Source organism: Rattus norvegicus, chromosome 2, assembly GCF_021556685.1.
Source record: "Rattus norvegicus strain SHRSP/BbbUtx chromosome 2, alternate assembly SHRSP_T2T, whole genome shotgun sequence".
In the NCBI taxonomy this organism is placed as follows: domain Eukaryota; kingdom Metazoa; phylum Chordata; class Mammalia; order Rodentia; family Muridae; genus Rattus; species Rattus norvegicus.
The window spans coordinates 234,626,508-234,698,596 of record NC_141535.1 but is presented as its reverse complement, the minus strand read 5'-3'; positions in this window follow the sequence as shown (position 1 = coordinate 234,698,596).

Here is a 72,089-nt window from a genome sequence, read left to right as displayed (position 1 = left end):
TAAGCCTCCAAAGAAGTTACATTGAAGAAGACAGTGAAGGAGCCTGTTCGTTAAGTGCCTTCTTCTTCTAACAGTAGGTAATACGAAAAGAAAAAGGAAAAAAAAAATATATGATCAGATTTTAAACCAGGGCTAATTTCCACTGAACCACAAATGGAATAATAAACAAACAAACAAACAAACAAACAAACAAACATATACATGCATGCATGCATACATACGTACATACATATACCCATACACACATACACATACAAATCTTGAACACGGTAGATTCTAGAAATCCCCAGGGTTTGTTGCCTCACTGCTGGGACTAAATGTGAAGTAAAGATCCTGTGAGATTGAGAATGGCTGAGAGCGTACAGGAGGTGAAACCAAAATCTGGCTTATTGCTCAGAAAAGAAGGCAAACCCATATTGTCTGCGTTATAAAGACAGCTTGAAACAGAGCATGTAGGCAAAAGTTTTGTCAGCTCATGGCCAAGAGTTGAATCAGGGCATTCATTGGCTTAGTGGATACAGCATGAGATCATCAAGTCACTGAAAATCAAAACGCTTGGGTATAGAGGAGAATAGACTTTAGAGTCTCAAAGGTTAAAAAGAAACAGTATCAAATAAACTAGAATAAAACTCAGAGGTAGGCCTGGTGATACAGGTCAGTGGTACTGTTCTTGGCTAGCATGCTTGCAGTCTGAGACTGATCTTTAGTACTTCAAAAATAACCGATAAGTAAAGAAATAGAGACAAACAAATAAAGAGGAAAAATAAAAGAAAATACAAAGAATTTCAGATAGAAGGAAAAAAAGAGGAAAAAATTAAAATCAAAATCAATAAAATCAATTCAAAATAAATTATGAAGTGAAAATTATAAAGAACATTATTACAGAAATTAGTACAGAAAAGGAAGCTAAAAATAAATACCCTCAGGGAAAGCCAATTTCCTGAAAGTTTGAGGCAAACTTCAAAGTTATCAGGCTGACCACCCATGACATAAATGAAAAAGTATCAATTAGAAATAAATAATCTCTTCTTATAAGACAAAGCAAAGAGATATGAAAATGAACCAATCAGAACGTAGGAAATGAGACCTACCTTATGGGAAAGGATATCAGGGTGTAACAGATGCCAGGATGAGATCTGTTGAAGTAAAAAAATAAAAAAAAAAACTAAGGACTTCATTCACAAGGACAAGAATAGGGACAGAGAAAGAGTTTCTTGTTTGTCTCTGTATTTGTTCATTCTGGGTTTTGTTTGGTTTCAGTTTATTTATTTTTTCTTTTTTGTGCTCATAAGCAAAACACCATTATGAAACATGAAGAACTGACTGACACAATCAATTTATATCTGGTTTGTGCATAGAAAATGGAAAAAAAGAGAATGGATTAATATATATATATATATATATATATATATATATATATATATATATAGAGAGAGAGAGAGAGAGAGAGAGAGAGGGAGAGAGAGAGAGAGATTGGAGAAATAATATTGAAATTTTTCCCAAAATGAAGCAATGAATGCTTAGACCTGGGTACTATTATGATTATTTCCTCAGACAAATGAAGATAAATCTATAAAGGAGGTGTTTAATGAAATTAAAATCATTAAAGGTGTAAGGGGGAGATGAAATCTTAAAGCTGTAAAAATATCTTTATCGTCCAGATGTAATTGTTGCTTTTATTCCCCCAGATGAAGTGATAGAATGAGAGCCATTCCCAAGCTGTGCAAATACATGGTGGGCTGAGCCCAGAGTGGTGCTGTCTCTGTTCTAGCTATCTCTAGGCCTCTGTGCAATCTATTCTCCCATGCTGATTGATTCAAACTGGCTTCTCTCATCTTCTGACTCAATTGCTCTGCTTGGCTTCAAGCTAACTGGTGATAAGCTCTAATCTGGCTCCTTCTCATTCCGTATTCCCCTGTGCCTAGCTTGTTCTCTCTCTGCAACCTGCCTTTGTCAAACTGTCCCAGTAAAAACTGCCTCTCCCCACCCGTCTCCTATGCCCACACCTGTGCTGTTCCTAAATAGCCTCTCGTTTCTGTGTGTTCTTGTGTGACTGGGGCATACCAGGTCTCTGACTTGTTCTGTCCAATTTTTCTCTGATTTGTCACTTTGTCTCCCATTCAATTAGCTATCACTTTCAAGCATGGTTGCTTTTTACTAGACCCTAACCTTAACTGCATTGTTTGGGATAAAAGGTGTGTACTGAGGGGATGTCTATATTTCAGTCAGATAATACTGTAATCCATGGCGTATCTGCATTTCAGCCAGATCACATAGATCTAGAAGGCCTTTGGATGTGATCTCTTGCCAAACCAGTAATGTTGTTGGATCGAGATCTCTGTATGCAAAGCTAATAGAACAAGAAGAAAGGGATTACACAGCAGCGTCTCTGACACTACCTTCTCATTGTCAGACAATGAGCGAGACTCAGAAGTTCTCAGGAGAGGCGACAATCAATAGCAGTTGTTACCCAGTTAAACTATTCCCTTGGAGACAGAGAAAATAGAATTCTAAGGCACTTTTTTGCTAAGAGGACTGTTAAAGAAGACACTTCAAGAAAATAATAAACGTGGACTGGAGGAAGTTGTGGAATTAAGGAACACGGGTGGGAAATGGATTGATGAACTGAATCAATGAATGTAAACAGTGATGCCCAGGAAGTGGAATGCACACATGACATGTTCAAAGTAAAACAAATCAGAACGTACTTAAACAATAATGACTGTTTATTTGGCTAATTAAGCCATGTTGACAGTGGTACGCTTGAGTTACGTCAAAGACCTCAGCTTTAATTTAGGACCTTTGCAAACCAGTTATCAAAAGCAGCCATTATTCTAAAACTGGAGTGTATGAACCTGTAATCAACTAAAAGCAACTTCAAAAGGAAAGTAACAGGTACTCAAAGTCTAAGACTTTCCGATTATATTGGTACGTTGAACTATTTCCGAAGCCCAGTTCTTCAAGTCAATCTACATCATTTGCATTACTTAAAGTAACATGCTATTGGGTTCCCTAACCTATGGTCATTGACATCACATTTGATGCTGAGACCCAACCACAGTGAAGACAATATACAACCGGAAAAAGTAATAATATCTACTGCAAATCCAGATGTCCTTTCCTCTTCCAGAGAGCTGGTAGCTCTCATTCACCCACACACCACTAGCTAGGGTTTTTGTTTTGTTCTTTGCTTGTTTACATGTTTGTTTTGTTGGTGGTCGCTTTTTTTCTGTTTTTAAGAGAAACCTAGAAATACCAAATAATTCGAAGCTTCCCAAATTAAGTTCAGAAGCCAGAAGCAATAAAAAGAGAAAGAAGAGAGAGAGAGAGAGAAAGAGTTTGGGGGAAAAGGAAGAAAATACAAAAGGCAAATGTAGAATAGATAACAAAACCATGATCAATCTACAATGGGAGTCAGGACTGGAAACAGAAATCTAAACTAAGACTATAGCAGCATGCATAACTATTACAGTGTTAACCAAAACAGAAGTGGAAATAAGAGACTATCAGATTAGAATAAAAAGAAAAAAATCTACGTTCCTTTCTAGATAATTCCAAACTCAAATCACATAAAATGTCAAAAATAAAAGGAAATAAAATATTATCAAAAAATAAAAAAATTTTGCGACATAAGCATACATCTAAGCATGTCCATGTTTGATCAAGCTGATTGTTATGTTGCTTTATTGCTCTCTAGAAAATTGTATATGGTAGTAATATTTCCTAATAAAAGTGTTTTTCAAAACAAAGTACATTTGATTCAGTGAAACAGGTGTATTCAATAAATTCTAAGCAATGTTTCTGACTCTGGCACCTCCAGAGCCTTCAGGTAGCTCATGTAGAAAAGGAAACACCGGATTTTCTCAGGTCCATGAATCAATGGCAGCAGGATCATTGTTGCATATTTTAAAAAATACTTCTTGGAAGGGACCTTGCTTGTGTGAATAATGATGATCCTAGAAGACATGGCTGACCAAACTGAAAGTCATGTGCCAGGTCGGTAGAACCCTACATAAAGTATTGATCAGGAATAGTCCCTAAGGTAGGTCTAAGGCAGCCTTGGCCACTATCATTACTCTTAACAAGATACGGCCCGGTTACTGAAGGTACTATATACACTGTGACTGTGGGAAAGAGAGAAATTTACTTGGATTTGAATCAGAAGCTCTTCCATGCTGGCTAGTTTCCATAGATCTGGTGCTTATACAATGAGGCCAAAAAGAAGGCTACTAAGAGAAGAGCCATCAGTTCAAAAGAAAATGAGTTTGTGGTTGGACATTGTCTTGAAAACAAACACTAATGAACTTTGCTCAGTTTTCCTTTCTCGAGAAACTATGTGTAAGAAACAGAGCAAACCAAATAATGGATAACAATGGAGTTTAACAGGAAAATGGGAAATCATGACTGGAAGTAAAAAATGCTTCAAGAGCTATGAGCATTTACAGAACAAGTTCTTTGCCAAAAGTTGAAATTAGGGTGGAGGGACAAGAGAGCCCCTAAACCTCCCTTGATTGTGTATGGACATTTGCAGGAGGACAGAGTCACTACCATCTGGATCATTTCACAAGTTTGTGATTCTAAATAGATTAATTCCTTTGATCAAAGAAAATGTGTACAAAGAGCTAAGGTACTTAACCACTGAGCCATCTCTTCAGCTATGAGCTAAGGTACTTAAAAAGAGCCTCCCCTAAATCTTGTGGCATTTTAGGGGCAAGTCACAATGATACTGTGCAACCAGAGTCATGACCACCTGTGGCTCATCCACAGATCAGGTCAGCCCTCTTCCAGCAGCAGTCAGTGGGTGAACATGCAGGAAGAGGAATCCACAGGAAAGGACCCGAGACTCAGATGTGTGTGAGTGGAAGTGAGGATCCTTAAGTTGAACCTTTAAGCAGGTTCTACGTAAACAACTAGGAAAACTAAAGACAGTGAACCAGCAGACTGTTGAAGCAGGGTGGAAACTGGATTCACATCGTACTCCAGAATGGGAAGTGTCATTGGCCAAGTTACCTGGCCTTTCTTCAACACCAATATGAGAGGGGCATGGCAGGCTGCCTCTAATAAAGTAAGATACTTTCTTACTCTATGATCATAAGTCCACCAGAATGGGTGATTGTTCCTCCAGAGTAGAAGAGAAACCAGGGTTACCCTAGGTGTGATTCTAAACTAAATTCAACACTGGAAGGAAGTCAGAAAAATTCTAGAGAAGAAAGAATAGTGGAGAATAAACTCTGGTGATTTAATAATCCATACACTAATCCCACAAAGAACTAACAAAGTACACCATATTCCCTAAAGTACAGAACTGAGTTTGACTAAGCAGAGAAAGACCATTGGATTGACCAAAAGTAAGTGCCGTGATTCACCACTCAAGATGTTCTCATTATTTTTGGAAGTTTAAAACCAACAAATTACATCAGTCCACACAGGTTGAAAAGTCCCTGGCCATCATCCCAAAGCACCCTTTGTCCCAGAGCGTAAACTAAAAGCAAGGCATAAGCACATGCAGAGTGTGTCACTAGACCCTGCGTGTCACTGCACTGATCTTCAGCAGATGCCAGATATTAGCATTTTCTATGTCTGAAACTCTCAGTTTAAGCCTGTGGTTGTTAACTGTGCGTGCCAAGGCACTGCCATACAACACCATAGCAACTTCACAGCTGCCATGAGTGTTTGAGTGCTTCAGGGTCCTGTAGCCTACATTGCTCAAGCATCCAAAGATGGCTCAAACTAAGAAGGCCCCTTCTAGAGCCAACCTCCACTCTTGCTATAATCCTGTCCATGCTGTGATGGCTTTATCTCAGGGAAGAAGGTTTTTCCAGTTGCATTCATTTCTCTGAGCATGGTAAGTACAGACAATTTCAAAAAGACCAATATTGCATATATTCTCTTATTTGATATATATAAGGACAGAGATACCAGTGTTGAACCTCTTCTGTGTTCTTTCATATTCCTAGGGACAGTAAACTACTCTCAGGGTATTCTTGGTATTCTAGAACATGCCTGGGAGTCTCTTTCCTGACTCAATGTAGGAGGATGCTTCCCCATAATAGTATTTTCCTGCTGATAGCAAATCAAGGCCCAAACGGTGTCTTACTGCAGAATGAATACACCATCAGCCCAGCCAGGCAGCCAGGAGTAGTGGCTCACAGCCATGCGTCTCTTGAAATGGAAAAATCCCTACTCCAGCCTTTCTCTTTCAACTGCAAAATGTCCTTGTTCCTTTGTTTTATAAGGCATACATCTGATATATACATTACATAGATTGTATAGGCATTGTGTACAAATCTGAAATATTCGTATATTTGTATTGAAACATAATTTATCATAATCAATAATCCCTTTAAAATGATCCACTGAATGACCTGATGATATTTGTGGAGCAATATGTGGGACCCACTACCTCCTCAGCGTAGAAGGCCTTTGTGCTTCTGTTTAGATTTCCACTCACCTTTCTCGGAAGTAACCATTTCATTTTTTGACAAACAGGAGAGTCAGGATTATTAGTAAAACTGAAGTGATTACAAAACAATCCCTGTGAAACAAATGGCACCCGGCTTGGTTTTATGTGAACAAAATACTCTTTAGAAGTACAGTGCCCTTCACTTTTCCAGGCACTATTAAGCAAATTCCCCCGTTCAGTGTTCTGATCAGCATCCTGGAAGGGCAAATTCATCTCCGATCTGTAATGATTTGCTCCCACCGAATAGTTTAATTACTCCTGCTCGCCAAAGGTTCAGGTCCACTGTAATTAGAATACCATAAACTTCAACTGGGTATGACAAGGACAGCCATTTGTGTCTTTACTCTGACCTATTTTTACAAGTTCCCCCAAGAAAGTTTATAAAACTCTGAGAGCCACAAATTCAGACAGGATCTCATGAATCAAGAATCCTCCTGGGCCAAGGAAGGCAGAGAGTCAACTGTTGATAGGAAGTTCAGTGTCTGAAGCCTGGAAGCAGGTGATACTCTTGGGTAAATTATAACCCACGCAAAAATTAGAGTTAGGATAAGAATAAAATTTTAAGTTTTATCTGGAGAGAGGGAGAGAGAGAGAGAGAGAGAGAGAGAGAGAGAGAGAGAGAGAGAGAGGCAGAGACAAAGTTATGGTCATAAGTCATGAAACAATAAAGGAAACTGTCGTAAAGAGATAAGTAGAGGGTGGATAGGATAGAAGAAATGAGACGAAGGTGGCGAGAGAATCACATGCCACGAAAGAAGCAGAGAGGGCACCAGTGAGAGAGCAACAGAGAACGAAGGATCAGGAAGAGACCTGTACATGGAAATATTGCAGCCAATCTTATTATTTTGTATGAAAGTTTTGAAAATTAATTAACGAAAAATTTAAAAATAACAACCACCAACAGGGTGGATCAGCGAGATCCCATTCTCCATTGTGCCATTGGCCATGAGTCAAGTCCTGGAACCCACGTGGCAAAAGGAACCAACTTTGTGATTCATCCTCCAACCGCCACATGCATGATGTGGCACGCCTGTGCCTCTTCCCACAAGATAAAACAATAATGTCGTTTTAAAGGAAGAAAATAAACAGAACTAGGGATAGTCAGTGAGACAAACACTGGTTTGGGTGTGCACAAATCTGTGAGTTCAATCCCTAGCATCAAGGAGAAAAAGGTAAAATGAACAGCCAAATGTCTGCTCTTAGAGCTGATAGGAATGTCACCTCAGCCTTCTCCTGGCTAAGATTGATGAAGACTGAAGAAGAGTTACAATCAAAAGCACACAGCAGGTGGAGGCAAAGCCAAGGAGAGCCTCTTGTGCCTTAGTTTACCCTTACTCCCCACTATTATTTAAAAGGGGCTATGGAGAGGGTGCTTTTTTTAATTTTGTTGTTTTGCAATTTTTTCTCGAAATTCATTGAATACAAATGATTAAATGAAAACAGTCAAATTCACTCAAAACCAACTTACTAGACATCATCTGTATATGAGATTGTCAGAAAGACACTAATAGAGGGTCCTCAAGTCAATGGATGTCTCTCCATTGCACCCAAGAAACATCCAGTGCAACAAGACGCTGACTCTAACAATAATGTGTTCTTGTACTGAAGAGAGGTATTTAGGCTTTTCCCTACAATCTCCATTTTAGCAAAATTTTAAATATAAATTGATTCTTTTTGCAAGCTGACAGCTTTCAGCAGAGTGCAATTTCTTGTGATGCGTGCCATGATTTTCAGACAGACCCTGAGCTGGAACTACACATTTGTCTTTTCCCCTGCAACTTTGGAAGTCAATTTACAGGAGCCACACCTGACTGAATTCCTAATGGCCTATTTTAACTATTGTGAATTTGCCTTAAGTAGTGTGATTAACCTCTCCTGAAAAAAGATCCTGAGATAAATATAGAGCAGTAACTTTAAGGAGAAGTCCCTCGAGATGGCAAAGTTCTCCCAAGAGTCAAGTGTGGGAGGATCAGGAGAGACGATACATAGAAGTCACCTAGAGAAGACAGACACGGATCTGACACTTGAATTGGTGCTGAATAACCCAAGATGATCAATGGCACCCTGCAATGAGGGTTTCTTACTGGAGATGGGAAGGGAAGAGCTTCCCTGGATGTTTATAGACTGTGCTGGAAAGGAGACATGATACCATCGGAATTTAAAGAAAACAGAGTCATGAGAATTGTCAGTCCCATCATTAATTTTCTTCAAGTGTACCAGGAACAGAAACACACCACCCAATGCTAGAACTCTTATGTGTCCTCTGCTTCTACCAAGTCAAAGAGTAAAAGGGGCTTTAAGTACTTTCATGTGTACTCTGACCCTTTACAACAGAGTATTAGATATTGAAGTTTGAGAACTCAAAAAACAAGAGCACACAATATGAGCAGTGCTCTAGAAATTTAACAGACTAAGGAGGTTAAGGGCAGAGTTAAGCCTTCAACTGACCTGTAGAGACATACTTGTGCCCATTGGGGCTTAAAGTTCAACATGTCTTCAATCTGTGTGTGGCCTTAAGACACCTGGCATGAGATTGCCACTTCTCAGAGCCAGATTGCCTACAGTCGATCAGCACAGTCAGCTTCATACGTGAGGCCACAACTGATATCATCGTGACACCTCATATTCTGTACAACCATGTTGTGCAGCTGCTTGTCCTTCTGGGTAGATTCCCTGTGTCATGACCACTTCTGGAAGTGCTGGTGCAAACTTGCTCATGCAAAATAGAAGACAAGAGTCAGATGTTCAGTTTTATAGTAAACACGATCAGGCCTCTGGCTTAGTAAGCATGATTTATTTGTTAAGGAAGCTAGAGGCTTAATACATGACCCTTAATGAACTCGTGGCATGGAAGATGTTGAGATTCAAAATGTAACATTTGAAAGGCACAGAAAACTAAAATTTCGAAAGAATATTGGTTCCTTTAAAGATAGAAGCACAAACCAAATCCAAATGTGAATGTGGTTGTACATGGTTCACCTCTATAATCCTAGTTAGCACATAGGAGACTGAGACAGGAGGTTCAAGAGTTCATGTCCAGCCTGGGCTAAAAAAGAAAACCAAGAAGATAGTGCCATGGAATTCTAAACCTTTTTGACAAAAGATAAACACAGTCGCAAATGAATATATATGCATATACCACCCTGATCTAATAAAGTAGAAAACATGCAAAAGAGCCATCTTGCATTACTCTGGGAATGCTGTTCACGTCATGGTCTAAATTTATGGTACTCCTGAAGTAGTGTCAGCCTCAACATGAACAGACTTTATACAGCAGTTTTGCAGGGATGGAAAAACACTGTGAATTAGAAGCCACAATTGGGCCCGTACCTTTTCCCAACCACATCTAATGTCCATTAAACTTCTTTCTCACTTTCTATCCCTGGGCAAACAGAATGTAAGACATAAGCATCTTTTTCTACATCACCTTCCATCACATTGCCCAAGTCACTTTATAAGGATGCCCAGCACTATTGGAGCATTATGCGCCAGGTTCTTGACTAAATACTTCACTTTTATTAGTGTGTGTAATTGTCCAAACACACTCATAAGGTAATTGCTACTAATAGTCCTAGTTGACAGAGAGGAGATTTGCCTAGGGTTATAGAGCTGGGAAGCAGAGTCTAAACTTGAAACCAAGTCAGCCTGGTGTGAAGTGGCCCTTTCATTTGTCCTGCATTGCTGACCACCTCAGCCCTACCTCAGCACTTTGACTATTAGGAAATACTAGCTGGTTGTGTAAGCACCATGGACTGTTCTGTACAGAGACAGAAGTCCAGGTCCCTCCAGATCTTTTAACAAATTTAGAAAACAGAGAAGCATGTGGTGAGCAAATAACTAGAGGAGGAAAAATATCATTTCAAAAAGTGGACAGTGGCATATTGTATGAACAGAGTAGAACAGGAAGCCTGCTTAAGAATGGTAGTCAGCCAGACGTGGTCAAAAGCTGAGTCAGGAAGGGCAGGCGTTGCACACATCTGAGCAAAAAACAAAATCCCCAAACTCTCTGCCATGAAGACAAAACAACTCTGGCATGTGTGACCAAAAGCAAGCCGTGCAAAGAGAGGATATGGCAATAGAAAATGGGAAACTAGATGAGATGAGTGAAGAGACATGGTGTACATGGGCTTGTTAGCCAATAGAAAGAAAATGCCCTGAGAAGCACCTATAGGATTCTTCTATATGGTGGAAAGTGACCAGAAGGTTTTTGAGTGAGAATTTTTATATGGTGCGACTTATTAAATACAGAAGAAAGCTGGATATTTCCTGTAATTTAAGAACTTGGGAAAGACATTTTTCCACAAGTTCAAGGCTAACCCGGCCAGCATAGCGAGTTCTACATTAACCTGAGGGATGGAGTAAGATCCCATCTCAAAACAAAACCAAAGTTGTTTGTTTCCAGTGCTGCACGACAGGAGTGGTAAAGGGTCCAAGTAGGGCAGAACCCATAGAAATAAGATCCTGGAGATTCAACTAAAGATACAAAAGCAAGGCCCTGAACAGATTCAGGGGAAGTGGTTCAATGTGCAGGAGTGCCTACCGTGTAAACACAGGAATCCCAGTTCTAACCCACAGAACCCTTGTAAAAAGGAAGAAAGTTGGACATAGTTGTGCCTGTTACAGCCCCAGAGCTATGAGGGATAAAGGAAGGAGTGTTAGGAGGATTTGTGGGACACCAGCCTAATTCTAGGATCTATGAGAGATCCTGTCACAAGAGAACAAGGCAGAGAGCCTTAGATAGAGACCCAGCCTTTTGTTAAGTCAGGAAAGCTTTAGGAAGCCTTGAGTTTGGACCATGTTTCATGAGATGCCTTTCAAACCCTCCCTGGAGCTCCTAAATATATCTGAAGTTCAAAGGGAGTAAATTAAATCTATCAATTAAATTCATAGCCATCACTGTAGACACTAAAATACATAGAAGCAAATTTAAAATGAAGGGTGGACCCAGTGCTTCCAAAGACATGCGACTAGAAGAAAATGCTGTGGGCAAGGCTCAAATAAAGAAGGTTCCAGAAGACACTGGATAGGAATCAAGGGGGAGGCAGTGGAGAAACTAGAAGTATCTTCATAGTCCACTTGTTTATCTTAGAAATAGAAGGAGAATGACAACACTTTACCACAGGGGTACCACAAGTGTCAAAAGAAATGGCTGCTGGGAAAGAGGACCGATCACTTGATGGCTGCAAATGAAGAGATTTCGAATATGTTCATCTCTGCTGTGGACTAAATGAATAAGTGTGAGCAAAGTGGCTTCTCACAGTCTATGCATCTGTAAAAGGAGGCCAGCTTCGTCACATCTTTTTCTACTAATCAAATGAGATAATACATGCTAAACACTTAGGCTGAGTGGTTTATGGTAAGTGCTTAAAACACTGGCTGGGAGATACTTTGCTTACATTGTGGTCTAGTGGAAAAACTTGACTTTGTCCTCAAACAGGTCTCGTTTAAAACCCCCAATCACATTTGTATTGGTAGCATAACATTTAGAGAGTTATTGAATCTGTCTGAATCTACAACTGTAAAATAGGGGAACTAACCATTACCACTTGGTGGCAGAGAGAAGATCACAATGACAAGCTACAATATCCCCAATGAGCAGAAATCACATAATCATTCACAGTGTTTTCTGCGTTGAAGAGCATTATTATTGTCCAGACAATTACTAGAATGTGATGCCCTTTGAAGCTAGCTTCCAAGGGGTAGCATTTGGTCCCTGTGACCACAGCCCTTCTTTGCACATTCTCCCTCTCAACTCATGTTTATCAATATGAAAAACACTTTTCCCGGAATTCTACCTTTTCTGCATCTACACCATAAGTCTATTATAATTGCCTAGTATTTTTAAATAATTTCACTATTATTTACTTATTCACTTTACATGCCACTCCACTCACTGTCCCCTTCCTAATCACCCACTCCAACAATCCTTCCCCTAACACCCTTCCCCTTCTCCTCTGAGTGGGTGGGCCCTCTGGATTCCCCCCCCCCCACCCTGGTATATCAATTCTCTGGGAGACTAGGCACTTCCTCTCCCTTTGAGGCCAGACAAGGTAGCCCAGCTAGATGAACATATCCCATATACAGGCAACAGCTTTTGGGATAGCCCTACTACAGTTGTTTGAGACACACATGGACCAAGCTGTACATCTCCTACATATGTGTGGGGAGCCCTAGGTCCAGCCCATGTTGGTTGGTGGTTCAGTCTCTGGGAGCCCCAAGGGTCCAGGTTAGTTGCTTCTGTTGGTCTTCCTGTTGAGTTCCTATTTGCTTAGAGGCCAGCATCCTTCTTCCTGTTCTTCCATAAGAGTCTCCAAGCTCCATCCACTGTTTGACTGTGGGTGTCTACATCTGTCTGAGTCAGCTGCTGGGTGGAGACTTTCAGAGGACAGCCATGCTAGACATGTTATGCTGTTGTGCAAGCATGACAGAGGATCATTAATAGTGTCAGGTATTTGTGATCTTTTACAACATTTTCATACCCGAAATGGCTCCATTGGGAAACAAAATCAAAACCAACAATAACAGCAAATACACTGACTTCTCCAGCATGACTTTCTTTGAATTTCATTTTTTTGTTTGATTTTTAAAGGTTTTGAGCAGCCAGATAGGAAAAATGCAATGAGACATGAATTTCTTTATTTTTGTTCAAGAAGCTATCTATGCTTTCCTACATGTCATCCAACTTATATTTTAGGGTTAAGAAGCAAAATTGAAAAAAAAAAAAAACCAAAGTATTAAAGAATCACGAAGCAGTCAGGAACATGAATTAAACACCCACATTCCAAATGGAAAAAGAAATGAGATTGGATCATATGCAAAGTTCTTTACCTTGGGGCTGGAGAGAGAGCTCATCTGTTAGCTCAGTTCCCAGCACTCACTCATATCCACCAGTCGCTCCAGATCCAGGGGTCCAGTGCCCTCTTCTGGCCTCCATTGGCACCTGCACACATGTACACATACACATAAATAAAAATAAAATAATAACTTAAAAAAGTTAGCTGCCTATAAGACTGATCTAAGATAAAGAAAGAAATGGCTAGTATATATAAATATTGTAATTACCTTCAGCAAATGTTCTTTTGATATCCTTGGAAAACTATGTTTATATTATTCTATTATATATAATATATAATCTATTCTATATTATTCTATTATACTATTATTCTTCTACGATTAGCTGTTTTCCACTCTAACAGCATTTAGCAAAGTGTGAATAACATTTCTAGCCATGGGGACTGTATTTTATATTTGCATTTTCTAGGTCTTATTACTTTATGGATACTATTCAAATAGTTTTCTTTAGCCAAGTTTGGTGTGTTTACTTTGAATCACAGGCCTCTGCTTGAAAGGAAATGCTATTAAAATGACTCTCACACACAAGGAATTAAACAGAACAGAGATGGAGGTGGCACATTGTGTACATATACCCTAAGCATGAAGGGAAGCAGAGGGAAGAAATGTAAAGCTTCTGAAGGAGACAAACTAGAGATTCAGTGCTGGAAATTAAGCAAGAACTCAGAAACAAATTTTCTGTGAATTAACTGAGGCCACATTTATGCTCTGACCGTAGCCGAGATCCATCTGGTAGGCTCAATGAATGATTCCCCAGAACATCCTTTTCACTCCTAAAGACTTTACAGCCTAGCTTAGAAAGGTCATGCTCTTTCCATCTCTCTCTCCCTCTTTCTTTCTCTCCTTCATCCTTTTTCACATATGCAGACATAGATATACAAAATACTTTTTAAAAATCGTAACAGAAGTCATATCAATCATACAGAAAAATAACATAGGGTTGGATCTACCTACCTACTGTAGAATTTATGGAACGACACATGTATAAAAAACTGGCTGTATTCATCCCTGTGTGTAAAATTCCTCACTTGTTTTTACTTAGTTTTACCAATTTAACTTGGAGTTTTGAGGGACAGGGACAGCTGAAACTGTGACTGGATGAAACACCCAGAAGACCTGAGGCTGTCATTCTGCCCACTCAATGCTTCCTCCCTTTTTTCCTGATGTGATGCACAAGGAGGCAGTCAAACCCCCAGAGGGCTCCACTGCTGCTGAATTGTCCACTGTGAGTATGAGTGGAATTGTCCACTGTGAGTATGAGTGGAATTGTCCACTGTGAGTATGAGTGGAATTGTCCACTGTGAGTATGAGTGGAATTGTCCACTGTATGAGTGGAACTGTCCACTGTGAGTATGAGTGGAATTGTCCACTGTGAGTATGAGTGGAATTGTCCACTGTGAGTATGAGTGGAATTGTCCACTGTATGAGTGGAACTGTCCACTGTGAGTATGAGTGGAATTGTCCACTGTATGAGTGGAACTGTCCACTGTGAGTATGAGTGGAATTGTCCACTGTATGAGTGGAACTGTCCACTGTGAGTATGAGTGGAATTGTCCACTGTGAGTATGAGTGGAACTGTCCACTGTGAGTATGAGTGGAATTGTCCACTGTGAGTATGAGTGGAATTGTCCACTGTGAGTATGAGTGGAATTGTCCACTGTGAGTATGAGTGGAATTGTCCACTGTGAGTATGAGTGGAATTGTCCACTGTGAGTATGAGTGGAACTGTCCACTGTGAGTATGCTGCAGGAAATGCTTGAGTCTCTTTAGATTTGCCAGTATGTCGCCTGAAAACCCAAGAGGAAGGTGTGCATTTGAATATCCCACTTTCCTAGGCCAAAGACTTGCATCTTAGAATCACCTGTTAGATGAGGAATGGTTGTATCCTGAAGCCTCATTAAGGTGGTTGGGGCACCAATGTCTGACGTAACTCGGGAGGCTGAGAAGCCTGTCATGAGGCTGTGATGGACAGTTGGGGACGCCAGAGCTGGCCGGTCATGGAAAGCCGGGTGAGCTTGTGAAGTTATTGAATCTGGTCTGCCACATGCTGGGTCTTTAATGGGCAAGCAAGACAGTCTTTATTATCAGATGCAGAACTGCGGACAGCTGTAGGAGCCAAGTTCTCCAGCAAGACACACAGAATCCCACAGGCTCTACCGGAAGACACTGATTATCCAAAACATGCCCCTCTACTAATCTGGACCCTTGGCACACACTTCAAGCACTGGCTTCTTCCAACTCTTCCAACTGACTCTGATTTGCAGCATCGGTGGGAGTGTATGAATCATCACATCAAGCACCGAGAAGGTATTGAAATAATGGCTCTCAGAACTTAGCACCTCTCAATTCTTTCACTTTTCTATAATGTATCTTTATACGTACTGATGGTATTGATGAAATTGGGGTGATGTTTGCCTGCCTACTTCCATCAGCAAAATAATTCAGGTGATTCTCTATTTGGGGAGCTACTCTAAAGCCCCAGACCTTTATAGCTTCAAGGCAACAAATGGGAACTGATGATACCAAGGGACATCCATCGTGCTCCTGGACGATCTGCCTCATATGCTACAAAGGAGAGGCATCTTTCCTGTTTGGATTTTGAACTATCTCACCTCGGCAAGAATTCATTTGTAGTTAAGAAAACTCTCCACTGTGTGCATGTATCAGGCTACGTTTGTCCACATTTAAACTGTGTTTGGGAGCAACTCAGTTTTATTGAACTTAGTGTGATTTTTAGGAAAATCAGAGTCCAGTCTGAGTGCCCCCAGGGATAAACTTTAAGCAAACGTTTCTTTCTCTGATTAGAAATTTGCAAGAGACTCACATTGCCATGCAGAAACTTCTGATGATTTCTTTTGATTTGGCTTTAACCAAAAAGAAAAAAAAAATCTCCTTGAGCAACTCAAAGAAACACTTGGGATGCAAATGTATTCTGTCAGAGGCCAATAGAAGATTTCCCTAACTCCTTGAAAACGGCTGTGTTCCTCCTGTTATCGCTGTGATAAACCACAGCCAATAAACTGGTAAGGCACACATATGAAGGGCCAGGTAGAAGATGCTGAGTGTGTCACCTAAACATGGGGATCATTCTCTTTATAATGTACTCTTATCAATTCTAGAGAAATAGAAATAGTCATATTTCAGGAAGGAAGTAGCCATACAATGGAAGTGGAGTGGACCAGCCAGTCTTCCTCCTGAATTCCACAAGACTATATGGCACTGAGAGAGGTTATCTTAACAGGGGAGCCTCTGTGATGTTTTCTAAAATGCCTCCTACTAAGGAATCATTTCCATGAAGGGAGAGTATGTAGGTGTGCATGCATGTATAGTCAAACATATGTGCATGCATATGTGTGTGTGCATGTGTGTGTGTGTGTGTATGTGTGTGTGTGTGTGTGTGTGTGTGTGTGTGTGCAGGTGTATGTTTGAATAAGCACATGTGGGTGGGGATGGTTGTGGGGGTCAGAAGACAACCTCAAATGTCTTCCTCAGGCACAGCCTTACTGGTTATCTTTTGTTTTGTTTTGTTTGTTTTTTTTGATGCCTGGTACTCCCTAAGTAGTCTAAACTGGATGGCCATCGAGCTCCAGGAATCCTCTCGACTCTGCTTCTCCAGTACAGGCATAATTGTAAGCAAGTGCCACCAGCGCCAACCTCTTTGCTATGTGGTTCTAGGGATCAAATTCAGGTCCTGAGCCTTCTCAACACCTGAGGAGTCACTTCTTTGTCTATGGGTCTCACAACACACAGAATCAAAACAGATGCCAGAGAGCAGGCTGATAACTTAAGCTTAGACAGTTTTAGAGATGCTAACAACAAGGTCATCTGTTTTAGAACTTATGCGACCCACTCAACATGCTATATTTTCATTACATTTCATTTTATTTCCTAACTGTTTATATATTGTTGCAGCATATATTGTACAAAGATGAACCCACCCTCTATACAAAGGAAAGGCTGACCATCCCATCCAGAGGAAAGTGAAGAGGAAGCTATTGTCTTCCCCCACCCCAAGGCCCTGTAGCAGTCCCCACAGCTAGAGTTCAAGCTCCCTCCAGCTCACACTAATCTTCCACTCTGTTACTTTCATGAACCATTCTGACCACACGCAAAAATCTATGAGCATTTCCTGGATGGACTTTGATCTTCCTAGGCACAGGCCACAGTTCACTTTCCAGTTTTAACCAATGTCAGACGTTGCCTCTGCAGCTCTTTATGAGCGCTGCTCACTTGGCTACTCACTAATGTCCAGCAGTTTTACTAAATCCACTTTGTAGAAAAGAATCTGAGAGGTAATACAATCTCTCTTCAAATCACACAGAGAGGAATTCGGGCCTAGAGTTATAAACTTTCAAAATATATTTGCATAGATAGTCAGGACCCAACTCTAGGGCTTAGGACTGGGCTGCTCACTTTTTTTCCTCATTGGTGCTGATTGTCTCCTGCCCTATGAACTCTCCTCCTACGAATCAATTCCCAGAATCCCCTTAACTATCATGTGTCTCCTCCACTTTGCCCAGCCACCATAACAAAGTACACATACAAAGACAACTGACTTCAACCTCTGGTCTCTATATACATTCCCTACACAATCCAACCATAAACATGCATATACACAGACAGAAACACACACACACACACACACACACACACACACACACACACACACACACACATTGCACCACTCTTCAAGAAAGGGTGCAGTCATTAAAGTCCCTCATCTTTGTAATATTAACTACCTCTGTGTAGCGCAAATCTCACATTCCTCCAAGACTCAGCAGTGAATTAGACGTTTTATTTAAATGCTACTTAACTAAAAGTTAAAAAGTATAATTTTCTATTGTAGAATAAGAACCGGAGAGACTAATTTGGTAGAGTTGTTAAATTTTGCCAAGCTTGAGTCTCAATCTTCAAAAAATATTGTACATTTATTTATTGAAGTGAATGAAACATTTGCTATAAAACTATTCAATGGAAAGTTTTTTAACAAAGCATAATTTACTTTTCATTTACAGAACAATGGAAAGTAGAAAGAAATCTCCTCAAAGGTATTAGAATCATGTACGGTTTCATATTTGACTAAAAAATTATTTCCCCAGCCTGCTTTCTCAACACTGAGGATATGCAGGGAAGTATCGCTTGCATTCATCACAAAAATTACAGAAAGCTGACTGAAACTGCTGGGATGGTTATTAAATAAAACATATACTTATTATCTGTCTTTTTCTCTTCGTCTTTTATTCAGTAGTTTACAGAACATTGACTCTTTCTCCCTGGTCCTCCTACTCAGAGATTAAATTTCAATCTACTCCCAAATGTGGTACGGCAAGACTCCCACAGAACGCACTGGGGGCATTTGAGGGTGAAATTCACATCCAGGCTAGAGAGCCAAGTTCTTCTGTCCTCCCAAAATACACCCCTAGATTTAAAAGTAGCATGTAGAAGCTTTCTCTCCCCCAAAAGATTGTGAGCAAAGTTGGGGTGCTTTGTTTCAGGTACACTGGTTTTCTGCAGGAGAGCGGGGTCTTTTCGCCTTAGCTGATTATATAAGTGGTCAGCATTGCATCTTGGTAGGCTAAGGCAATAAACATGCACCATCACCCACTCAACATGGTAATATAAAATGAGAGAGAAAAAGAAACATTTAAAAGTTCATCTCTTCCTTACCACCCACCCTTCATAGATCCAGAACCAGAAAGCTGAGCCTAGCATCCTAGTCATAGACAACCTTGTGTTCCAGGAAATGGTATCAGTTTTTCCAGTCACATTAGCCAATGTAAGTGTCAGTATTCGAGGGCGTGTACCAGGAAGTAGTGAAATCAAAGAGCTAAGTGACTGAACTGCAATCCCCTATGCTTGAGGAAGAAGAGGAAGAGGAGGAAAAGGAGCTCATTCCTACATTATTCACCTACCCACTAATTATTGGACACCTTCCTTGTGTTGACTCCTGTGCTTGCAATAGAACTAGAAGAGTTTCTGTTTGGAACGATGTGTACATACAAGGAGAACACACAGGAACTGGTCTTAATAATATTCCTTTGGGAGCCTGAGAAAGAGCCCAGCTGTGTCGACAGTAGCTGCAGCACAAGGCATTAATGAGGAAGAGGCCAATGTGTCACCCAGGAGGGTGTGAGATACTGCCCACTGAACAGCCCTCTTTCATGTATATCTACTCACGATCATCCAGTAAGTACTCCATGGCTAGAATAGGAACCAACGAAGGAAGGGAGGAAGAGGCCGTAACGGACACTCATCTTGCGATGAGCTTCCTGCAGTTCTTATGAATGAGTCAAGACAGGAATGAAACACACATCTGCTATCAGAGGAGACCTGCTGCCTGACTAGGGAGAAAAATTATCTCTTCTTTACTACTTCAAAGAAATGATAAATCATCCTGAACGAATGATATATTAAGAGAGAAGCTATCAAGGAGAGGAGCCCTGGTTGTGAGCGGCTAATGCATGCTGACCATTTTTCCTTCCCTTCAATGGGTCACGGGTCACAATTTGGGTGGAGCGATATGAATTTGTTCTCTGCTTTCCCCAACTGAGGGTTAATATTGCAAAGACAGATGATGAGGCAGGGATGACTTAGGGAAATTAGTTTCAGGAGGTACTGTTTCAAATCCCAGAAGGATCAGTTTCTTCATTCTTCTTTAACTCTGATGGTGATAGATGTCTGAAGACCTGGTCTAGCATCTGAGACTCAGACAGGGAGACCGAATCAGAAAGAGAAATTCTGTCCTCCTACTGTCTCCTCCAGTTCAGACACCAGACAAAGCAGACATTACACAACTAAGCCCAGTTTAACCCTTGTTTGCCCATAGTGACTCTGCACTGCACTCAAGTACTAGGGTCACAGTGGTCCCCCGAGATGCCTTACCATCTCCTTCCCTCTCTGTATCTCCATCAGTCATTCAACATGATGAAGTAAAATAGAAGGCTTCTAGTGAAGATGTGTTTATTGATGAGTTATAATTGATAAATAGACCTAATCTTTTGCTGCTCCTTTGTTTCTTGATTTTACCACTTAAGTTGCTAAACCCCTGATACAGGTAGATTTTCATTGCTCTGGGCTACTCTTGTAAATTAAGACTAAAATACACTGGGGCAAGGCATAGCCTGTTTTTAGATGGCTCATGCTAGAAGTCAGCTTGTCATGTAACTTGGAGTATTCTGCACTGTAAACCCTCTACTCCCGTTTCCAACCTGAGTGGTCAAAGGAGCCTCTGACTCGATTGAATGCAATAAGCACCAAGCACACCATATGTGGATCATGAACACAAATGTAGCCATCTGTAACTGCTGTCATGGCCCTAGGGTAACCCTACTGGGCATTTTCCTTCAAGATTTCCCCAGCAAACCACAGACAAAATCATTACAGTGGCATGTGAACTTTGTAACGTCTATGCCCCATTCCTTGATGTTAGTCAAAGATAAACCAGGTTTAATTTATCTGGCTTGAACTTTGGTCCTAACTAATACATCCCACTTCATTCTTTTAACACAAATTATAGCATCCACTTAGTCTTCTTGCTGGCCAGGGCCACACCTCTGTCAGTAAATCACCCCAGTAAATTGCTCTTTGCCGGATACTAGCTCTGCCCATATTGTTCTTCAGGCCCAGTGAACATTATGGCCGAACTGTATGTTCCTAACAACATAGTAAAATTATACCTACCAATATATAGACCACTTAGAAATCTTATAGTGGTAGACAGAGTTCCAGTAATTTTTTTTCTATTCTGAACCATAATTTGTAAGTTTACTAGCACCAATGTTCTGTTACACCAAATTGGACATAAAATCTGATTTCTCTGCAGTTTCTTGGTTTTCCCTATTTTTAAATATAATTCTCTTAATTATTTCATTAATACATATTTAGCATTGTATCAGAAGGTCTAATGGTTTCTTTTGCTTTGATCATCAAGTATAATTTAGGAACTCAAGAGAGCAATCTATTGTATTCAGTCCAGTCTGTAGCATTGTGGTGGTTTTCTTTTCTTTCTTCAGTTTCCTAAGTCTTCTTCCATTTGTAAGTCTTTATGAAGAGGCTTGCTAGTAATCAGGTTCCAAACTGACCTCTCTCTCTTGCTGGATGTGAACCACTTTGCCTCTGCCCTCTGGCCTTCTTGCTTCAGTTGGAAATTTGCTATTCTGAGTCACTGTCCCCTCTGCTTTTTTTTTTTTTAAATGTTGTTAAAATGTCTCATGATATGTGTGGTTTTTGGGTTTGTCTTATTAGGATTTGCTTGGCCTCTCTCTCTCTCTCTCTCTCTCTCTCTCTCTCTCTCTCACACACACACACACACACACACACACACACACATCTTTCAACAAACATAGGATGTTTTCAGCTATTATTTCCTAAAATATTTTTCAGCCTTTCTCTCTCTGTCTCTGTATCTCTGTCTCTCTGTCTTTCTGTATGTCTATGACTCTCTGTCTCTGTCTCTCTGTCTCCCTGTCGCTGTCTTTGTCTGTGTCTCTCTTCATATCTCTGTCTATCTGTCTCTTTTCCCTATGTCTCTCCCTGTTCTATCTTCTCAATGTTGTTCCTTTTCTATTTTCTGGTTCTCTGCTACTTCTATTTCAAGCGCATCCAATGAACACTTCATTTTGATTTTGACCATTATCAGCCCGAAATTTTCAATTTCTCTTTATAACTTCTATAGTTTTGTTGCTGTTGAGTTTTTCATTTGTCTCAAGAGAATTTATTACTGCATTTCCACACATTTATTATTTCCCTTTGGCATTCTTGTCAGATAATTGCTACATTTGATTCATATTGGTATTTGTATCTGTTGATTATTATTCTTAATACAGGGTGTGGTTTTTCTTGATTTTTGGTATGAGTCATTATTCTTTAGCACACATAGACTTGGGTATTATAGCAATAGATTGTTCTGGAATTTCTTGGTTGTTTTCTGTAAAAAAAATGTTTTCTTACCGGGTCTGTCTTGCTCCTGCTGGGCCCTGCTGATATTATCCTGACCTACAATGACTGACTAGGGCCATTCACCCTTTGGCCCCATGACACACCTTCCTAGCTAGATGTAGCATTGACTCAATGAGTCCCTTACTTTAGAGATGCAATATCAACTCACCTCTGCTTACTATCATGGCCTAAGAATACAAAGGGGTAGAAGCATAGGGATGGCTGGCCCAACTCACATTTCAGCTAGAGGTGGATCCTTGTCTGTCCCCCTCCTAGGTTGGCTCTGGTAAGCCTCCTTGTTACTGGTGACCACAGAGCTTAGATCTCTATAAAACCATACTCTGGTGTTTGTTTCCTGGAAGAAAATGGAAATCCTTAAAGACAAGAATGCATTTGACTCATTTTTATATCTCCCAAATCACGTTAGTGTGATAACGTTGTTCTTGATGTGTCAATCTATAAAATAATTATGAAAGAAGTTATGGAATTGTATGAGCTCTATGGGCTCAAAGTCCTGGGGCTCCACAGACATGATTCTGAGTAAAGCATAACTAAAGATTAAAGTGACTGGTTCAGTGATTTAAAAATTCAAAAGTTCCCCACATCAGAGCTGAGAAGGAAGAACCTAAATGATCTTTTCTATTTTAAATAACCTATTTAAAGTGTTAAATATATACATTTCAGAATCATTGTTAAAATGACGTGAATGCGGACCTCCACTTACCTGTGTGGAGGAGACAACTGCACTGAGGAAAGTCTGCACTCTTCCTTAGAGGAGGGGGGATTTGAGTTTTTAGAATGTTGAGCTGGGTCCGTCCCTTTGCTTTTCTTATCTAGGAACACCTGGTTTCCGCTGTACTGGGCTGCTTCCCAGTGGTGACTTCTGGTAACCTTGAAGCAGCATTGGGTAAAACCATCAAGTGAACAACTCTCCCCTTTGCTCCTGCTCTTGCTCATATGCTGGTCAGATAATTCCCCCCTCCCCCCGCATCTGCAGCCCTCATCTGCTGTCCATTATGGAGCCTGGCTCCCAGGTAGCCTCCCTTCTGCTCTGAGCTGCACAACTGCCTCTCGGCTTTCACTTCTAACAATGTTGTGGTGACTACCAGCCCTCTACCGCCTACTCCCCATTAAAATCTTGAAGTACATTTCTGCCTTGGAGGATGGCGAACAGAAAATACTTTAGAAATTTGGAGTTCATAGACAAATGCTTCAAAAAAAATGACTCAGAGTGAAGCTCTCTCCTTCTGTCCCCTTAGGTTTTCCTTGTTTGTTCTCTAAGTCATGAATGTCCACTTCCTTCTCCACCCCTGTGTTGAACTCTCTGTTGCTATGGCAAAATCTTAAAAGGGAACATTTACAAAATGAGAGGTTTACTTGATTTCATGTTTTGAGGTTTCTGTCTGTGGGCCCTGAGCACCATCAGTTGAGGCCTGAAACAGGATCATGGCAACAAGCATGAAATAGAGCAAAGCTCTTTCCCACCTGAAGCCAGAATGAAGAGGAAGCAAGAAGAAGAAAGAAGGGGGTTGGGGATTTGGCTCAGTGGTAGAGCGCTTGCCTAGCAAGCGCAAGGCCCTGGGTTCGGTTCCCAGCTCCGAAAAAAAGAAAAAAAAAAAAAGAAGAAACAAGGCAGCAACAAGACACTGCCTTCAAAAGCATTCTCCAGTAATTTACTTCAATAGACCTCACCCTTCAATTGTACATTCAGCTTGTAAATCACCACAGTCCTCATGAATAAAAATAATAAAATATGTTTGCCATTATGGAATGGTAATCCAGGTCTTTGCTTTGCTGAAAGAGAATCAACCTATGATCCTCATTTGCATAGAACTTCAGTAGGCAAATAGGGTCAAGAGAATACAATTGCCTTGCTTTTTTATGCTAAATAACATACTTTAATGACTCTGTCTGATTCCTGTCATTTCGACTATAATTAAATTCAAACCAAAACTGGCCAATAATTAGTAACATGCAACTTTCTTTTTAAACATGGTTCCTCTTTAAAATGTCTTCCTTTTACTTAAATTCATCAATTTAGCAAATAGTATAGCCCCATCTTTTTACCTGCCCTCATAACTCTTCCAAACACAGTTTTTCACACCTGCCCTTCAACCAGCCTCACTTCAGGGCACACTGTGATTCTCAATCTCCCTGCCTTTCCAGTAAAACCTGCACTACTTTTCTCTTCCTTTCTTCACGATGGCCCAAGATCTAGTTTCCCCTTGAACACCCCTGTAGGCTCTGGCGTCTTCCATCTGTCTTCAGAAGCTCCTCACCTGGAACTTTCCTGCATCTTTGACCCAACCCTTCACATCCCCTGCCTTTTCTACTGCCCTACTTGGCTAATAGTTTTACACATTCACTTTTCATCAGAATCACTTGGAGCTTTGTCAGAAAGACAGATTGCCCTGAAGCCACTCTGAGTCCATCGGTACGGGAGACAGAAGAACCACCAAGAATACTGTCTGTTGTTGTTGTTGTTGTTGTTGTTGTTGTTGTTTTGTTGTTGTTGTTTTGTTGTTGTTGTCTTTGTTTATAAGTCATCACTAATCTAACAATTGTGAAAGGACATCACAGATATAACTAAAGTTTCAAGTGAACATTTCTTAGAGTATTTTAAGAGATCACTGTGCATCTAGGTAATTGGACAAGCTGTTGCAAAGCAGTTTGCTCTGATGTACTCAAAGCAGAAGAATTCAGTGAGATTCTAAGAACATCACATGTCTCTGCTGACTTCAAGATGAAGACAGGCAGATGTGAAGGATGTGGGTGGCCTCCAGGAGCAGAGAACACTGTCCATCTGTCAGGTAGAGAGTTCCTGAGTTTTGCCAACAATTTCAGGGAGTGTGGACCACATCCTACTTCTAGTCTTCAGACAAGAATATGGTCTTGACAAAACTCGTTTGGGCCCTGTGGAACCCCAAGAAGTGGACATAGCAAAGCCCACCTGGCCTTCAGACATTCAGAAGTACGACATTATAAGTTGGAGCTGTATTATTGCTTGTTAGTGGTAATTGTTGTTCACAATTAGAAGATTAATATAAAGCATATGATGCTGGCCCCAGGAATCTGTGTTTTAACAAGTAGGTTGTCTCTAGCCAAAGTTTAAGAAATACCATCCAAAAACTTTTTAATCCTTCATGTCCAAAGTCATTTCCTCTTTGGCAAAATAATGTACTTAACACTTTAGCTTGCAATTAACCCTACACTACACTGAAAGTCCTGAATTTAGGAGTTATTAAGGTCTTCTAACTTTATAAAACTCAATAAATTCATTCAAACTGTCATGGATGAACACAGTGTTTGGACAACTCATCATTTTCGGAGAAGGTACAGGAGATGCACACAAAGGAAGTGACTTCTGTAGAGAACTTTAACTTCTTTGTCAGCTTGCAGTGTCACAGGACAGTGGACAGGACTCCTTAAGCCTGTAGGTCAGGGTTAGGTCCGAAATCCCAAGAAGGGCAATCTAAAGCCACAGTTATACCATGCATTGAGAGACTCCCCACTCCCCCACACTGATAGAGATTTCCAGAGTACTATGGTAAGAAAATGTGATGGAGAGACAACAAGGGTAAGGGTGGGGTTAAGAGTCCTGAACATTCTAAATCCTATTCTCATGAATATAATCCCTACTTGCTTGATGAGGACCTGTAAGCACAGCTTTTCTTTAAAAAAACTCAGCAACTAATAATAGTGTTGGAAAGGAACTTGGAATACCTCATATTGAAACAATCCTTCAGCACAAACTCTGCTTGAGTGCTGCTAGTGATGGGGAGCTCACCACCTCATTACACAGTCGATTTCATGTCTGGGCAACTTTATCTAGAAGCTGCTTCCTCAGCTGGGCTGTAACCTGCCTTCAACATGCTGTAACGAGGTGTTTATAGCTGAGCCAGTGTGTTTGTCTGGTTCTGAATATTCACTAGATATAGAGACCATTGTACCCAATCCTGTGCTGTGTGTGCTTTTAGATAAACCTCTATTAATTCTAGTATTTTATTATAGGATTATGTTACATTATACCATATTATATTTTATTGTTATATAATATATTATTAATTATATTATTCTCATATCTTTCTTCATGCTTGGCCTCTTAGAAAATCAGCTATACATGAAGTAGTTAGAAAGACCCAGAGTAAGCAGACTACAGCAACAGAAAATGGTAAAGATTTAGCAAAAGAAAATGAAGAAAAGAAGATAGATTCTTGGAAGCCAGGGTAAGGACTCAGACCCTCCTAGCTATAAACTTGTAACAAAATTCAAAAATCCAAAGTACTAATTCCAAAAAAAGTGTAATAAAAATTATCTACTGTTCTACTGTTTTCTAGATTCTACTGTACTAGAATCACTGTGTCTGTCAGGATTATAAGTAAAACAACTTCAGCACAAACCTTAATTGAATCTTCCATCTGAGCTAAGGACAAAGATATTCAGGACAAAGAAGAAGGTGGTGTCGGAGGAAAGGTGGTGTACTCCACTCCTTTTGAACTCCAGAGTACATTTTCGATTCTCCTAGATCACAGAAAATAGTCTTTGTTTGTGTCTGTCAGTGTCTATAATTCTTAGAAGCCAAATATGCACAGTGTTTATGCATCTAGATGGACAGACACTCCTGGATAAATCACAGAGCTAAAATGTTTATGTTTTGGAAACATTTCAGGCCAAGGCCCTGCATTAGGAGGCCTGCACAGCAGGAGTGCAGCAGGAACCCCAGCAAGCTGGTTCTGATGGAGAGGAAGCCTGAAAGATCTGACTTCACAAAAAAAAAAAAAAGTTCTTTTTCCAGTCCCACCCCCTTCCCCATGGCCCAGTGTAACACCTGTCTCATCAGCAGGGGCACTGGGAAGGGAGGGGCCTCCAGGCACCTTGGTCCCCAGATTCTCCATGCCTCATTCTTCATCCTCGCTGCTCGTAATATGCCATCACTGGCACAGTTACACCTGAACAGTCTGGTGCTGCCAAACACCTGGCTTGATTTTCCACTGTCCAAATGAAAAATAAGCATAATCTGTTTTTTGAGGATACAGCAAATGAGGGAGTTCATGACAAATTGTGTTGGTTTATGCAGAATGGTGATAATAAGATACAAATGAGAATTTTTTTTGCTTAATGAATAATACTAATCACGTTTCAACAAATGCTGTGCCCTTCTAATTAGAGAGACTGCATAAAACCAGCTTAATTTATTTGTGACTAGTTATACAGAGTTTAAATATTTACTAGAGATTTACTCAAATGTTTGAGAGGATTTTAAACATTTCCTCCAGTGGAAGTGGCCCTGCATGGTTCTGTGGAATGTGGTGACAGCTCTAACTTGTGGGAGCTCTCTGATTTTTGCAGTGTGTGGTGAAAACCCCGGTCCCAACATGAAGAAGAAAGGATATTATTGATTTGCATGCTAATTCTCCAACTGTTACTCATTTTCTTCATTCCAGCTTCCAAAGTTGCTCTCCCAACATTCATCACTGTAATACACTAGAGGGGTTGAGCATCTTTTTCAATAAATTATAGGAACTATGACTAATTACAGTGATATTAACTATGCAAAGTAATGTGTAACTTAAAATGGATGCGTTCATCATTTCAAATTACGCCTTTGACTTCTGACGGTCTAATACAGGCACACTCCCTTGGAACGAAACACAAACTATATTTTCTAAGGATTGCCATACAGACCTAGGTTTTGTTTATAAGCATAATAGCCTATTAAATAGAACTCACTCAATCCTCTCTGATGACCTAGAACAATGGTAGAAAAAAACATGAAGAACACATAAGGTAATAAGAATCAGACACACCAGGTGACATGCTTCTCTGACATGAGATTTGACAGACAGCCCAGCTAATGTGAGGTTTTGCTGAGATACTTTATCATTTGCATGGCTCAAAAGTATTTTTACCGTGAACTTTTTAAAAATGTTTTTACTAATGCTTTGAGAAATCCACACAACATATTTGACCATATTCATCTTCCATTCCTCTCCCTAGCTCTTCCTGTATAAACCTCTACCTCTCCCAACTCTGTCTTTTTTTTCCCTTTAGGAATCTAGACACTAGTTTGCACCGCCTCTATACTCCAGGATGTGGACACGGTCAATTTGCCAGCAGCCATACCTTTAAAGAAAACTGACTGTCCCTCCCCTAGAAGGCACCCAGTGTCTTTAGCTCTTCGATTAGTGTTAGAGCTAATGAATCCCTTTCCATGGTAGAATGATGACTGTGGGTCTTATGCAGCTAACCGTGGTGGCTGTGAGTTACAAATGAGGTGGTCTTGTCATGCCCAGAAGACTCTCACTCTGCTCCACCCCAACCTCTGGCTCTTATAATCAAGTCCTTATAACTTAGAATGATACCGATGTCCCATGTATGGCTGAGCCCACCCACCAACTACTCTGTATCCTCCATACTTTGACCAGTTATGAGTTCCATGACTTTTTTTTTAATTCCCTCTCTCTCTGTGTCCTCCTGCTTTGGAAGAAAAGGCTCCATTCCATTGGGATATTGAGCCATCTGTCCAAGATCCAGACCCAACAATGGAGACACATTCCAGATGTGCTCCCATGTTGGCCAGATTTGACTCTCTACACCAACAGGATTGATGTGTGATTTGTTAAAGAAATGAAGATCATTTCCAAATCCACCCTTTATCCATTTACTATGATTTGTCCCATTATTCCTTTAACCATTCACTCATGAGTCTGTAATGATTTATAAGACATATTTTCTCTGCCAGGCACTGTTTTGGTTACTTCAAGCATGTGGGTGATGACACAGTCCCAGGCATTACAAAGTTCTCCCCTGCCCTCAATATGACAAGGACTGACACAGACTATCATGAGGTGGACTGTGGTTTGGGGAGAACATTGCAGAAGTATGAAGGTGGGGAGTTTGCTTCTAACCAAGAAAGGAGAAGGTTGGTAGTCAGAGAAAGGCTCTGGTGATGATTAATTCAATCTGAAGGGAAATACTGGATTTATCCTAGTGGACAAGAGTAAGGCTTCCCTGGGTTCAGAAGAACGTAGCCAGGAGAAAACTATGTACAGGGAGAAGAGCCTTGTCAAATGCATGTGGGCTTCTATTGAGGGCTCTGTGTGTATGCTGTTGTAGAAAACTCTGATTCTGTTGATAGTTTCGTAGGTTTCGAGCAGAAGAGTGCTGGTGATATTTTTCTGTTTCATCTGAAAAAAATCTGCATAAACCAGGAACAAAAGGGAAATCCCTGGAGGAAGAGATGAGACGGGAGTGCTTGCAACAGAAGGAGCAAGTAATTTCCATTGTAGCCTCTGAAGGGAAGTCAGCAGAAATGGGTTTGAAAGATCTTAAGGAACAGAGTGGCTTGTTGTCTATGCTTGTAGACATACTCATGGGCATGTTTTCCTTGAGCTTCTGTCTCTGGTCTTTTGGTTTTTAGGTGATGTGTATCATTATCCCTTAAGTTTACATAAAACAGGACTGGGTGTTTGTCGAGGAGAAATTCTGATTATTCTCTTGAAGTTACACTTCATACAGTATTCATAAGTAACAGGTACATTCACAGATAAGAAGTCATGACTCCTGATTGGCTGTCACAGAATGATAGAATCTCCTACAATCTATGAATGAGCCGCATCTCTATGCTTACTGGGTTACATATTAAGTCCTGAAATCTACTTTTTCTATGGAGAAAACTGGACAGCAAAGAAAGTATGTGTTTCAAATTGTAATAATATACAGCCAAGACTTGGGGGCTTAAGATGACAACATAGGTTTCAAGATAGCTTAACAGTATCATACTTTGAGTTAAAGAAAATGATTCCAGGGGCCCGAGAGATGCTAAGCCCAAATTTGGCTTTCAGCATCTACCGACCAATTTACAAATACCTGTAAGTCTAGTTCCAAGAGATGTAATTCCCTCTTGTGGATTGCCATGGTCACATGTACTCATGGTTGTATATCACTACACAGACACAGACTCATGCACATAAACACATAATTAAAAATAAATAAATAAGTCTTATAAGAAAAAGAAAATTACTGTGTAGTAACTAAAGATTTAACCAACTGACTGGGCTGCAACTCATTCTAATATAAAACACGTGATCTTGAACAAGCCACACGATGCTTTTGTGCCTCAATTTTCTCATTTGTAAAATGAGACAAAAATATTAACATGAAGGTTGTTGTATGTGTTAACTAATAATCATGCATACAGAGCTGAGTTAGACATTATTATAATTTTATTATAATTATATTAATTGTCAGATTAAAGGACTCATCCGGGCCTAAGTAGTATTATGGGATTCTAGCCAATAATCCTAACTATGAAAATGATATTTTCAAAACTCACTATATGATAGAATTGTCATTGTTAGTATTTCTGTGGTGCTGGGGATCGGACTGAGGGTCTTAAGCATGCTTCCAGACTAGCGCTGTAACCACTGAGCTGACCTCCCTGACCATTGTTATTACTTATAATAAGAACAAAGAAGCCACCTTGCAGCCAATATTTGGGTTTCTGAGTCTGATGGAAGGAAGCACAATCACAAGAAGTTAAACTGACTTCATTTTTCTCTAATGTCTGTTAAGTGTCAAGAATTTAAGTATTAAGATACACAAACTTTTGCAAGTGTAGTGATGTTTTCAAATTCGCAGTAACATAGTCTCTCATTTTTCTCCCAAACATCACTTTTGATTTGTCTTATGCCTATTTATGTCTATTTTCTGTCTCATCTCTTGAAAGACATCTTTTTATCCTTCTGAGAGTTGGGAGTTAATCCAAGATTTAAAATAAAAAATGTTTTTTTAAACCCACTTATTCAAACATGCTTGGTTCTCAATAAACATTTTTTTCAGGCTAAACTCTTAGTATGCGCAGATATCATAGCGGGCACATTCACAGTCTGTGACTTTGTCCTCCTGAGAGTGAGTCTTGTCAGGGTCATTGTTCCTACTGTATGGGAAACAAAACTGAGAGATGAAGGGCTTTGCTCAGGTCCTGTTTTTAGCTGATTGCTCAGCAGGGATTTTTCTGAGGTCCCTGCTTCTGCTCAGTGAACAGCGTGATGCTTGGCCTTTGGCTATTTGTGATGAAGAATTTTAATTCTTTAGATGACACTGACCCTTTGCATGTTCCATGTATTGTGTTAAGCCTGTCCCAAAATGCACCAATCCCTTGGGTATTGGCTTTTAAGAGCCTTTCAACAATCTGACCCACAAGCAGGAATTCACATACGGACACCCTGGTAGAGCAGAATAATGGAGCCAATTCTCTCCATGTGTCACATCTTCCTCAAAGAACCAACAGAGCAAATGTTAGTGGAAATTCAGAGGCTAACACGGGTGCAGACCCTCACAGACTCAAGCACTTGGAGCAGATCCTGTAGATCCGCATTTTCCTACCATTCAACACTAAAGATCAGTTGATTTCCTAGAGCCTAAAAAAGATCACTGGGCATTATTTAATGTATTTGATAAAAAGGCAATTTTGAAGCAATCTATCAGCTGCCAAATGCCTCTCAAAAATACTTGATTAGAAAAGAATAAACAGCCAAGGCTTTCGGGATCCTCTAGATCACAGAACTGCCCACCTCTCTTCCGACGTCATAGCTCTACGCATCGATTCATTCCTGGACATTTTGGAGCCTGAGGCTGCAGCCTTAAATCCCGACCCATAGCGCCTGGGACTGAAGTTGCTCTGGCAGAAGACAGAGCCCCAAAAGCATCTGACTATTTTCAAATGCGCTTTCATAGTGCCGCTTGCAGCTGTGAGTTAATTTTGTTTAAAAAGAAAAGAAAGACCATTTGCTTCTTTAAAATCCAGGTTTTTATCCCTCTGGAGAGCAGCTGTAGGAAGAGCAGACTCACTTCAAAAGCACTGTTTCCCTAAGAACTACTCTGGGAAAATGCCTTCCCAGTAGCAGGGAATCAGGAATCGAGGCACAAGATCCCCATTAGCTGTTACGTGCAGATGGGCAGAGAGATGAACCAATTGTAGATCTGAAAAGTGTGACAGCGGACTGGCTGCATTCCAAAGAGATCCCGATCCGTCTCTCATCCCCTTTATACAAGAGAAAACTCAGTGGCAGAGACGTGAGTCTAGCTTAAGACCTCAAATCTAGCTGCCTAGAGCCTTGCACCAACTACGGTCTAGATGCAGATAGCAATCTGGTGTGGATAAGAGCTGCCAGTCCCATCCCGCACTCAGCGCCCTTCTGCAGGAAGTGTTAGCCACTGCTGTGTATATGTCAGCTAAGATGTGTTTGGTGTTTTGGCCACAGGTCTCTTTCTTTCCTCCACTCCATTTCTGAATCACTATCTCCGTAGAATTTGAAGTTCCTTCTCTCTTGCCATTAACCTTTTGCTGAGAACATCCTCGTTTAGGAAATGTCCCTGATTGGACGGGTTCATCCCCATCCTCTCCATCACGTCTTCTAAACAATTTATACCATGTTTCCATTTGGTTATAACTTTGAGGATCTGCATTTCACATGGACTTCCTCTGCTAACCCACACTGCCCAACTATCAAGGGTCCTGTTGCTGCTGGCTTCCTTCGTCAGTATGAGAGAGTCAATGTGTCTGTGAGTCCTCCCATGGTCCAGGCCACGAGACGGCGTCACATAATGACAAACAGTAATCAATCCCATCTCTGTCACTGCCCTGTTAGCTACAGGGTGGCTCTGCCAGTCACTTGCCAATCAATTTCACAGACTGTAGGTTGTGCCTCACCCAATTCAAGTCTCCTAATTAATGGAGTGACAAAATTTTGACATTTTGTTGGCTTCTCTGGCTCTTGTGGGAATTTCAGGAAGAAGCTTGAAGGAAGTAGGGAGAAGCAGGATAGTAAGGAGGGAAGGAACTGTGGCTTTAAGGCTTGTCGGCAATTTTTGGCTAATGGCAATTTTTAAGATAAATGATATTGTCTAATTATGAAAGCAATGTGTTGTCATACTACATCTTTTTTTTTAAAAATACTGTAATTCACAAAAAATAAAATTCAAATCAATTCATTTCTTGTATTTACTTCGCTTTTGCATGATAACAGAGCCTCCATGTTTTCTCCCTTAAATCATTTGCATTATATATAAATCACCCCGGAATGAAGGCAGACCTCAGATGGTCCATTCATCTGCCCATGTGCACAAACAGGCTACAAATATCACCAGACACAGGTCTCATTCCATCACTCCGTTCTGCCTTCTCTATGTTTATTATAACGCGGGTTTCTGTTGTGGTCACAAAAGCCATCTTCTCCAATCTTCTCCAACTATGTGGTTTCTGATTGTGGTACCTGGACCACAGGATAATACACTGGGGTCTGGAAAGGTTGGGTTTCTCCCATCTACACACTGACTAAAAGACGGGCTTCTTTGAACTGTATCAAAAGCAGTTATTTGTCTTCCTCTGGAGCAGACATTAAAGCCAGGATGGTAGGAGAGTTGGGAAATGTTTGCCAGAGTCTACCAAATTTCACTCCACCCTACAGGATGAAAAAGTTCTGGAGACTCAACATAGAACATGGGGACTATAAAAAGATCAGATTGTGTGCTCACAATTTGCTAAGAAGAATACACTGTGAATGTTTTCATCAGATACAACAGAAAAATAACTGAAGGGATAGATTTGTTAATTGCTTTGATGCTATTAATCAGTTCACTAAATATTTACACACCAAAGGATAGTAGTGGTGTACACCTTAAATACTGTGATCCTAATTACCTTTTTAGAGGCTAAGATAATGTCACCCAGGAAATGGCTTGGCCCTTGACTAAATAATCACTTCTAACCTAAAATCCCTAACTAGAAGAATTGAACCATAATGGTTGTTTTCTCTCAACAACGGAAGTCAGTCTTAAAATCTGCACGGATGGTGTATGTGTTGTGAGGTGGTGGAGGGAGGTGACAAGGTGGCAGTTTGTGTGCTGGTTATGTCTTTCCTGTTCCAGTAAAACCATTGCTAAGAGGAGAATGATTTGAGGTGATTTTACAGTTTAGTTACAAACACATATCTACACTTGTGAGTGTGTGTTTGTGTTACATAATTAAGAATCATGTTATTTTGTGACCTCTATCTTTCAATGCACGGCAGATTTTTCTTATGCTAAAAGCTTCTAAAAACTTACGTTTCCATATGATAGAATTCCTCAGGTGGAATCCATAAGTGGAAGCATAAAAACAAAATTGTTGTATACTTAGTAAAACTTTCCTCTTAGACATACTGTGCCAATTTTACACTCTGGCAGTAGAACAAGTAGGCATATTTAAGTATTTACACCTGAAATATTTTTAAAATCCCCCAAAGTATTAAAATTTCTCAAGATGTGAAGTTAAATCTCTGAGAAAAATTAGGGGAAAATGATAATTCATCAAGAGCTTAGCGTTTAGAATTTGTTACTTGATATTTTCCAATATTTCATGTCTGGACATCTCCTGTTAAGAAATACATACTATAATTTTAATTGGGTGTGATGAGTACTAATATATCTTACAGATGGTGCTGTCCAGTCATCCCTGTGGAGTGAGCCCTTTCTTCCTGGAGGGAAGCTCCTCAAGACTCAGGAAGTCAACAAAAACTTACAAGAAGCTCCTAAAACTTCCAAGGTTCACCAAGTCCCTTCCCATAGGTCATGCAGTGGATCACCAGCATACAACATTCCTACACAGTCAGCCATGGTGGAGTAGATGTTTTGTAATATAATTGCTTTTCTGTCACTCATACTTCTACAACTAACACCTCAAAGTGACTTCTTAAATAAGATGCTGTGTAACCCGAATAAACTCACTGGTTCACTAAACAAGACATGAGGAGGGCTGTTCCTGTGGATTCTTGTTGGCACCCTACTTGGGATGGATAGAAGTTTGTTCACTTCTTCCCAGAAAGAGTCACAGAGCAGATGGACACTTTGCCCTCAGCTAATCCTGATTGCCTGATGTAAATGGCATAGTTTAAGCATGTCTCATCAAGAACAGAGGTAAAGGTACTGGTTCATGTAACAAAGAAGAGTGCCCAGAGATGGCTACACTCAAACACTGTGGTTACCAGAACATTTCCTCTTCTTTCCTTACTCTGGGTTATCAATCTCCTCTCCTACTGGAAATTAGGATTCTAGGAGACCTTAGAACCTCACCTAGGCATTTTCTGAGTGCTTTCCTTCTTACCTTCCCCAGCAGAGAAGTTACCTCAAGTCCAAATTCCCTAATTAGCTACTTGGTTAACTGGCAGATCCTTTACACTATGAAGTATAGTGGGGATACTCAATTACTGTCTAATTGATTAGTAGCCTTTACTGCACAAGTTGGGCTCAAGTTCTCTTTCTGCTCCCTCCTCTCTTCTCATAATAATGGAGTAGAAACTGACACCAATATAATTCTTCACTTTCACCTGCTATACTTTAAATTCACTTCAGAAATGTGACTGTTGCATGCATACACACTATCATTAGAAAGTATACCATATCATTTCACCTGCTCCTTCTTGCTTCCCAGTTGTCCTCATAACCTCACACTGTGGCCAAACTCTGTCCTTGCTCGCCAATGATCTCTGAGAGAAGCACTGCCTGAGGCATGCCACACTTCTTCCTCTTTCTAAGCTTCAGCTAGCTGATGGGGCTGCTGGGAATCACAAACAAGGTGGAGAGGCAGATGCTGAAAGAAACAGTTGTCTTCAGCCCTTTCCTGATATATCACCTGCATTCTAGGACAATAGCTTGAATTTCCAGTTTGTCCCCTTCTTTTCTCTCTTCTATAATTGAGGAGAGTAGGCTAACATAACAAAGTGCTCAAAAGGTCCCGGATTTACAGAGAAGAGGCTAATCTAGTCTCACACACCCATATTATCATGTGACCTAGAGCGATAATGGCTGAGAAATTAAGAGTTTTCCAGGATTAGAAGACCATCTAATTCCATAGAGCTCTCCAAATTCAATCTCCTGTACCCTTTACTAGTAGTCATCATAATTACAGAAAGGTATGTTTGACCTTCAGGGAAGGCGTGTGCTCCTAAGGAATGAGCTTCACAAAGGAATTCCCAAATCTAAGACGCATATCTGTGCACACGCAGAAGAAGAGTATCCCACTGCAACCTTGCAAGAGTTGAAATGAGTCCAATGACAGGAGATAGAAATGAGCAGCCCAGGACAGTAGTTGAACAGGGAGGAATGGGGAGTCAATAAGCATTATCATATCATAGAGCTGTGATGTGCCCAAGTTCCTATTTGTTGCAGGATGATGGGAATAAAGCCATAACATACACAATATCCACTCACCGTACAGATAGTAGTCTGGTGGGAGAGATGAGAAGTAAGGAAACAGGCGTGATGGCCATTTCCAAACCTGAAGATCAGATAGGTTGGGGTTGTAGATTCAATTCACGGGAATAAGAAAGGTCTTTCATAGAGGAGAGCTTCAGCCAGAGAGATCATGGATGAGCAGAAAATATTCAGAGCGTGGAGAGTGGAGTACTGGTCTATGCCAAGCAAGGAGCATGTACAAAGCCCTGGAGGAGAAACAAAATGGTGACTGGCAACCCTCAAGCCAGTTCCCTAGGGAAAGGTTGGAATGAGGGTCTGGAGAAGCACATGGAGGCCAGATTAAGCTGAGCTCCATAAGCTCCACTCAGGAATTTGATCTTTATCCCAAGAACAATATGGAGCAGGGAGCTGTAGAATAATGGCTGCATTTTTAAAAGATTGCTCTGACAGCAACAGCCAGAGAAGCCAAATGCACGGAACAGTCTCTTAGGAGGCCCTCGTACTCGCCACATAGCTTGGATGTGGGTGTGGAAGGAGGGAGGACTCAGAATTTGCTCCCATCTGTCTCTAAACCATAGATACCAGGGTATGCAAAAATCAAACCTAAAGTCTGCTCAGGAGTCTCCGAGAATTAAAGAGAGAAAGAAATCCAAATTACCTCCTGTTTGCTAGGAGGAAATTACAGAAGTAAGTCTACAAAAGAAAAATAAAATTAGTTGTAGTAATTCTAATTCACAGACACTATTTCCTGGCCAGATGCTGCAGTGGAAAATGGCAGAAACACCCACTAAAATCATAAATGAAAATCACATATTCGTAACATTTAATGAGAATACAGGCTGAATTTACAGCCGCTGAACGTGCAATATGGATGAAGATGTTGATTTACCCATGCACGACGGAAATATATATGATAGAGGAAAACAATAGCCAGAAATGTGATAAACATTTGCATGAAAATGAATCATGAGGAAAACTTGAGACTTCTTCAATACTTTATGCACCAAATTATCTTCAGGGCAGTCAAAAAGAAATAGTAATAAATAATAATGGGGTGTTTTCTTGCTGTTATTTATTTATTTTTGTTGACAAAAACCACTGTTGACTTCAGGGAAAGTTCAGCATCCAGAATGTGGCCCAGGAAATTTATAGTCTGTAACTCAGAGAGCAAAGACCTTGAACATCAAGAAAATCTCCTACCCTTGTTTATATACACTGTTCTTTATCACAAAGGAAGAGCTGGTACCCATTCCAAGTAACCAAGCATTATGCAAGGAATATTGTGACTCACCCAGCATCCTTAATCAGTAAATGCTGTGCCAATGGAAAGAAAGTGGAGAGAAGTCACAGCATCCATTAATAAAAAATGACTGGGGCTTTCTATCAACAGAAGCATCATTAGGAAATGTATGGTAGGAAAATAGTGGGCTGTAGATTTGTGGTGGTGAGGATGGCAACAGAATACTAACATTTATACACTCTTAACCACTGCCTTAGAATGGAGGCTGGGTTTTAGGCAAGCACGCATATACATAATGTAGAAGCATGCATTTCCAGCACCTTCCTTAACTCTTAACTACAGCCTCAAAATAAAGGACTACCGCGCATGCCCCTTTGGCTCCCTTTCCATCCATATTCCTAACAGACAATTGATGGTTCTTTTCTGACCATGACCCGTCCCTGTGATGAAACTAGTCAATTTTTTGTCAAAAGACCAGTCAAATATGACAGGGAAGAACCCTTCAGATGTAATCTAATTGTTTTTGAACAGTCTCTCCTCTTGGCTGTACTTCTACTCCCAACCCCGGAGCCCTAAGTAAATGATGGAATCGTGATTCATCTTTCAGTAAATGCTGCGATCTCTATTTCATCCGAGGAGCTTGGCCACATACCACTTGAAAATTCAAAGTAACAGCATTAACTTGAGAATGTAAAAGGCAGTTGTGTTCTGATAACAGAAAGCCTTCTTGAATGTGGCACCTGGCATTTTAAAGGGACATGCTTTGTTTGCTGAGGATGAGGGAGGATGAGTTCACATGAAACCTTAACAAATGGATGGACAAAACCCACAAGAGTTGCTCCTGCTTTTCAAATATCAATAATGCACGTCACCAGGGAATTAACTAACCAGATCCCATTTTAGTGGCATTTCTGCTCATCATTAACCTAAACATGGTCCATAAAGTTACTTGAGCATCCATAAATGAGCTAATGCAAGGTTATATGGTTTACAGAACGACAGCATCAAATCCCTCGTCCAGGTTGTCCTATGAGGCTTGGGGCTGTAGATTGGACATAATAATATCAATGGATATAATGAACTGAAAACATTTTATGTCCATTTCCCATGCCTTGTTTGACAAAAATTCCTAATTCTCATTTTAATTCACTAGTTATGCCACCTCTAATGGCAGTCCCCTCTCCACTTATATCCTTCCCTTAAGTGGAAATGGGATACACAATGCTTCAGATAACTCCCAGTTTAGGAACTAAGGACTATACTGGTTTTGATAAGAAGGGGGAGTACACATCCCCCCCCACACACATTCCTGTTTAAAACAATGTTCTATTGGAATTCCAGGATTTATGTCACTATTATAGAAAATCTCATTTTGACTATAGCACCAACATTACCTAATAAATGACTTCAAGATGCTGGAAAGAAACTTGGCCAAGACAAATAGGTGTTCCACAGGCTTCCCTAGCACACTCATTTTGCTATATGGAAAATGAACTAACCAAGTTTAATGTACACCCAATGAAATTTGGAAGCACGGTCTAATGCTTTTCGAACAGTACCTAAAGTGAAGAGTTTTTGATTTCCTCGCTTCCTCCTCTAATGTGTATTCTCAAAATGATGGCCAAATTAATCCTCTAAAACAAATATCACATCATACCCCTCCTCTGCTTGCAGCCCTTCCATGTCCCCTGGTCCAGAGAACATACAAATCAGAGCCCTGACTGGTAAGGAGAGTCCACTCTATTGGACCTCTCTTGGTCACAAACGTTGCTCCAGCACCAGTGGTCACACTGCTTTTCTAACAGAGCTGCACAGAAGCACCAGAGGATATCTGTACAATCTATTCTTCAGACAAGAGCATCCTTCTTCACACCACCTACAAGGCCAGCTAGCTCTTTACCCCATGATTTTTGCTTGAGAGTCACCATCTAACCCTCTCCAACCAACTCCAAGCTTCATGCCACTACCCTTCCCCTCAGCTCAATACTTTGTACCACATTCTAGATCCATACTGGAGCATCATTCATTCCTCACTGATATCCAAAACAGGCTACAGATATATCCTTTTTGTCATCTCCCTTTTTCACTAGAACTTAAACTCCATCCAGTACATTATCTTCAACTCTTGGGTACCCAGATCATAGACTGCATTGCTTCTACCAGACTCTTAATACTAGCACCTGAATGAATGAATGAATGGATGGATGGATGGATGGATGGATGGATGATGAACAAATGAATGAATTCAAAGCTCTTAGCCAAAGGAGAAATCTACCTTACTGAAAATTATCAAGCTAAACTTATAATTACATTCCTCATTTTCTCATCTGTAAAGTAAGTCACTGTATTAAAAGAGCTGGTGCAAAGATTAAAACAGAAACAGACAGAAGACACTGCCTTGTATGCAAGTTCATTATTATGAATTTAAGAATAAGAAAAACACGAATGAGATGAACTTGATGGTACAAATCTGTAATCTCTACCATTCTCCAAAGACTGATTTAGGGAGGTTATAAGCTCATAGCCTATGTTTAGATAGTTAATAAGACCTTCTCTCCAAACAACAACTTTATTAGTGTTAGAGTGCTTAGCTAACAGTAATTAAGGCCTAGGCTCCACCCCTGGTACTACAAAAGCAAAGAAATAAGAGAGCTACGGGGAGAGAGGGAGGTAAAGAGGAAGAGAGAAGGTAAGGAGATAAAAAAATAGAAAATATTAAAATTTAATATATATAGGAACCTTCTCCTCAAGGAAGATATGGTTCTTTGCATGGGACCCATCCACGGGTCATCCTAAGACTTGTTTCGAAAGAGAAATAAGTAGATCCTGTGTCTGCCCATGTCACTGTCAGAAGCATCCACTGAGCATTGACATGGCCAGGAAGAAGGGAGGCAGATTCAAAGAGCAGCTTTCAGGGTACAAGGCTAGTATTAGAGAGGAAATACTCAAGTCTTAAAAGTTGAAAGGCCTTTGGAGTCTTGTACTTGGTTATTTCTTTTCTGAGTGTGGATATCAGCCTTTTACATGGCAAAGGTAAAGGCAAAATCAATCATTAGTATCCATGACTCACTAGCAAGTCCCAAGAAGCCACACTCCAGTATGGTCCAAAACCTACTTAGCATAATCTTTGGCTCTGGTGCCATTACAAAGTGTACAATTCATTTAAGGACTCATCATTTCCCAGCATGCTTCTGTGTACCTCAAGACAAAGATCGAGGTTTTTATATTTTTTTCAAGTGCATGTGTATGATCATGTGTGTGCGAGTGCCCATTTGTATGAGTGTGCTGATGTAGAAGCCAGAGAACAACCTTGAATATCCTTTTGCAGAAGCCATCCACGTTATATTTTGAAATGGGATTTCTCCTTGATCTTGTACTTGCTGTTTGGACTACGCTGACTGGCCAGGAAGTTCAGAGATACACACATGTGTGTCTCTGCTCCCTTAGCTCCTAGGCATGCACCATATGCCAGGAATTTTTTTACATGGTTCCTGGGGATTGAATTCAAGCTCACAAGCACCGCACTGGTTGAACCATCTCTGCATCCAAGCTTGCATCTCACTTAGGAGTGATTTCCAATGCCTAATTTCATCTTGTTTACATTGTTGGTGTTTAGTAAATTCTTGAGGAGTAACTGAAAGAGAACAACACGAGTGTGTTCCCGCTGCTGCCTACGGTAGCTTGCAATACAACGGATCTCCTTTCCTTTCTACTACAGTAATTAGAGCAGAAGCAGATGTCTAGAGCAGCATGTACCGCCCTTCTCATCCTCCATGATTGTGCTAATTGGGAAACTAGGTCCCCAGAATGTTGTGAGCAAAAGAATTACACATTTAGGAAATGTTGAATAAAACAAACTTAAGCAGACTCTTCCCTACAGGACTTCTTAGAGCCCTTAACACACTAATAGGCATCACAAATCTTTGAAGTTTAGGTAGCATCAGTACCATGTTGGAAATGTATCGGTTCTTGTGTTCCCGCTCGCACAGTCTACTCACCAAGAAAAGCATCTTGCACGAAGCTTCTTAAGTCAAATTTTCTATACCCATAGCATAATTACCCATAACAAATACAGTGGATTTATTCAAAATCAGAATCTAGGGCTGGAGAGATCAGCATCAAAAGGTGCCTGAGGACTAACTCAAGTCCTGGGGAGCACATGCTAGAAGGAAGGAATCGATACATGTAAGTTATTACATGACGTTCATGCAAGCATGCATATGCATGAGCATACACACACACACACACACACATCCATACACAGACACACATGATAAAAAATAAATAAATAAACATTTGAAGCAGAATGTATAAAAATTAAAGTAGAATGAGTATGGAAACAGAAGTCTGGAAAGTTCGTGCGCCTGTCTAATGCTACATGGTTCACAGACAATTCGCCTAGAAGTCATTCTCCACCCAGTGCTGGTTTACCTGAGGCTGTAGATCGATCGCTTCAACTCAAGAATTGTTGAGAATTATTTGGTCACTGTGCAGACAAGACTAACATTCATGTCAGTATTTTCGTTTGTTTGTTTGTTTATTTGTTTTATTGGTCTAGAGCCTGATATAATCTTGAATTTCTAACTGAACATCCAAGGCTCTTTGAAGACAGTCACTAAATAGATGACAGGAAATCAAGCAAGTGATGAAGCTCTTGTCTCTTTGGTCTCAGCACAGATTCTAACATATCCCTCCTTACCTACACAAATGGAAATTCACTCGGAAGGGAAACATAACCTGGAGTCCCCTAACAGCCAAAAGCTATTATTTAATTTCAATTACCAACTAAGATTAAATAAATCTAAGAAAATACTGAGGACATAGGCCATAGAGCTTATATGCTTTGATGAGGCCACTAAGGGAAAGGAAAGTAAGGAGCTGTAGGCTAGGGAAGGTCATTTGCCTATGGCTTCTCAGGACATGAAATGATCTTCGAAGGAAGCAGGATCCAGTTAAATGGAGAAGAAAGAACTGAATTCCATTCTGCCTACCTAATGACTTAGTTTCATGGTGGCCAATTATAAGTATTAGAGTTTCCGCACCAAACAGATGTTCTGAGTAAATCCCCAAAGGTAATAGGGAGGGAAGAATTTCTGGGTTAGACACAGGCGTTAGTAAGTAGGAGATGAGAATTCACAATGTGCAAGATCCTTATATAAAGGCACAATCACAACACAACATGCTAGGCCTTTCACCTGATTTATCGTAGCCTCTTCTCCACCCCACCCCATATCAACATCTTTAATTTAACCCCCAATACAGAGGGGTTGACAATTAAGCCTGATTGTCTCTGATTCTGATAGATACTCCTTTGTGTATTCACACAAAACTTTCTCATCACCATTGCACAAGAATGTAAATTCTATTTTTTTCAAGCTACAAAAATATCCAAGCTTTTGCTTAATGCCCAAGCTCCTCCCTCCCCTTCTAGCTGTAGATAATTTATAAATCTCTAAGGGAATCCATTGACTTTAAAATTTAGTCTCCTTTACGTAACACTTCCTGTACTAGATTCTGGTTCCTCTTTTGTTTTCTGTTCCATTGATGCCTCATGGTTATAGGACACCCTTCCTACACCCTTATCAGAGGCAAAAACAATTGCCCCCAGGGCATCTCTTTTAGAAATAGTTTAATGGGAAAACTTTAGTTCAGTTTTGAATGAGTCTTCTAGCTGCTAAAAAGGACTAGCTGTTTCCAGAGGAACAGAGTAGCCCATGGGCCCCTGGGGTCAGCCCTTGCCACCCCCTCAAACACCCACAGCTCTCTCCAAGCTGTTATTCCTTTGTCTTCTTACGATCTGGCTTCCTCTGGATCCTCTCCAGCATTAAGCCCACTCATTTCCGTGACTCGCAGTGTCCTCTCGAAAACTAAGTAATGGAAGCAGATGCTCTAGCTCACACGCATATTTTCTCACTCAAATGTTCATCACGGCTTCCCACCCAAAGCCGACGCAGGCTCTGCTGGGGAATTCACAAACTTTACCGCACAAACCAAAGTTGCTCAGGCTGTTCTGGTGGGTTCCGTAACTTACAGTAAATAAATTGTACTTTTACTTCTGAGGCATTTGGTCTATCCTCTTGGATCTAGTACATACGTATAAACCATTCGTTAGAAACCAGATATCCCTTGCTCTTTGAGCATCCTCGTATGGAGATGGGAGGGGCCACACTCTTTTGCCTGGAGAGAAAGGAACCCTACTAAGATCCTAGAATGACATTCATAACCATCTGTATATTCTCGATCTGTCTCTTTTACATCAAGGGTGTAGGGGGAGAAAGAGACACAGAGAACAAATCACTTCTAGTTGTTTCCTTAACCTAAAAGGCTTTATACCTGGCCCATGACCCTGCCTATAAGTGTATGAACTACTCTAGAACCAAAATCTTTCAACGCCAAAGATTCAAAGAAGCACACCATTACAATAACCTTGTGTGTCTTCCAGAGGGCCGATTCCCACCAAATGAACACAATTAATTAGTTAAAAAGACCCACATCCAGTATTTCATGTGGCTACTGTTTATCTCCCATGACATGCACATACTTTTTTTTTTTAAAGAAATTGCGGGAAATGTCAAGACCCTTACTTGTTACAATTTAATTTTGTGCTGCTCAGGCAATTACAGTTCAATGAATGATGATTCTAACACATCCAAGTTTTCATTACTCTTTGCTTAATTTGTCAGTTAATGCCTCTGAGTTCGGCAGCTTCCCAGCAGTCCTCACTTGCCATGAAAAACCTATCAAGGAAGCACAACCTTCTGATTCCAGCCGGATTTAAGGACAGCATACGTCCTTTCAGTGTTAAGAAAGTTAGAGCTCACTCCTCAGCCAAAATCCTCATACTTGAGGAATTCACAGTTAGGGAAGATAGCAATAATTCTAGATCATTTTTTTAATGTAACTGCTCTGCAATAAATACCAGAAATAAGAGTCCATGCTAAAGATACTATATATCACACAAATGTTACTCTCTATCCGTGCTTCTTAGTGGTTTATGATTACCTGATAGATGTTGGACTTTTACATTCCTTTCCATGTCCCAAGCATTTATTACGTTTACACGTTTATACATCTCTAATATTTTTGCAATACATTTTCCTGAATCAGCTGATGACATTTAATAGAATATTTAAAGCACAATATAAAAGCTTAAATGCTTTTCCTCACTCCAGTGGGGGGGGTGGGGGTGGGAATGCACATAGATTGGATTTCAAATTAAAACCTACGGCGGTATACCGGACCCTTTCTGCTTCTGCTGTGCAGATTGAAATATGAGGAAAGACTTTTCTATTCAATCCTGCAGCATCAGTACAAACACGCTTTTGTACTTGGGAGCAAGCAGGATGATTAAGGATCTATTAATGAAAGGAAACAAAACCAGAGCGCTGGAATGTAACAGTCCATGAAATCCTTATTGGTAGAAAGGGAATCTGCAGTAAATAAATATTAACCTAAATGCTATGGAAACCATAAAGCAAACTGGGGGGAAAAGACGTTCTTTAAGCTAAAATATAAGTTAAAAAAATCGCTGACAATGTAAGGAGTGCCGATTTGCATACGGCAGGGCTCCATCTGCTGTGGAAAGTATAAGCTGCAAGAATGATTTAATATTTAATAGAAGTAGTGGCCGTTGTTAATTATAATTTGCACATTTACAAATCAGCACTGATAGCAATACAAATTATGAAATATAAGGGTGTTCTGCTGGGTACCAGGGAAAACAAGATGACAGACAAAGTTAATGGAGTATCCCTAACCACAGCTCTGTCAGAACACATCAGAGAACTAATCCAGTTACAAAGAGCCTGCAATGGAAAATCTATTTAAAATATTAAAATGCTGTTTGGTAAAAGCTTTTTCCTAGTGCATTTTACTTAAACAGTTGCTGATTGCTCATGGGTCATTAGCCATGTACCCAAATGCATTCTGCAAACTGCCATTTAAAAGAATAGTAGAAATTAAAGAAGAACTATACTTCCATGGCTTCCCCCACCAAATATATAGAAAGTGCTTGCTGATGTCTAGTCTAGGTATGGGAAAGCTGGCCTATGATCATACAATAAGGGAAGCGCTGTAGAATTAAGCATCGGGCTTTGCCTACACAGAGCTGCACCATTCCACACGTTTCCCTTTAGACCTGATCTTATTCCCGTCTATATTGCATGCTAATCGTGATGATTCAAGGAGACTCTTATTTAGTATGAAGACAGAAATTATCATTGATTTTTTTTCATTAATCTTCTATTTCACCCAATTTCGCTCATCATTCCATAATATGGATGAGCAGAGGAAGCATTTTATGCACAGTGTTTGAACAGTAACACCCCCCCCCAAATGGTGCACATTGCTAATTTTAGCCTCTGGATTCTCTAATTTAAAGAAACTGGCTCTTTATGTAACTACCTTCAATTTACCGTGATTAGAGAACTTTTGCCCCATGACCGTTATTGTTAATATGTGCCAAGGACGTTTTTGCATCTTCGAGAAGAAATATGAAGAACAATGACAGAAGCAAGCATCCAACCTCAAAATATATAAGCTTAAGTGAGCCAAATCATTGCAGATCACACTTAAATGCAAAATTGGATATTATCAAATTATATCAGGATATAGTAGCACTTAGTCATTTCAGTTCAATGTACACTCCCAAGGTATTTGTTGGATTGGGGCAAAGGTCAAAACTGCCAGTCTGTGCATCAAAACTTTCTAAGAGATGCTTGTTTTAGCCATCTTTAAAAAATATGAATTTGAGTAGTTTAGACAGTATGACCATCAGTTTTTCCTGTCTTACTTTTAGTGACTCTATGTCTTCATATTACTTGATTGACTCCTCTATTGATCCTAATTTCAAAATTACTTCATATATCTAATTATATTTTATTTTCTTTGATGTGTTGAATGTATTTTTTTCTTCACTTGATACATCTAGCATATGCATTCATATCTATAACCTAGGGCTGAGTCCATGACATACAGCACCATTAAGACCAGTGGGATTATTTTATTAGTTAAAAAGAAAAATAAGAGGAATTAAAAACATCTATGTACTAGAAAAGAAGTCCATCAGAAAGTATCAGTCTTCATTGGCATTTTAGATAGGAAAACACACACACACACACACACACACACACACACACACACACACACACACACACCACAAATGCATTGGTCTTTCCTGAGAATTCAGTTTCAAACACAGATTTACTCTGGAGACATACATACCGTTGGGACTGTTCCCACTTGGATTAGAGAGCATCTTTCTAATTCTCTCTGTAATACAATATCAGGTAAGCGCCCAAGATATACACCAAAATTCGACATCATAGGCATTCATAACAAAAAAGGTCACACATAACATAAGTTAGTGTGAATATGGAGAAATATTTTGTTATGTATGTACGAGTGAAAGCAGGAGCAAATCAAATCACAAGATTATCCCTCCTCTCAAGTTTTGGTGTTCGAAAAATATTATAGAGTATGAAATAAGCAAAAGAAAAATATGCTATATGATGCAAAAACAAGAGATTGTCAAATATAGCCAGTCAAATATTGAACATACATACATCCAATGGTCTAAAACAATACCACACTAAATTTTAAAATTTTCTGGGAGTTCAGTTTCTATTAATAGGCTATGTATCTCAACCAACTCTGAGAACAACTTGTAATTGTAGTGATATATTTTGGACAATATATACAAGAAAGCACAGATTAGTGAAACCACACCTTTGAAGGTGATTGACTAGAGGAACCATATACTTGTGTAACCTCTCCCTGGTGGATGACTGGCTGCTATTTCCAGAATGAAAAGCTGGAAGGCTGAGAGCTGAGGAGAGACTTTAGCACAGTAATGACACCAGGTGGAGAGAAATCCAAGTACAGAATCCTCTAAAGTGAGTTACTGGCAATGCCCCTGGAGCTTTAGAATAGCAATCATAGACCTAGTTTTTAGCGAACTAAAACCCTCTGTGGATCACATCAAACTTTGATGGAGTCCCCCTTCACTACAAGTTAAAAGTAATACTAAATTTCTTTAGTGCAATATGACATCACTCTAAACGCCAAATTAATTGAATATTTTCATATACAGTGATTCAAGTCAGAAAAAAATAATCAGAATATAAGCAAGCAATAAAATGTTGTCATATCCTAGGTAACAAAATATAGAAACATATCAACAGGGAATTCATATAGTACATTTTCTTACCTCTGAGATAAATCTTGAGAACTGTTATCTTAACGCTACTAGATGATCCCATCCATGAACATAGTACATTTGTAATTTAACAGCCTTTTAGAAAAGAACTTAAAACCACACAACTGGAAAATTCTGGAACTAGTAAATATTTGGGACAGACTTAAGAATTCCATGGCTAGACCAGGGATGGTAGAGCTCTCCTAAAATCCTAACACCTGGGACACAGAAGCAGGCAGATCTCTGTGAATTTAAGGGCAACCTGGTCTACATACCAAGTTTTAGGCCATCCAGTGTTACAAAATGAGAACCTGTCGATGATGATGATGATGATGATGATGATGATGATGATGATGATGATTTATGAAATATAAAAATTATTATTATTATTCCATTACTGAAATTAATTGCCAAACAAATGTAACAAAAGAATCCTTAATAATTTTGAAGGTAGACATGCTTAAGGTATATTAAAATAAACACCAGTACGTCAACAGAAAAATCAACAGATCAGTAAAAACTATCCAGGTTGGATTACAGAGAGGAAATGAGAGCAGGTTAAAAACCAGAAAAGACAGTGAGAAACTCAGGAACTTCAATTAAAAATCTTAACCTATATGTCTTAAAACCCAGAAGAGAGAAAAATGAGAGAATTGTAATTTAACATAGTGATGTCAAAGAATAGTTAAAATCTGTGGAGAGATAATTAGTCAAATTTTCAAAAAGTAATGTAAGCTTTAAGCAAGTGGGACATTAAAACAAATATAACCATACCACAGATCATAAGAAAAAGAATTTTCAAATGACCTCAGTGAGACTGTGAAATGAAAAGGTCATAGGATGATGAAATAGTTTAATTTTTCAAAGAATGGAAAATAAAGCAACTATACCATAAAATATTATACCCACATAAAACAGTACTCAAAAATAAAAGTCAAAACTGCTTACAGACAAAACTTAATTTAAGCCTAAACCACCTATAACACAGTAAATACAATTTAAATACCTAAATTAATTGACAAATACACTATGTTTGTGGACGGAATCATTTAATAGTTAAGGAAATAGTTCTCAAATTTTATCTCAGAGGTAACAAAACAGAGTACAGGGCAAATTTTTGAGAAGTTTAATGAATTAGTTGTAAAATACATATAAGGAAAGCATTGAGGATAACAAAGACTGGAGGAAGGAGTTTGTCCAATCAAATCTCACAAAGAAGCAACAGAGAAGGACCCACTGGTAAGTCAACAAACCAAGGATTCTGCGCTAAGTCACTGAGCCCTAGAATCCTCGTGTCAAAAGGAAAGGCAAATCCCAAAGATCAGGCTGGAAAACTGTGCTTCAATTTCATATCTCAAAAATATTTCAAACTTATAAATAATTATGCTATACTTTGACACTTCAAAAACATACAGAGCTAGGCACAAAAGGCAGACAGACAGACAGACAGACAGGCAGACGTGCTTTATACGTAAATACTTACCCATCATCCCATTTTCTAAGACCCTTGTTCCATCATGGCTCAAATATACTAAATAGAAAATTCAAGAAACAATTTCTAAGTTTCTAAATCATGTGTTGTTCTCAATAGCGTGATGAAATCACATACCATCTCATGCCACTCTCCCCACCAAATTAATTACTATTTGTCCAGCGGACATCCACAGAGTATCTGCTTATGCTACCTGCCTCTGGCCACATGAAAGCTGTCTTGTTTATCAAAGTAACTGCCGTGACTTCTCAGTAATTATATTTTACTAATACAGTAAACTTAACGTTGGCCCCAAAGTACAATAATAGTGATTCAGCCAATATCATTGCAGTACGTTCTTGTAGTCTTATAGTCATTACAAGGAGTCTGTTGTGTTAGGCAATTGGCCCCTCACTATGCCTAATTTCTAAATTAAACGTTATCATGCATATGTATATATAGGAAGAGGCATGTTATGTTGAGAATACAGAGTTACTCACAGTTCCAGGCATCCACTGTGGCTCTTTTAAAAACCCCCGACAGATAATGAGAACCTGCAGCTTGCATTTTATATACCCGGTATCATCCATGCATGCAAGGGTGTAACATAAACTACGGTACTGAGAGAGCAGATTCAATGTGGAGACACAGTTTGCCCTAAGATCAAGGGATGCAACTAAGGAAAGGCAGAGAGAACTAGAGGCCACCCAGCAGCTTATGTCAGGTAAGAGATCCTGCTATTTGTTTTATTATCCTGACTTGGAATGTTTATAAGCATGTGGCATGTTTTCTTTTGCATCAAATGTTGCATATTTAAAATCATCTCATCAGAAGGAAAAGGAAGACAAATGTAATTATATTCTATTTAACATAACATCAAGAGTGGGCTGAAAAGATGGCTCAAAAGGTAAGGGGCTTGCAGCCAAGCCTGATAACCTGAGTTCCGACTCTGCAAGCACAGTGTAGGAGAGAACCAGAGTCTGCAAGTTGTCCTCTCACTTACACGTAAGTGCTGTGGCAAACCTATGCATGCGTGCATGTGCGTGTGTGAGTGTGTGCATGCACACACGCATACTCACACACACAAACACACAGGTGCTCACACACTGTAAATAACTCTCTCTCTCTCTCTCTCTCTCTCTCTCTCTATATATATATATATATATATATATATATATATATATATATATAATGTCTAAGGGTTATAGATGTGGCTCAGTGGTACAGTGCTTCCACAGCAAGTATGATCAGGATGAGTGCCTGGATTTTATCCCCAGCACTGAATAAATTATTGTTATTAGGATGTCATATCACAGACTTGCAGCAAAGAAGGCAAAGGAAAGAGAGAAAAATATTTACCTGGAGACACTTAGACTTTTCTCTCAGAAGCTGAGACAGACAGACACATGGAACACTATTTCTCCCCAGACTTTGGAGTGGATGGGTACACACACACACACACACACACACACACACACACACACACACACACACACACACACACACCAGATTTGAATTCGAGCCTCCAGAACTTAAGTGACTACACATATCTATTTTTGGCCACCCCATTTGTGGTACCTTGTTCTCAAAGCTCTAGCAAAACAGAGCAATCACCCTTAATACTCTGAAAGCATGTGCTAACCCCAATACTTTCCACTTTTATCATCAGAGTAAACCACCTGCCAGAGTAGCCAATTCTTCTCAAACTGCCTAAAACAAATTCTAATTTATTTGAAATGTGATGTGGATGCTGGTGCCTAGATTATTATTATATGAAGTCGACAAATGCATTCTTGAAGCTAGGATCTCTAATGTCACATCTGATGAAGTCCTGAAAAAACTGTGTTTCAGTAAAAATGCGAGCCTACCATGTAGCCAACTCAGTGTTTACTGTCATTGTAGGGATGGCATCCAGTTCCTTGGATTCTATTGGGGTCTTCCAGCAGACATTATTCTGAATGACTCAGTGCTAATGCAGCAATTCAGCAGATTTCTGCATGCCAAATAATAGATTATAAAAATGGTATCATTTGAACTTCACATTGATTAAGACAATGGCAAGCAAGTTGGCTTTGATTTTTTTCCTTCCATTTATATATATATATATATATATATATATATATATATATATATATATATATAAAACAATCATAGCATATAGGGTAGTTAAGAGCATTGAAATGTATCTGTTTATCTGAAATTTAATAATTCAAGAATTTTTACAGACTAACAAAATGGGTCACAATTTTTAATATAATGTGTCTAGACTTACTGCAAGATTATCAGCCGAACTGTGAAAATAAACCCGCCAAAACAACAACAGCAACAACAACAACACAATCAACTTGAAATTCAGGACAGTATCAATGAATGAACGGAATGGATCACAGAAAATACCAGCCTTCTTGTCTAAAAATAAAGGATCAGAGCAACTTTTTAAAACACACAAAATATCAAAACTTTTAAAAAATGATTGACTTAGTGTTTAAGTGTATGTGGCCTTATTCTTCTCAGCTGTTAAATAAAGCTTCAACTTTATTGTTTTCCCATGGTACTTGTGAAGGCAAATTATTACCTTCAAAAGTACTTAGACACACAGAGTTCCTATGTATGCTGAGCATTGGTATTTGTGAAATAAAATACTTTATCCAGTTTGCTTTCTAATGTTGTGGAAAAGGACATTGATTTTAACTAAGTGGAGAAAAATGGGTTTAGTTTCCAATTCATAATCTACCATCAAGGAAAGCCAAGAGAGGAACTTGAGGCACGGCCTTGAAGCAGAAAGCATGAAGAAATGCCACTTATTAGCATCCTTATAGATTCATGAGCTAATACTTCTCTTATACGCTATAACTCAGGTCTACTTGCCTAGGGAATGGAGCACCCACAGTGGTCTGGAGTCCTCCTACATCTATTAGTAACAAGGAAACAAATTCTCCAAACATACCCACCAGCCATATGATAAAGGAAATTCTTCAACTGAGGTCACTTCTTCAACTTTACAACTAAAACTAACTACCGCTAACAACTAGGAGGTTTCTTAATTCTTTCCTCACAGGGAAACATTACAACTGTTTCAGAACAATGCATGACATATATAATTGATCCTCTCTTCACTTATGATACAAAAATGAAATAAGTAAATCTGTTTGTGGATTAAATTGACTTTTTAAAAAAATGTTCTCAGGTGTCCACAAATTGTTCTATTTTGATAACATTTATTCTTTATAATACATTAAGCATAGTCAATATTCTCCCCTATCTCATCAGGATCTCATTGTCATATTATTATTGTCGTAGTCAGTATCTTGTGAGACCCACTCACTTAAAGATGCTGAGCAAAGTAGGCTGGCGACTGACAAGTTGGCACAGTCAGTAAAGTGCCTTCCTGAACAAACAGGAGGAGCCTCCTATCCACTCAGAGACCCTGTCTCAAAAAACTAACATGAGGATAGATTGGGTATGACATCCAGCATTGAACCCTGGCCTCCATACACATGTGTACTAATGTAATATCGTATTTCATGCAAGCATGCACATATGTACAAGAAGAAGGAGGAAAATGAAGAGGAAGAGGAGGGGGAGGGCACAGGAAATAATGCTCTATTTAGACTTGGAATTAGAAGAAAGCTTATAGGCTGGCTGACCTAACCAATTATGCACCAGTGGAGGAGGTCGTCTAGTGACATCTCTGACCAGTGACCGTCTATCTAAACTTCAAACACTCTCGTTGAAAGTCTATTTAATGTGGGTAGAATGGAAGCCACTGCAGCTGTTTATAAAATAGCTAATTAAAAATACTTTCTCCAGTTGGAGTCCAGACTTGCTGCCCTGAATTTCTAGTGATTCATTATGTCTCATCCCTGAAACAACAGAGAAGGAATCTATACACATCCTTCACATGATCTCAAAATTGGAGAAACCTGTTCACATTTTTCAGTCTTCCCTGTGTGAATTCTCCAGCATCCCTTTCCTACTCTTAACAAGATCCCCTTTATAGGAGGAACTTCAAGCCTAAGGCACACAGAGCTGAAGGTTCCATTTAGTCTTCATGTGACGCTGCAAATGGACTTTTCAGAAAGATGGCTATCCCCATTGTCTTGTTTTATGTATTAGGGAATATCTTTTTTCTTTTCTTTTATTGGATATTTTCTTTATTTACATTTCAAATGTTATCTCCTTTCCCAGTTTCCTCTCCTGAAACTCCCTATCCCATCCCTCCTCACCCTGCTTCAATGAGGATGCTCCCACAACCATCCAGCTACTCCCTCCTATATCCCTGCTCCTCCATTCCCCTACACTGGAGCATCAATTCTTCACAGGACCATTGTCCTCTCCTACCAATGATGCCTGACAAGGCCCTCCTCTGCTACATATCTAGCTGAAACCATGGGTACCCCCATGTGTACTCTTTGGTTGGTGTTTTAATCCGCTGGATCTCTCGGGGGAGGGGCATCTGGTTGGTTGATATTGTTGTTCTAGCTATGGGGTTGCAGACCACTACAACTCCTTCAGTCCTTTCTCTAATTCCTCCATTGGGGGCCCTGTGCTCAGTTCAAAGGCTGGCTGAGAGCATCTACCTCTGTATTTGTCAGGTTCTGGAAGAGCCTCTCAGGAGACAGCAATATCAGGCTCCTGTCAGCATGCAATTCTTGACATCAGCAATATTGTCTGGGTTTGTTGTTTGTATATGGGATAGATCCCCAGATGGGGCAGTCACTGGATGGCATTTCCTTCAGTTTTTGCTCCACACTTTGTCTCCGTATTTCCTCCTGTGAGCATTTTGTTCCCCCTTGCATAAAGGACTGAAGTATCCACAATTTGGTCTTCCTTCTTCTTGAGGTTCATGTGGTTTTTGAATTGTATCTTGAATATTCCAAGCTTTTGGTTTAATATCTACTTATCAGTGAGTGCATACCATAGGTGTTCTTTTGTGATTGAGTTACCTCGCTCAGGATGATATTTTCTGATTACATCCATTTGCCTAAGAATTTCATGAAGTCAATATTTTTAATAGCTAAGTAGTATTCCATTGTATAAAGGTACCTCATTTTTCTGGGTCCATTCCACTATTGAAGGGCATCTGTGTTCTCTCCAGCTTCTGGCTATTATAGTAAGGCTGCTATGAACATACAGGAGCATGTGTCCTTGTTATATGTTGGAGCATCTTTTGGGTATATGCCCAGGAGTGATATAGCTGGGTTCTCAGGTAGTACTATGTCAAATTTTCTGAGGAACCTCCAGATTGATTTCCAGAGTGGTTGTGTCAGCTTGCAATCCCACCAACAATGGAGGAGTGTTCCTCTTTCTCCACTTACTCACCCGCATTTGCTGTTACATGAGTTTTTGATGTTAACCATTCTGACTGGTGTGAGGTGGAATCTCACAGTTGTTTTATTTGCATTTCTCTGATGTTTAAGGATGTTGAACATTTCTTTAAATGCTTTTTGGCCAATTGATATTCATCAGTTGAGAATTCTTTGTTCAGATCTGTACCCCATTTTCTTTTTCTTTTTAATTTTTACTTTTTATTAGATATATTTCTTTAATTTCTTGAGTTTGTTGTGTATATTGGATATTAGCCCTCTATCTGATGTAGGATTGGTAAAGATCTTTTCCCAGTCTGTTGGTTGCTGTTTTGTCCTAATGACAGTGTCCTTTGCCTTACAGACGCTTTGCAATTTTATGAGATCCCATTTGTTGATTCTTGATCTTAGAGCATAAGTCATTGGTGTTCTGTTCAGGAAATTTTCCCCAGTGCCCATGTGTTCAAGGATCTTCCCCACTTTTTCTTCTATTAGTTTCAGTGTATCTGGTTTTATGTGGAGGTCCTTAATCCACTTGGACTTTAGCATTGTACAAGGAGATAAGAATGAATGGATTTGCATTCTTTTACATGCTGACCACCAATTGAAATAGCACTATTTGTTGAAAATGCAATCTTTTTTCCTCTGGATGCTTTTAGCTCCTTTGTCAAAGATCAAGTGACAATATGTGTGTGGATTCATTTCTGGGTCTTCAATTCTATTCCATTGATCTACCTGCCTGTCTCTGTACCAATAACATACATTTTTATCACTATTCCTCTATAATACAGCTTGAGGTTAGGGATGGTGATTCCCCCAGAAGTTATTTAATTGTTGAGAATAGTTTTTGCTAGCTTGAGTTTTTTGTTATTCCAAGTGAATTTGTAAATTGCTCTTTCTATCTCTGTGAAGAACTGAGTTGTAATTCTGAAGGGGATTCCATTACATCTGTAGATTGCTTTCGGCCAGATGGCCATTTTTACTATATTAATCCTGCCAATCCATGAGCATAGGAGATCTTTTCATCCTCTGAGATCTTCCTCAATTTCTTTCTTCAGAGACATGAAGTTCTTGTCAGACATATCATTCACTTGCTTGGTTAGAGTCACACGAAGGTATTTTAAATTAGGTTTGAATATTGTGAAGGGTGTCATTCCCTAATTTCTTTCTCAGCCTGTTTATCCTTTGAGCAGAGGAAGGCTACTGATTTGTTTGAGTTAATTTTATATCCAGCCACTGTGCCGAAGCTGTTTATCACCTGCAGGAATTCACTTATGGAATGTTTGGGGTCGCTTAAGTATGCTATCATATCATCTGCAAATAGTGATAATTTGATTTCTTTCCAATTTTTATCCCTTTGACCTCTTTTTGTTGTCTAATTGCTCTGGCTAGGGAGAGAGTGGGCAGCCTTATCTAGTCCCTGATTTTAGGAGGATTGATTCAACTTTCTCTCCATTCAGTTTGATGTTAGCTACTGGTTTGCTGTACATTGCTTTTACTATGTTTAGGTATGACCTTGAATTCCTGATCTTTCTAAGACTTTTATCATGAAAGGATGTTGAATTATGTCAAATGAATTCTCAGCATGTAATGAGATGATTATGTGTTTTTTCTTTGAGTTTATTTATATAGTGGATTATGTTGATGGATTTCCATGTAATGAAACATTTTGGCATCCCTGGGATGAAACCTACTTGACCATGATGAATGATTATTTTGATGTGTTCTTGGATTCAGTTTACAAGAATTTTATTGAGGATTTTTGCATTGGTATTCATAAGTGAAATTGATCTTTGTTAGGTCTTGTATGGTTTATATATAAGTGTAATTTTGGCTTCATAGAGCAAATTGGGTAGTGTTCCTTCTGCCTGAAGTTTGTGGAATAATTTGAAGAGTATTGGTATTAGGTCTTCTTTAAAGGTCTGGTAGAATTCTGCACTAAACCCAACTGGTCCTGTGTTATCTTTTGGTTAGGAGACTTTTGATGACTGCTTTGATTTCTTTAGAGGTTATGGGACTGTTTACCTGGTTTACCTGACCCTGATTTAACTTTGGTACCTGGTATCTGTCTAAACAATTGCCCATTTCATCCAGATTTTCCAGTTTTGTTGAGTATAGGTTTTTGTAATAGGATCTGATTATTTTTTTTTAATTTCCTCAGTTTCTGTTGTTATGTCTCCCTTTTCATTTCTGATTTTGTTAATTTGGATACTGTCCTCACCTTATACTGGCTCAGTATTTATATATCTTGCTGATTTTCTCAAAGAACATGCTCCTGGTTTTGTTGATTCTTTGTATGGTCCTTTTTGCTTTTACTTGGTTGATTTCAGTCCTGAGTTTGATTATTTACTGCCTTCAACTCCTCTTGAGTGTATTTGCTTCTTTTTTTCTAGAGCTTTCAGGTGTGCTGTCAAGGTGCTAGTATATGCTCTATCCATTTTCTTTTTGGAGAAACTCAGAGCTTTGAGTTTTTCTATTATTACTGCTTTCATTGTATCCCATAAGTTTGGATATGTTGTGCCTTCATTTTCATTAAATTCTAAAAAGTCTTTAATTTCTTTCTTTATTTCTTCCTTGGCCAAATTATAATAGAGTGTGATTTAGCTTCCATATGTATGTGGGCTTTCTGTTGTTTTTGTTGTTATTGAAGACCAGCCTTAGTCCATGATCATCTTATAGGATGCAAGGGATTATTTTAATCTTTTTGTATCTGTTGAGACCTGTTTTGTGACTGATTATATGGATAATTTTGGAGAAGATACCATGAGGTGCTGAGAAGAAGGTATATTCCTTTTTTTAGGATGAAATGTTCTATAGATATCTGTTAAATCCATTTGATTTATAACTTCTGTTATTTTCACTGTTTCTGTTTCCATGATCTGTCCGTTGCTGAGAATGGGGTGTTGAAATCTCCCACTATTATTGTTTAAGGTGCAATGGCTGCTTTGAGCTTTAGTAAAGTTTCTTTTATGAATATACATATGCCCTTGCATTTGGAGTATAGATATTCAGATTTGAGAGTTCATCTTGATAGATTTTTCCTTTGTGACTATGAAGTGTCCTTCCTTATCATTTTCGATAACTTTTTGTTAAAAATTGATTTTGTTCGCTATTAGAATGGCTACTCCAGCTTATTTCTTAGGACAATTTGCTTGGAAAATTTTTTCCAGACCTTTAGTCTTTTTTTTTCCAGAGTTGAGGACCGAACCCAGGGCCTTGTGCTTGCTAGGCAAGTGCTCTACCACTGAGCTAAATCTCCAACCCCAAGACTTTTACTCTTAATCAGCCCCTTAGCACTGGGATTGGGAAGGAGAAAGAAAAAGGAAAACAGGGTAAATGTCCCATTTATTAATTAACCTAAGACCTAAGCTTTCAGAAATAAACATGTCTTACACACTTATGATCTATCTCCAACTGTACTCATCCCAATAGTAAACCCACAGACAGAAATCTATATTTCACATAGGACTAAGAAATAACCTTTAGGGACATGGAGAATGGAGCTGATACCTTCTATGGGCTACTGTAAGTAGGCCAAGAATATATTAAGTAAAAGTTGAGTGAATTACAGTAGGCATGTAGTTAGAGGCTAAGCAAACACACAGGCTGTGAAGTAGCTCTCTAGGTGCCCAGCAAAGGTTCTGGTGTAATTGAGAGGATATTGAACCAATCCGTGAGCTCCTCAACCACTGACACATTGAAAAAGGAAAAGGTTGCTCAGGCAGATTGATTAGCTAGCAGGCTCTCTACCTGCTGAATGAAAAGAACTATTAATGAGGCCAAACTAGAAGGAAACCTTTGTTCTGTCGTTAAGGTTGGGGAGAAAGGTCAATGATGGGAGTGAGGTGAAGCTAGGAGACAATCAATTATATGTCACAGGTAATCAATTACTGCTTCATGTGCACACATCCAAGCAGAAACCCCAATGCTTGCTCCAACGCCCTGTTTTCTCCTTAGTCTCTTGTCACTAATAACATCTCTCCTGATCCTGAAGTCAGTTCTTGGTTATTTGTTCATATTGCTTGTGACTTAACATAGACTTCAACACCTCTTACCTGGAAATTACTAATGACCTTCCAACTCATCGCTCTATACCTTATAACCTTATTCCCTTAACTCTTGTAAGAATTTCTTTTAAATCACAAATCTTGCCACTTTTTTGGATGAAGCCTTTTATGGATTCTGTTCCCTGCTAGATAAAGTTCTAGTCATGGGACTCAATGCCATTCATTATCAGATCTCAAGATATTTTTCTAGAAACACTTTTCCATCAATACACAACTCAACTCTCACTATACCTCAAAACCAATGGCTTCCTCAGGTCCGGTGCTGACTAGTTCTTTGACTTAAATTGGAGTCATTTGAGAAAAGACCTCACTTGAGAAAATTCTCCAAACACCGGCCTGTAGGGAAGCCTGCAAGGCATTTTATTGGTTAGTAGTTGAGGGTAGGTCTAGCTCACTATGGAGAGTGTCACACCTAGACATGTTTTGGATGGTATAAGAAAACAGGCTGAGGGTTGGGGATTTAGCTCAGTGGTAGAGAGCACTTACCTAGCAAGCAGAAGGCCCTGGGTTTGGTCCTCAGCTCTGAAAAAAAAAGAAAAAGAAAACAGGCTGAGCAAGCCATGGGGACAATCTTAATGCTTTTAAGAACAACTCTTCCAAGCCTTCTGCTTCAGTTTCTGACTCCAGACTCCTGCCTTGAGATTATTCCAAACTCTTTCAGCAGAGTGGATTGGCCTTGAGTGCCATGTAGCATAATTTTCCCTCCCAGCATACTGTCCTGGTGTTTTATCACAATAAAAACCTAATTAAGATGATTGCTACAGCACTCTCCTTAAGCTGAACCCTCTGCCTGTAAATTTCTCTCTTCTCTTTCTACTAGATACATGTCTATTATGATTTAGAACCAAGTTAAAATGTCAAATCATTTTCTAATAATTTTCACTCCCTCAACTCCTTTAAAATTATATCTATCATTTCTGTGTGTCCTATACTGTCATATGCTTTATTTTGTATCTATGGACTATGTAAGCTTAGTATGCTCAGAAGTTTCCAATTCATAATGAATGAGATAGCAGATGAAGCTTAGAATGTGTTGGTAAGTATTCTCTTTATTATTACTTGTAGTTGCTCTAAGAGTTATACCTATAAATCTCTAAAACATTGCAACATAAATAATTCAGACAAACAAAACTTTTACAAAAATGTATGTAATTTTTATAATTTTTTCACCAAAAACCTTTGCCATTCCAAAATTCAAATATTTAATTCTTCCAGAATTTCTCCATGTTGACACTTGAAATTACTTGTATTAGAGTCCTTTTTAGGCATTGGAATTCCTTTGGGAGTGGAATAGCCAAGGCACTCTTATAAAGCCAACATTCTAGTGACAGCTAAATTGGCAGGCAATAAGTAAATGAACAGATAACCTTAGTTGTGTTCCTTAATAGAATGCAATAATGTGCTGGCCAGACACCTCGTTAAGAAATGTGTCTATGAAAACTGCATGGTATTGGTACAGAGACAGACAGATAGACCAATGGAATAGAATTGAAGACCCAGAAATGAACCCACACACCTATGGTCACTTGATTTTTGACAAAGGAGCCAAAACCATCCAATGGAAAAGAGATAGCATTTTCAGCAAATGGTGCTGGTTCAACTGGAGGGCAACATGTAGAAGAATGCAGATCGATCCATGCTTATCACCCTGTACAAAGCTTAAGTCGAAGTGGATCAAGGACCTCCACATCAAACCAGACACACTCAAACTAATAGAAGAAAAACTAGGGAAGCATCTGGAACACATGGGCACTGGAAAAAATTTCCTGAACAAAACACCAATGGCTTATGCTCTAAGATCAAGAATTGACAAATGGGATCTCATAAAACTGCAAAGCTTCTGTAAGGCAAAGGACACTGTGGTTAGGACAAAACGGCAACCAACAGATTGGGAAAAGATCTTTACCAACCCTACAACAGATAGAGGCCTTATATCCAAAATATACAAAGAACTCAAGAAGTTAGACCGCAGGGAAACAAATAACCCTATTAAAAAATGGGGTTCAGAGCTAAACAAAGAATTCACAGCTGAGGAATACCGAATGGCTGAGAAACACCTAAAGAAATGTTCAACATCTTTAGTCATAAGGGAAATGCAAATCAAAACAACCCTGAGATTTCACCTCACACCAGTGCGATTGGCTAAGATCAAAAACTCAGGTGACAGCAGATGCTGGCGAGGTTGTGGAGAAAGAGGAACACTCCTCCATTGTTGGTGGGATTGCAGACTGGTAAAACCATTCTGGAAATCAGTCTGGAGGTTCCTCAGAAAATTGGACATTGAACTGCCTGAGGATCCAGCTATACCTCTCTTGGGCATATACCCAAAAGATGCCTCAACATATAAAAGAGACACGTGCTCCACTATGTTCATCGCAGCCTTATTTATAATAGCCAGAAAATGGAAAGAACCCAGATGCCCTTCAACAGAGGAATGGATACAGAAAATGTGGTACATCTACACAATGGAATACTACTCAGCTATCAAAAACAACGAGTTTATGAAATTCGTAGGCAAATGGTTGGAACTGGAAAATATCATCCTGAGTGAACTAACCCAATCACAGAAAGACATACATGGTATGCACTCATTGATAAGTGGCTATTAGCCCAAATGCTTGAATTACCCTAGATCCCTAGAACAAACGAAACTCAAGACGGATGATCAAAATGTGAATGCTTCACTCCTTCTTTAAATGAGGAAAAAGAATACCCTTGGCAGGGAAGGGAGACGCAAAGATTAAAACAGAGACTGAAGGAACACCCATTCAGAGCCTGCCCCACATTTGGCCCATACATATACAGCCACCCAATTGGACTAGATGGATGAAGCAAAGAAGTGCAGACCGACAGGAGCCGGATGTAGATCGCTCCTGAGAGACACAGCCAGAATACAGCAAATACAGAGGCGAATGCCAGCAGCAAACCACTGAACTGAGAATAGGTCCCCTATTGAAGGAATCAGAGAAAGAACTGGAAGAGCTTGAAGGGGCTCGAGACCCCAAAAGTACAACAACGCCAAGCAACCAGAGCTTCCAGGGAATAAGCCACTACCTAAAGACTATACATGGACTGACCCTGGACTCTGACCACATAGGTAGCAATGAATATCCTAGTAAGAGCACCAGTGGAAGGGGAAGCCCTGGGTCCTGCTAAGACTGAACCCCCAGTGAACTAGTCTATGGGGGGAGGGCGGCAATGGTGGGAGGGTTGGGAGGGGAACACCCATAAGGAAGGGGAGGGGGGAGGGGGATGTTTGCCCGGAAACCGGGAAAGGGAATAACACTCGAAATGTATATAAGAAATACTCAAGTTAATAAAAAAAAAAAAAAAGAAAAAAAAAAAAGAAATGTGTCTATGGGGCTGGTATTTCAAAGGAAACCTAAATAAAGTGAGAGCCAGCAGCAAGTGCAGTGTCTGAAAGGTAATGACCTTGTCTCAAGGTAAGATCACTGTGGTTGGCTCTCAGCAGAAAGGGGTTGCTAGGAGGAATGCTACTGGGAAATGAGGTTGGAGAGCAAGAAGAGACTATACCATACACAACTTTATAAGCCAGAAAGAGAGAATAAAGTTATCTTTAATAGAATGGATCTCCTTTTCTACACAGTATAGACCATTAATTTTATGGTAAAACAAACTATAGAAAGCATCTTCAACATGGTCTCTAATTTCTGTCTCCACTGCCCTGATTCTGATGCTGCTATCCTGTCTGATGGACAACTGTAGCTTCTGCATTAGCTTTTGGGTCCTACTGCTCCTGCCTTGGTCTGTATTATTGACAGAGCATGTTTCTAAAAATCAAGTGAGAACACATACTCTTGAACCTATGCTATTGTTTGCCTAAGTCCTAATCACCATAAAATTGTCATTGATAGCAGAAATTTCTTACATTCCTCTTGCTCATATCTACAATGTACATGTAGACACAGACTTGGGCCTGCCAGAAGTTGTGTCATTCTATGAATTCCTGCTGTTTTGTGTATCTTCTTTTCTTTAAGTATCCTCAAATGTCCTGTTCCTTTATAATTAGATTATTTAATATTAATATTTACTGTTAAGATGTTCTGAAACAATTTTCTGGACGTAAGACCTGTATAAATTTCAAATATGTTTTGTGAGAGGCTAGATATTTAACTTTCTTAACAGTGTCTTTGAGGGAACTACAGGTTTAGTTTAGAAAAGGCTGTTCATCAAAGTTCAGAATTTAAGCTTTTCAGTACCTTAAGAAACTTTTTCCCGTCTAAAGAGTTCGGATTCTCTCTATGCTTTTGCAGGGTTGTTTTACTGTACTTGCTTTTCTATTAGATGCACAATCTGGTTCAAGTTATTTTACTTTCATTTATTTCTCTCAATTTGTAGTTCATTTCCCTTTCTAATTCCAAGCTTTTAGTATGGGATTGCAATTGCTGCTTTTAAAACCTTTTGTTTTTCTGAAACACACACCGAAAGCTCTGAAAATCCTCATGGATACCACTGCAAGTACTGAAGATTTATTTTCCACCCATGTTTCAGCTGAAAATCTACAAATGGGAGTCTCACAACCATTAACTCAAGACATTTCCCAGCATTTATTTTATTATTTAAGTGATACCTGGGTAATTTACACGTTTAATTTCCAATTATTTGATAATTTCCTAAATGCCAGTTTACATTTATATCTGTCAAATAACTTTTATTTGCTATATGTAATTCTCATCTTGGAAGGTTACTGCTGAATAAGCTCACCCTTCCTTGTTCTTTCTGACCTCTGGCTGGCTGGTTCAACTCAGTTGTTCTGGCCCAAATTCTTTGTCAAGGTGACTGATTCAAACTGGCTTCTCTTGGCTTCTGACTAAAATGCTCGACTTGGCTGCACATTAACTCTGGCAACGTGTTCTAATCTTCTACTTCCTTCTCATTCTCTGGTTGCTTCTAGCTTTACATATGACCTATCTCTGTAAAACTGTCCTGAAAATTGCTAAATTGCTTCCATCCTCTCTCTCTCTCTCTCTCTCTCTCTCTCTCTCTCTCTCTCTCTCTCTCTCTCTCTCTCTCCTTCCCCCTCTCACTCACTCCCTTTCCCCCATCTCTCTCCCTCTCCATATCCCTTTCCCTCTCCCACCCCCTCTCCCTGTGTATATATATTTTATATATGTTTATTATTGTCAGCAAACATTCTATGTGATCTCAGTCAATTAATATATGTAGGGATTTGTTTCATAGGGCAAAGTATAGCCCAGAATATCCCTGCAGGAATTTGCCTGGTCTATTAAGTTAGGGCTTGGTTACCACTGTGCTGACTGCTTTTTGCTTTATTTTTTATTTATCTTTATAAAAGATGAGTTTTCATTTTTGTAATAAGCCATCCTCTTTGAGTTTATTAGAAATATCTCTTCATTTTATTGTTCTGGTTGTTGTTCTAAAGTTGGGCGTATCCTTAACTTACCTAAATCTACTTGGAAATGATTGTAGAACTTCATGTGTAGTTTAAGGACCACACACATGCACTTTTCCATTCCTTCCAACTTTTTTTAATCATTTTACTTCTTATTTGTTTATCATTCTAAAACACTGATTTTTAAAGAAGTTTAATGAAATAAATATTTACTATTTACTTATAGATTTACTTCTCCCAATACTCACCATTCCTTACAAAATTTGAGTTTCCTGCAAATATAACTTTTTCACAGATTAAAAATTGCTCTCTAGTATTTCTCACCAAGATACAATCTAACAGTGAATAGTTTGTTTTTGGCCATCTCAAAACGTCCTTATTTCTTTTTATTTTTAAAAAAACATCTATGCCTGATTAAGCCTTCTCAGATGTCAATAGTTTTATTGTTTTGGTTATTGTATATTAAGCTTTTTGTTTCTCCCAGCTCTGTAGAAATGCTGTTCCTTTGTTTTTTGATTGGCATTGTCTCTGGTCATTCACATCTTTGTAGGCAACATGTCCTTCTTTATCTGTCTGTTCATAGATTTTGCTCTTTATAATTGATTTTCAGCAATTTTATTATAATATGCAAAATTCCTTTTGTATTTATTATGCTTATATTTTGTTAACCTTCTAGATTCTGTCAATTGATTTAGTTTTTATCACATCTGGAAACTTTTCAGCCATTTTTGCCTCAAACTTTATTTTGCCCCCTCCCCCCAAACACACACACATAATTTCTGGGACTGTAAACAAATGTATGAAAAAATTCCTTAACTGTGAGCCCACATCTGTAGTACTCCATTGTTTTTTCATAGACATTTCTTTCTTCTGTGTTTTAGTTTGGATAGGTTATATTGTTCTAAATTCAAAATAACTGTTTTCTTCAAGTATTCTGCTCTTATGTGCATCAAGAATATTTTCTCCTTTGGATGCTGCAATATTTATCTCAAAGATATCCATCTGTTCTTTAAAATAATTTGTTATTTATTTAATTTATGTTTCCTTTAAACTACTGACATGTTATGGAAAACATTTAAGCTTATATTTTTATTTCACTATCCCTCCAATATCATGGATATGTTTCTATTATTATTATTTATATTTTACTTTCAAATGCCATACAATTTTTGTTTGAAGCTTGACACTGTAAACCCAGTATTCAACACCTGGGTTTTGTTTACCTTTCTTCATTGTTTGACCTGGTAGAGAGCTTATTGCAAGTGGAACCTGAATCTTTGGGGGTCTTTTGGTGTTGGCTGTCCATGAAGGTTTGGGCCTCAAATATCCTAGGTGGTCTTTGTGATCCTATGCTAACTTAGTTAGTTTCATTTGGCTCCCTTTGTTTGCCCCATAAGTTTTTAATATATAGTTCTTCATTAACTGTCTTTATGTGATTACTCTTTGCCAAACTTTGTGAGGTCTTAAAGGTTCATGGAAGGTATTCTACCAAATTTTCAATGGACTCCCAGGCCTTCTCTTAAAATGTTTTTCTCTGTGTAGCTCTTCATTCTTACTACTAATCTTATAAATTCTGATAGCCTCAGCTTCCCTAAAGTCTAACATCTGTATCTGGCTCAGCAAGGCCATCAGGCTTCTCTTCATTTTCTTTCTAAAAAAATCAGGAGGATTCCCTTCCTCACTAATTTTTATAGCACATATAGTACTTCCTACATCTAATGTCTGAGATTAGTTGCTACTTTCCTAGTGGTTTACACACTATTCATGATCCACCATGCTGGAGCAGTTCATCAACAAAAGGGACATAGTTCTCGAAGCAGCCATCTTAGAACATTAAAAATACCTCTGAATCCTCTGAATAAATAATGTTCCATCAGTGAGCATGACGATCACCAAGATACCTGCCACATCCAACCAGTTTCACTCAGACCCAGTGGAAGGTATCTTGGTACAGGTGAGCAGGGCACATGGTATAATAGGAGTAAGTACGACTAATTATGTTTTTTCCTTTAACTGTAACAGGTTTTAGCACAAATTGTAAATATATACACTTTTGTATGAATCTAAATACTGTGTTCAGTGCCACACTTTATTCAAAAATAAAAACCCAGTCCTGAAATAGGACCTTGCTTCAAGAAATACTCCAGTCTTTCCCCAGTTACTTTTCTCTTTCCCATGTGATTATCTTGCTTCACTTCCAGAACCCACCAATCCTTTACTGGCCGCTGTGTATTTAAATGTGGCACTGCTTCTCAGATAGCTGCTTCTCTTATGTTTAACCCCCTTTCTGCAATTCAGTTCCTTTCAATTTTCAATAACCTCAGCACCTTGAATTTAATAATGCGTATAGCATTGAAACACTTCATGTTTCTTAGTCAGAAACACTTCTAAACGTACTTATGTCTATAAAATCACTTAAACCTTACAATAACATTTATCCAAACTTCACAGGTGAAGATAACAAGAGTTAAAGAACCTGGAGCTGGAGAGAAATCTCAGTGTTTAAGACACTGGCTGCTCCTTCTGGGGACCCATGTAGAGTTCCCAATGCTCACATGGTGGCTAGAGCTCTCCATAACTCCAGTTCTAGATTCCATGTACTCTTTGGATCTCCACAGGCACAAGGCACACATGAAGTGACAGGCAAGCAGACAAAGGAGTCATACACTTAATAGAAGTAAATAAATCTTAAAACAGACTTAAGCACTTTCTCAAAATTATTCAGTTATTAATAAGAAAGCATAAATATAATCTCAGCTTTCCATGTCTATACAAATTGTACACTTATAAGTTTTAATATGTTTTCCACTATAATTAGGGGAACAACTTAAATGTTTTTCATACAAAATCAGAATTTCAGAGTATAAAACATAGTTAGAAGACTCTAAAAGCTTACAAATGATACTATTTTCAGATGTATTTGAGAATCAATGTACTATACTTTACTTTTTTCCACATAAATTTGTTACTGGTTGATAAGAAGTCAAGGAAGTGGCAACACAATTTTATTGTAATGAAATTTAGCATTTGCCAAATGATTGCTAACTGTACTATGTAAAAAGGGCATGAAGGAAGTAGAAATCAATTGCTCAGAAATGCAGTCTTAAGCCCAAGTACCAGGCAACTGTTGAGTAATTGAATATCAGAAGTCTACCATTAGGGCAATAATAAGACATGCCTCACTTGTTATTGTGCTTGGCCTATTCTGTGTAAGTTACTGTTCCCTTGGCATTGCAGGATACCAGCAAGTAAATAGAAGACATTATAAAATTGCTTTGTAAGTGTAAGTACAGAATGTAATACTGCTATGTTGTTAGCTACAAACACTGGGCATTCTGAGCCATTAATATCCTTTGAAGGATAGGGTCAATTCTGGGTTCATGGAAAAATGCATTCACTTATCCATAAGTATTGTGGAATATAGCATTTAAATATAATAGTAAAGTGTGATTCTTTCAAACCTAGTGTCCTTGAATGACACCAAGAATACCCTAGATATGATTCTGTAGGATTCAATAGAGGTCCTGTATGTGTTGTGTGCATAGCAACTTGTTTATAATACATTTGTTTCTGGTCCCAGTAGGAAATCAGCTTCTGCATTAAAGGTAATAAAATTCTATTAACTCCCTAAATTGGTTTTAATGCTTGCAACTACTTAGATCTTCAAATTCTATCTATGCATATCTTCCTTTCAGACTCTGAGATATACCTTTTTTATGCAGTACTAATAATACTAGATCAGGGTAGCAGTTTACAGTATTATGGGTAATGAGACTTCTGGAACTATTGTTAAAAATTTGTTGTTGTTATTGTTTACAATATATCCCAATTGCAGCCTCCCTTCCAGCCACTCCTCCCAGTACTCTAGCCACATTCGTCCCAGTTCTCCCACCACCCCTCTGCTCCAAAGCCATTCCTCCTTCATTTCCCTTCAGAAAAGACTTCCCAGGGATACTCACTGGAAACAAGATACAACAATACTTGGTACAAACCCTCATACCAAGAAGGAAAAGGGTCCCAGGAGCAGATGAAGGGATCAGAGACACACCCACTCCCAAAGTTAGGAGTCCGACAGAAACCACAGTCTAACAAGAATAACTTACACGCAGAGGACATAGCATGGACCCAGGGAGGCTCCATGATTGTGACTTCAGTCTCTGTGAGCCCTGCTTAGCTGATTCTGTGGGTTGTGCACTTCCTGGTGTTCTCCATCCCCCTGGCTCCTTCAATTCTTCTGCACCTCTTCCACAGGGTTCTCTCTTTATTACTATTTGTATGTATGTACACCTGCACAGCAAGAACACACATATTAGCAGCATGAGTGTGGAGGTCAGGGGACAACTCCTGTGAGTCAATTCTGTCATTTTACCACAGTCATCAGGCTTGCACAGGAAGCATTTTCACCTGCCAAGCCATATCAACCACCTAACATTTTTGTTGTAGACAGTTAAGATTGCAACTGAGGAGCTTAAGAATTTCCTTAGTATGAGAATGGATAGCCCGATGTTAAATAACAGTTGAGATGTTTGAAAAGATTTTGCTTCTTCACCATTAAATTCATAACTCCATTTCCTATAAAGTATATATCTGTGGGACTCAGGTAGGCTACAATGAAACAACAAACATTCCCTGAACTAAGGATGCTTAAAAGGAACATTATTTATGAAATGCCCATTTGGAGTCTTCAGGATGCCATGTTCTACTAGAATTGGAGTTGATGGAAAGCTTCTTGAGAAATATTAATACCAAAGGGGCACATCAATCACTGTCTGGCTCTTAAGTTTTCTTGAGGATAGAATTTCTATCTAAGTCTTTGGCTCAAAAGAGTGCCAAAAAATTATAGTGAAGAGAACTGATATCAGTAAACTATCGTACTGACTACTCAAGGTCACCGTGTCTCTATTCTTGCATGTAAAACATACTCACCTGACTCATAAACTTTACAATTCACAGTGTCGATCTGAAGATCCAGGACCTAAGGCAGTTCATAGGTTGCATCACCATTACTCATTATCAGTGTATTCACTGGGGCTCTGCAGAGAACATAGCGGTTTAAAAGTCTGAGCAGATGCACTGAAGGGCTCTTTCCTGGAGTGGTAAATACTTCATTTGGCCTTAATTTGTTCCTTCTGTTCTTTTTTGTGGCCTTGCTTTTGTCTCCTGGGATTTTGTTGCTTTTCTATCATATTCCTTGAATACATACAGTTGGGTATTAGATATTACTCTACCCCCGAGGGCCAAAGGGTCTTTTAGACAGTTTCTTGAAGAGAGACAGATGCTCCAGTGGTCATTTAAGGCATTGGGCGTCTACAGGCTAGCGATCCCATTGGCAGTGCAATATTTTTTAACTCATTAGAGTCCATCTTTTTGTACCAGGGACTTCCTTCCCTGTATCAGTGTGGCAGCTCTTTTCCACACTGAACCCTATACCTGCTGTAACTCTGTTTCATTGTCAACCATGTCCACTCTTCCAGGACCTGAGACCTTAGGCTCCTCTGGTTCCCCTTTCAGGCAACAGGTTTATGCTTTCTTTCCATATTTTCTCTTAAAATCTTTGTCCTATTAGAAGTATTTTCTGGTTATCAACTTACTACACCCAAAGGTTTGATGTGCCTTGTAATAGTTGAAAGAATTTGTATTCTCTTTCTTTTTTCTTCTAATGTGTAAGCTGAGAAGAAGCAACACAAGTACAGGGCTTTTGTACTGCTTTTATTTATTTTTTATTTCTGTTTGCTGGTACATTACATCTTCTGGGAAAAAATAGAATCTTCCTGATGATACCTCAATAAATGCAATCAATAAAAAGTGCATACTACAGTTCTTGATTCTACATGCTAATTTGAACAACACCTAAAATTTTGTGTATAAATTTTCATGTCACTCAGTGTTATGTTGCAATGACAAATGACTCCAAGTCTTAGGATTAATAGTATCAGAGGGAACTTTCCAGTGTGTATTGCATGGCCACTGGCAGCAGTCTGTCATTTTGTCATTCAGAGTCCCAAACAGATATAAGAAACTACCAATAGTTGCTAGCCATGGTGCCAAACTCAAAAGAGAAAGGATATTGAAGGAAACATTTCTTAAAACATTTCCAGAAGTGGTGTTTGTCCTATACACCAAAGAAAAACACATCACCACATTCATTTGAAGGTTGGCAAGACAGAGAGAGAATGGGGTGTTCCTTGACAGACAGCAGTGAGTCCAACAGAGGAGGAGCTGAGCACAAAGACTTAGTGACGTCATAACTGATTAAATAGCTCAGCAATCAAAGGAAGAATCACAAGCCCTGTCATCGACTCCCACGTAGAAAGTTCCTAGAATGTAAGGATACCCCAAAGGAGAAGATGAAGAGGAACAAAGTCTTCTCAAGGGATGAAGATCAGATCCTCGTTATATTTTAGAAAGGAAGCCTTTTTTATTTCTACACCTGCTTTTTTCCCCCAAGGTCAGAACTTAATCTGTAAACACCCCAAATAAAATGATTTACTGATTTTTTCCCCTTTTTAATACATTTGTTCTACATGGCTCTACCAGAAGGCTCTGAAACCTTCTTGAGATGATTTGAGCTGTAGAAGACAAACCTGAGCTTAGTTTAGCCCAAAAGAGAAATTAATTCTTGTGCAAGTCACCTATGACTCATGAGGGATTCCTTTTCATTAGAGTTTGACATCTACGTCTGCTGCCAGGGTTTTAAGAGGATCAGAATAATTTTGAACTGACAAACACCAAAGCATGACAGCGAGTAGCAGGAAAGATCACATTTATGAATAAAGTTCAATCAATTGATTTCTTATTTCTCTACTAAAAATATGAACGGGAGCTACAACAATGCCACGTTTAGCTGAGTTAGGAGACTGTTCCTTCCATGTGTCAACTGCCTAATCGAGATGATTGCATCCCATTATCCTGCCTTCCCTGTGCTGTTCAATACATAAATGCTCTTCAAGCTTTTCTCTTCAAAAGATGAACGTGGGCCGTCAATTTCTCCTCCTGTGCAGCTTCCAATTGCCACGGTCTGAAGAGATCCTCAGAAAAGTGGGTATTCACAGGGCCCTCACCCTCATCAATAACTCATTACACCCATAGTCAGCAACGCCAACTGGTCCGTGCTTACAGGACAGGAAACAAAGATGGGCCAGAGAAGAGGAGGGTACCACAGGATGTCATAAGTGGTATCAATGTCCATCTGAAGTGACCTTGAGTTTTTCATCTCTCAGTTTGATTTCCCACTTACTGTAGTCTCCTTGGGCCTGTTTTAATGCCTCGTTCCATCACACTAGCCTAGCGCCTGGAGTAACTGTCTAATTAAGATCACTTTCATTAATCATACACCAATGCATGTACTAATGCTATTCTTATTTTGTTGAAAAAGTAATTTTTTCTCAAGCTGTTAAGATCAAATTAGGGAAATTTTACAATTTTATGTGATTACTAAAACCCTAAAGTCTACCAATACCAAGTAAAATAGAAGTTCTTATTATATGATTTGATTAAGAAATGTGGCATGTGGTCAGCAAAATAGTTATCACCATGTTAAATAGTATCTACTAGTGTGTGAGCAATGTATAATGAAGAAGAAGAAGAAGAAGAAGAAGAAGAAGAAGAAGAAGAAGAAGAAGAAGAAGAAGAAGAAGAAGAAGAAGAAGAAGGTCAACTGATTTCCACATATTGTTTTTTTTATCAAAAATGCACTTTAAAATCATAATGAAACACAAGTTCATTTTCACAAGGTGGTATAAAGATATGTGAGAATTAAAGTGGATTAATTTTGGTGTTGCCTAAAGTAATGACCTTCATGTATGAATATATTTTGTCCTGTGATATTGGGATCACCCCTGGCCCTGTGGTTAGCCTCTTGAGTGCCTTGACAAATTATACTGGAAAACATTTAACAAGAGCAAAAAGGCTTAGGAAAGTTCTTCTGCCTTTATGTTTGCCCTCACATT